General features: G+C 38.1%; 1 protein-coding gene and 1 long non-coding RNA gene across 2 annotated transcripts; one reads left to right on the top strand and one right to left on the bottom strand.

Moving 5' to 3' along the window:
• The first annotated feature begins 17,928 nt into the window (after positions 1 to 17,928).
• LOC107805855 (uncharacterized) lies at positions 17,929 to 40,407 on the top strand. The gene is made up of 3 exons (XR_001652537.2): positions 17,929 to 18,275; positions 38,649 to 39,933; positions 40,007 to 40,407. It is a non-coding gene; the product is annotated as an uncharacterized LOC107805855 (long non-coding RNA).
• A 13,683-nt stretch (positions 40,408 to 54,090) lies between these two features.
• On the bottom strand, positions 54,091 to 56,235 carry LOC107805856 (nascent polypeptide-associated complex subunit beta). Its single transcript, XM_016629949.2, has 6 exons — positions 56,091 to 56,235; positions 55,337 to 55,404; positions 54,952 to 55,100; positions 54,811 to 54,867; positions 54,490 to 54,528; positions 54,091 to 54,399 (listed from the first exon to the last, which is right to left on the bottom strand). The coding sequence occupies exons 2-6, from the start codon at positions 55,402 to 55,404 to the stop codon at positions 54,218 to 54,220; spliced, it is 495 nt and encodes a 164-aa protein (XP_016485435.1). The 5' UTR covers positions 56,091 to 56,235; the 3' UTR covers positions 54,091 to 54,217.
• Positions 56,236 to 72,089: the final 15,854 nt, after the last annotated feature.

The following is a 72,089-nucleotide window of genomic DNA, read 5'->3' as shown; positions in this document are numbered from 1 at the left end:
CGCTGCCAATATCATTGTTATCAGGATTTTCCACAAATTTGTGCTTGAAACTGGCTTATCAGATGGAAGAATCAATGTTTTCTGGACAGGTACTTACTATGGTTTCCTCCTGTTGGTCTTTTCCAAAAGTAAAAATAAAAGAAAAAATTTCTCAAGAGAATCTAAAAATCACTGATCAATTCATCTACATGCCTTCTATATGTATAAAAAGTTGAGAACTCATAAGTAATACTATGAGATTTTATGAATGGATTTGTAGGTCTCCCTTGTCCACTCTTTCTTGTGGTTTTATTTGCTTTGATAATGTCATATGGAAGAGTTATTATCCGTTCACATTTACTGCAGCTTTATTATCATACTATCTCCACTCTGACTGGGAGCAAGCTAGTATTTCCTCGTTCCCTTTTTCTTTTGAAGGTTCATTGTACCAGTTGTGAATGCTTAATATCATGCTATCATTTCATTGCAGGTTGTGCCTAGCATTGCTGTGGTTGAAACATACTGTAGGTTGATGCTCATTTCTCCCCATTCGTTGTTTCGCTCACTCTTAACTGTAACTTCTCCTCTTTTCCCTCCTAATATTCCTTCTTTGGTATTTAATTCTCTGGCATGTCACTGCATTTTCTCCGGAACTACATTCATTGCTTTAAACCAGTAAGCAAAAGAAACCTCCTGAGAATGTCACTTTTGGTTATGTGCCAAATTTGTTATAATATCTGCACAAGTTACTTTTATCATGGTTCAATACTATTTTGCTTCATAACTGTCTAAAAAGCAAATGCTATTGTTGAGTTACTCCACCAAATATAACTTATGAATTGGATAGAGTCCTCTGATTTCAGACATCACACTCTAGGTTGAGAACAAGTATTTATGAAGAATCTGTTGCTTGCTCCTCTCACTGTGTCTCCATTGAAAGCTTGAAGCAAAATCTCAGATGAGTAGCATGGCCCTAACACAATGATTCTTTGTATTTTAGGCCTTCAACTAGTTGGATATATTAAATTCATCAAGGCATAAAATACCATGATTGGATAGGCACAAAGCATTCCTTGATGGTATTTTACCATTATGAAAGGTGATGGCTAGCAGTGTTTTTAAAAGCGAAAAGCACAAAAAATTGACGAGATATCTAGGACTTTTAAGTGAAAAGCGAGAAGTGAAGCGCAGAATTTACGACACTAAAAGAATACCAAACATTTATGAATTCACTACTATAATGATTAACCTGCAATTATAGTAATTAATTTGAGTATCTGATTTACAATAACATTGGTATTAATCTTACTCTTCAAAGTTGAGATTCAAAGAACATTACCCCTTCTTATAAATATCACCTTGCGTGTCGTTGTTTGAACTGCAAAGTTCTATGAAGCGCATGGTTACAGTAATGAAGCGATAACTCCTTGCTTCGCATTGCTTCATCTCTTTAAACGACAAAGGGATTGGCTTTTTATAACACTGGTGGCCACTCAAGAGGTATTCTGCAATGATTTTTCTACTTCCCAAATATTATCTGAAATTTAAGCTGGTGTTTCAAGAAAGCACTTCACTGAAAGAGATGGTATTTTACAGGTTGTAAACACTTTAGAGTTTGATGCCTAGTATAAGAAACTTGCAGAAGATCAAAATAAGCTTAAATTTCGTAATGATTTTTGATTGTCTATGCATCATCTGGCATTAACAGCCATTCTCTGTCTTATAGGTATAAGAATTGCTTTTGAGGCTATAATATTGTGAATTGTTTCGGTGCGCCTTTATGCAATGTATATGATACATGTGTGGCACTTTAAGTGCTTATTCAGTCAAGTAGCAGAACTATTGTCCTGCTGTGCGATGTCATTAACTTGTCCTCGGCCCTAGAAAGCATAAAACTGGAATTTTCTCTTAGTTATAAAACACATTTTATGAGTTATTTCTTAAGACTTATCAGACTTGATCATCTCTTTGTTATTGTTTTGTAATGTACAAGCTATTTATTGTTATTATTATTACTATTAGCCATCTTTGTCGTACTACTAGTAGGTAGAGAGAATCCAAACCAATTTATTATTGCTGTAAGCAAGATTAGATCTATGGTATTAGTCGCAGATTCACATTATTGGACAGTCCAAATTATCCCCTTTTGATGTCAGTGTTTATACAATGTAATATCCCAAATTATATATTTTTGAGTATCTTTTTTTTTGGGGGGATTAGTTGAGAATCTTTATTTTGCCTCTTAAGATTTTGAGCAAAGAGTTCTTATATTCATAATACTGTAGCAAACGCGAAAATCATAGAAAGCACCAAAGTTTGCTGGGATTTAATGCTTAAAGCACAATTAAATCGTGCAACTTAACCATTAAGCAACACACACCTTAGTGTAAAAAGGCGCAAAACAATGAAGATATATGAATATGTGTGTGCGTGTGTGTATGTTGGATAGTTTCTATAAACAGATCTAAACTTGTAAGATAAAAGAGTGTTTATAAGTGGTCCACATCGAGAAATGTTAATTTAGACATCGAAAAGTGTGTATATAGAAATTGTCGGCTTAAGACATTTGTATTCATCGAAAAGTGTGTACATAGAAATTGCCAGGTTTGTGCAGAAAAGTGAGATGAGGCCTGAGCACAAGGTCCTGTTTGAATTTGTTAACAAGTGCTTGCTGCCTAGACACGAGAGGAGGCACACTGCCAACTACATGAACCTGGTTCTTATGGAGTGCCTTGTGATAGGAATGCAGATCAATTGGTCTGCCTTTATTGTCAAATTACTGGACAGGGTCATAAATGGCTCCAAGGCTCATGCCACCCCATATGGGTTCATATTGACTACTGTTCTAGACAGGCTGAATGTGCCTTTGAAGAAATGGGAGATGACATCATGCAAGGAACACTTTGGCGTCAAGACTCTTCTGGCTTGTGACTATACAGTCAATGCCACCCTAGTTGAACCTGGTTCATCTCTGAAGACACCTGTGAACAGCAAGGTTAGGGCTTTGGTTCAAGAATGTGGATCTAAGGATGCTAAAATTGCTAGGCTCCAGGCTCCTGTAGCTGAACTGGAAACTAAAAGAGATGGCCTTAGAACTGAGCTAGCAAAAGAAAAGGAGAAGAGTGATGGGATGCTTCAGAATATGCTCAACCTTCTCCAAACCCAGCCTCTAGTTCCTCCAAGCCTTAGGATGTCCAGTTGTTGTCTTCTGAACCAGTCTAGTACCCCCAATGACCCAGATTAGGGACTTTTTCTGTTTTTTTTGCTCATGTTTTGGAAGTTTTTCTTTCTTTTTGCGGTTTATTGGTGGAAACATATCTTATCAATGACAACTGCTGTTTCTCTTGTTCTATGAAGATTATGATCTTAATAGTTTGAATATGTTTGTTGATTATTGATGATTTCAGGTGAAGTTTTGAAGAATGACAAATGAACTCAGTCATGGACCAGGTCCATCATGTGAGGCACAGTATTTATCAACCTAGACATTTGAGATACACGTGAAGGAGATAAGTCTCAGTGATCAAGCAGCAATATCTCCTGAACAGATCGAAAAGTTTGCATATTGGATGAGGAGAGAAAGTCTCCTTATGGGAAGAGGACACAATCCGGATAAAGGATAGGGTTGGAGTTTGTATTGTACAAGGACTCAACTTCGATGGAAGATCAGCAATTGAGTCTCAATCAAACTCTGATTACTAACTCATTAAATAACAGTGATTATTCTCTTTTACAAGTGTTGCACATACGCAGAAGTTAAACTAAATTGAGAGCAAACGAGCTAGGCAATTTTGCGAGCAATTTATGTGAGATTTAAGTGTGCACACCTGAAGCTACTTGAACGAGATAGAAGAACCAGTTCCGTTGTGTTTATTCTTATTCTAGTTCAATTGTAGTAAGTGGTTTAAAGTTGTACCTTTTTAGCTTTCATAGAAGCATTTGTAATAGGTACTTTGAGTGTTCAAGTTATAGGCTAACTTGAAGGTGTCGCAATAGTTGAGGCTCTGTGCTACACAGGGATTAGAGTTAATCCTTAGGTTTACAAAGAGGTTTTGTAAATGCTGTTTTGGCTTAGTGATTTTAGTGGATGTTTGGGAAAATCCTACTGAGTAGTAGGTCGTGGTTTTTTCACCTTTTGAGCCAGGTGTTTTCCACGTTAAAATCTCTGTGTTCTTTATTTTCTGTAGTTTTAATTCTGCAATAGTAGTAGTTAGAACACCTAGAAGAACCAGGTTCTTCTTGATCGAAAAATTTTGTACCACACAAATCACCCCCCCCTCTTGTGTGGTATTAATGTTTAGAACATCAATTGGTATCAGAGCAGGTTATCCTTGAAGAGGCTAACACCTTAGGAAAAGATCAACATGAGTGCACCACCTGGAACTGGGAAGGGCAATCCACTGCCAGGCCTCCACTGTTCAATGGACAGTACTGCTTCTTGGTAGAAGAACAGGATGAAGAATCACATCATAGGAGAAGACTATAAACTCTGGGGCGTAGTCACTGATGGTTCTTTGGCAACTACAATGAAAAATGAGGAAGGAGTGGATGTTCCAAAGACAAGGGCTGACTACACTGCTGAAGACCTATAGAAGTGGGAGATAAATGCTAAGGCCAAGAAATGGCTTGTGTATGGACTAGGTAAAGATGAGTACAGTAGGATCCAAAGTTGTACTACTACTAAGGAGATATGAGACACTTTACAAGTGGCTCATGAAGGAAAACCTCAAGTGAAAAGATCCAGAGGAACACTGTTGTATTCTTAATATGAGAATTTTACTATGAAGGAAGGAGAAACTATCCAAGAGATGTATACTAGGTTCACTACACTGACAAATGAACTTAAGTCTCTTGGAAGGATTATTCTTGAAGAAGACAAGGTTGAGAAAATCCTGACAAGGGTTCTGCCAGTCTCATGGGAAAGCAAAATCACTGCCATTCAGGAATCCAAGGATATTGCTACTCTCAGACTGGATGAACTGATTGGAAATCTTACTGCTTATGAACTGAGAAGGCAAACCATGAAGATGAATACACCCAAGAAGGAGAGAAGCCTAGCTCTCAGAATTGCTGAAGGTTCAGATCTGAAAGATGATGAAATGGCTATGATCACTAGAGATTTCAAAAAGTACCTGATGAGAGGAAAGGGTTCTTCAAGAGGTACAACCTTCAACAAGTCAAGATCTCCTGAGAAACAGATCAATGAGGGTTGCTACAAGTGTGGTAAGACTGATCACATGATCAAGAACTGCCCTCAATGGGAAATCGAGTAGAAGAAAGAAATGGCTGAACGAAGGAACAGGAAGAAGGAACAGGTTCAACCAAAAATGGACAAAGGTTCAACCAAGGCTATGGTTGCTGCTTGGGGAGAAACTTCAGATGAAGACTCAGAAGATGAAGCTGAAGAAGAGCAAGCACTGATGGCCATCGGAGAATCAGATGATGAACAAGAGGTAAGTATCATTCATCTCAAAGACAAGATTAAATTTTTGTCTAAAGAAAAGTTGGCTGAGCTATTACTAGACTTCATTGATGAGTCTGAGATAATTAACAATGAGAAGGAAGTTCTGTCTAGGGAATGTGTGATCCTAAAAGCAAAATGCAAAAGTCTAGAGTATAGGGCTAATGAGAGTTATAACACAAATGCTGAATTGAAGAACCAGGTTCTTGAACTTGATAACAGTGTCCTTAAACTTAGGTCTGAAAACTTAAAACTAAAACTAGGAACAGGAAAGAAGAAAGCTGATCACACATATCTCACTCTAGAAGAAAATTTGGGAAAAATGAAAAATGAATTGTATAAGAAAGATGAATTCATCAAAGTCCTAAAGGAAGATCTAGGAAAGGTGAAATATGAACTAGACAGAACTTGCAAGTGGAACAAGGCTTCTGAAGTACTCTCTTGGCTGCAAGAGCATCATAATAGCAATAAAAGAGGACTTGGCTATGGGACTCAAGCTCCAAAATGGGACCCTAAAAGCAAGTACCTCACTCTTCCTAAAGATAAAATCTGCACACACTGTGGCAAGACTGGCCATTACAAAGATGAATGTAATACAAAAGAAAAGGCCAGTCAAAAGAACAAAGTCTTTGTTCAAGAGAAAAACAAGCTGCCTGGGTGGGAAAGAAGGAATTTGATTCATCCTTTTGCCTATAGAAAGGGACCCAAACTAGTTTGGGTTCCTAAGACTAACCCCTAATTTCTTTTTGCAGGTCCAAGTGAAAGGGAGGAGCCAAATATGGTATATGGATAGTGGCTGCTCAAAACATATGACCGGGAACAAGGACCAGTTCCTTTCACTTGAGGACTTAAAATAAGGTAATGTCTCCTTTGGTGATGGAAAGAAAGGTGAGATCATTGGGGTTGGAAAGGTAGGCAAAACAGATTCTCATTCCATAGAGAATGTCTACCTGATAGATGGCTTGAAATATAGCCTAATAAGTGTGTCACAATTGTGTGATAGAGGTAATCTTGTAGCTTTTACCTCTACCAAATGCTTTGTGATTAACCTTACCACTGACAAGATTGTTTTGCAGGGAAAAAGAGTTAACAATATTTACATTGTAGATTTGTCTACTCTCTCAGAAAATGAACTCACTTGCTTAAGTGTGTTGGTTAATGATCCCCTCCTGTGGCACAAAAGACTTGGTCATGCAAGTCTAAATCAGCTAAACAAATTAGTCTCCAAAGACTTGGTGATAGGGTTACCTAATATCAAGTTCAAGGAAGACAAAGTTTGTGAGGCATGTGCAAGGGGAAGCAGGTAAGATCATCCTTCAAAAGCAAGAAAATGGTAAGTACAACCAAGTCGTTGGAACTGGTCCATATGGATCTATGTGGTCCAACAAGAACCATGGTTAGAGGTGGAAAGAAATATGTAATGGTGCTTGTCGATGATTATTCTAGATTTACTTGGGTTCTATTTCTAACCTCCAAAGATGAAGCATTTGACATGTTTATTGCATTTGTTAGAAAAACTCAGAAACAATTAGGAAATCAACTTGCATCCATTAGGTCTGATCATGGAACTGAATTTGAAAATTCCAAGGTGTGATGAAAATGGTATAGATCATAATTTCTCTGCCCTTAGGACCCCTTAACAAAATGGAGTAGTTGAAAGGAAGAATATAACTCTTGAGGACATGGCTAGAACCATGCTGCTTTCTAGTAAATTGCCCCACAGCTTCTGGGTAGAGGTTGTAAACACTGCATGTTACATAATCAATAGATACATGACCAGACCTCTGGTAGAGAAGACTCCCTATGAGTTACTTAAAGGGAGAAAACCAAACATATCCCATCTTAGGGCATTTGGTTAAAGTGTTATGTGCACAATAATGGAAAAGACTCCATAGGTAAGTTTGATCCCAGAAGTGATGAGGGAGTGTTCTTAGGATATTTTTCACATAGCAAAGCATATAAAGTGTTTAATAAAAGAACTCTATGTATAGAAGAAAGTGTATATATAGTATTTGATGAAACTAACATTCTTTCTGAGAGATAGGAACATGAAGATGAAGCCATTGGATTGGTAAAGGAATTGACTGAATCCCCAGCACAAGTCAAAGTGGCATCAAAAGAAGGAACAAATGATGGAACAGGTCCTTCAAATCAGGGCAACCTGACAGGGGGAACTAATCAAGGAGAAATTGAATCAAAGCCCCTAGAGGAACCTGTTCATGAACCTGCTCCTCAGCAACAGAACATAGGAGAGACATCTAGTAGAAACCAGTTAGTTGTGAAACCTCACAAGTATCAAAGTTCTCATTCCATTGAGAACATTATTACTGATCCAACATCTGGAGTCAAAACTAGATCACAGCTAAAGAATCTCTGTGCTTTTGATGCTTTCCTATCTCTTATTGAACCTAAAAATGTTGTTGAGGCTTTACAGGATGCAGATTGGGTGAATGCAATGCAGGATGAACTCAACCAATTTGAAAGAAGTCAAGTTTGGCATCTAGTTCCGAGACGCAAGGACAGATCAGTCATTGGTACAAAATGGATCTTCAGAAACAAACTTGATGAAGATGGAGCAGTTACAAGAAACAAAGCAAGACTGGTGGTACAAGGATATAGCCAAGAGGAGGGCATAGACTATGATGAGACATTTGCTCCAGTTGCAAGACTAGAGGCAATCAGACTCCTCATAGCCTTTGCAGCACATATGAAATTCACTCTTCTTCAGATGGATGTCAAAAGTGCCTTCTTGAATGGCTACCTAAAGGAAGAAGTGTTTGTGAAACAACCTCCAGGGTTTGAGAGCAAGGAATGTCCTGAGCATGTGTACAAGTTAGACAAGGCTCTCTATGGGCTCAAACAGGCCCCAAAAGCTTGGTATGAACGACTATCCAAATTCCTACTGGAGCATGGTTACAAAAGAGGTAAAAATGATAGTACCTTATTTTTAAGGAAAAAAGTTAAAGATCTCCTTGTTGTGCAAATATATGAGGATGACATCATATTTGGGGCTACCACTAATAGGCTGAGTAAGGACTTTGCAAAACTAATGGGGAGTGAGTTTGAAATGAGCATGATGAGTGAGCTTAACTTCTTTTTAGGCTTGCAGATCAAACAAAGTCCAAATTGAACCATGATCCATCAGCAGAAGTATACAAAAGAGCTAATCAAAAAGTTTAAAATGGAGGATTCTAAAGAAATAGACACACCCATTGCAACTGCCACTAAATTAGATATTGATGAACCTGATTCATCAGTTGATCAAAAGTTGTATAGGGGTATGATTGGTTCACTCTTGTATCTTACTGCAAGTAGACCTGACATTGTTTTCAGTGTAGGGCTTTGTGCTCGTTTTCAGGAAAATCCAAAAGAGTCTCACTTGACTGTTGTAAAAAGGATACTGAGATATCTGAAAGGCACCACTGATCTGTGTCTTTGGTATCCTAAAGGTAGTAATTTTGATCTAGTAGGATATGTTGATGCTGATTATGCAGGTTTCTTAGTGGACAGGAAAAGCACCTCAGGTATGGCACACTTCCTTGGTTCATGTCTTGTGTCATGGGCTACCAAAAAGAAAAATTTTGTGGCCCTATCTACTGCTGAAACTGAGTATGTTGTTGTTGCTTCTTGTTGTGCTCAATTGCTATGGATCAAACAATAGCTGATAGATTTTGGAATTGAAGTGGGATGTATTCCAATATTCTGTGATAACACTAATGCTATAAGTATGACAAAGAACCCTGTTCATCATAAGAGGACTAAGCACATAGATGTTAGATACCACTTCTTAAGAGATAACTATGAGAAATGATTGATTTTAATAGAATTCTGTGCTACTGATAAACAAATAACTGACATTTTCACTAAAGCACTGAGTAGAGAAAACTTTGAGAGGAACAGATTGAAATTAGGGATGATTAAGATCACCTAATAGGTCCAGTTCAGAATACACAATATTAAAAATAAAAAAAATAAAAAAAAATTTGGTTAGGAGTTCTAACTTTGTCTAAATATCTAGATCAATTATTACTCAGTTTCATACTTTAATTAGTATACTCCTGTGACATATGACTCACTGATCTCTTACAAAGTTTCTTCTATTTTGGCATTTGAGGCATGTTCAAGAGAGTTTTATATAAAGAACCTGGTTCATCAGTATGTGTTCATATGAAAAGCTCAGGTATGTTTTCTATTCTCTGCACAATTAGAAAGATTATTTTTCCAATCATGAGCAGAAGTCCTACATTCATCAAATTCCCAGAAATTCTATCCGCTGACCATTGAACCAGTTTCGTTCCCCTAGAACTCTAAAAACCGGGATTTTTCCCCTAAAATCTAGCGATGCCTAATAATCACTAAAAGACCGGAATTACACCTTGATTAGACTTCTAATTGACCTTTGAAAAAGCTGTCGTTACTGCATTTAATTCTAATCATCTTTAAATATACACCACACCTCTTCTTCATTAGTCCATAACCATCAAAACTCTTCTCAAGTTCTGATCGCCCTTCCTCTCTCCAAAAATTCCCAAATTTTTCTCAAGAAACAATCCACCATGACTAACCTCCAAGACAATCCTGGCACTCCCCCACCAGTATCCCCTTCTAATACATCATCATCTACACCCCCTAGTGAAACCCCAAAACCTAGGTTTCGTAGGCAGAAAATGTTGGCCAAAAAAACTGTAGCTTATGGAGCTCTAAGAAAAGTTCTAAATGAGAAATTGAAGGCTAGCCAGAGGAAGGAAAGCCCTACTCAAGAATATGACTCAAGCTCTGAGTCTGAAGCTTTTATTTTTGCTAGCGAAGGTGAAGAACATGGGTCTTTTGACACTGACAAAATTCAAGAAACCCCTAGCAAGGTAAGTTCTTGTGTGGTATTCTCTACTGTGGTTCAAAATATAGAAAGTAGGTTTGTCTTGGTTGGTCCTATCAAAGATATAAAGGGGGCTGAATCTAGTAGAAGTGGAGGTAAAAAGAAAGAAAAAAAGAGAGAGGGAGCAAGTGGTGATGAGAGGGGAAATGGGAAAGAAAAATTTCTGGCTATCTGTGGAGGTGTTGAAGAAGGTGGCAATAAGTCAGGGGGAAGTGGTTCTGGGGAGGCGGCTGAAGGGCTTGTGCATCTAAGCAAGCAACAAGATGAACCTGGTTCATCTGCTGAGGAAACACTGGCTGATCTTTTGAAGAGGGTTGGGGCCAGTTATGATCCAAAGAAGCGTAAAGCTTCCACACAAAAGGCTCCAATTGCTTCCAAGCCAACAAATAAAAGAAAAATGTCATCCCCAAAAGCTACTGTACCTTCAGTACCTAAGGGAAGATCTACTAGAAGCAGGGTCAAACAAAGTGAAGTTGAGTTACAGAAAGCTCTGGAAGAAAGCAAGAAGAAAAAGAAGGAGAAAGGAAAAGCAAAGGTTGTGGAGAGTTCTGAGGTTGGAGAAGAAGAAGAAGAGGAGATGGAACTGGTCCATCCAGAAAGGGAAACAACTGTGGAAGTTCCTACACCCAAACCAAAAAGGGCCAAGTCTTCTTCTAAGAAGTCTTCCTCTAAACCTGTATCTGCTGAACCTTCTTTAGCCAAAAGAACCAGATCTGCAGTGAAAGGTAAGCAGGTAAAAATTACTAAGGAAGAAGAAGAATGGAGTGGAGAAGAAGAAGAAGAGGAATCTGAAAAGGAACAAGATAGGTTTGCCATCTTTGGTAGAAGAAATTTTTTGAAAGGAAGACTGTTGAGAGACCTGGATGAGCCAGGAATGAGAAGACTGGTGGATGCCCTAGCTGCACAAGGTTGGAAGGACATGGTCCTTGAAATGGATGGAAGGATGACTAGGAAAGAATTAATTGAATTTATGGCCAATACCACAGTAAAGAATGGGGTAGTCACCAGTCTGGTGAAAGGAGTAAGGGTGCAGATTGATGCACTCAAATTGGGTAAGATTCTAGACATACCTAGTGAGAGGTATGATGATTATACAGGGCAAAGGTGGCCATGTCTAGATTCTCTCCCTACTGCTCTTCAAATCACTAGGAATTTTTGTGATGTCGCAACTGCTGAAGATATGCCTGAAGCCAGGTTTGTGCAGAAAAGTGAGATGAGGCCTGAGCACAAGGTCCTGTTTGAATTTGTTAACAAGTGCCTGCTGCCCAGACAGGAGAGGAGGTACACTGCCAACTACATGGACCTGGTTCTTATTGAGTGCCTTGTGAGAGGAATGCAGATCAATTGGCCTGCCTTTATTGTCAAATTACTGGACAGGGTCATAAATGGCTCCAAGGCTCATGCCACCCCATATGGGTTCATATTGACTACTGTTCTGGACAGGCTGAATGTGCCTTTGATGAAATGGGAGATGGCATCATGCAAGGAACACTTTGGCTTCAAGACTCTTCTGGCTTGTGACTATCTAGTCAATGCCACCCCAGTTGAACCTGGTTCATCTCTGAAGACACCTGTGAATAGCAAGGTTAGGGCTTTGGTTCAAGAGTGTGGATCTAAGGATGCTGAAATTGCTAGGCTCCAGGCTCATGTAGCTGAACTGGAAACTAAAAGAGATGACCTTAGAACTGAGCTAGCAAAAGAAAAGGAGAAGAGTGATGGGATGCTTCAGAATATGCTCAACCTTCTCCAAACCCAGCCCTCTAGTTCCTCCAAGCCTTAAGATGTCCAATTATTGTCTTCTGAACCAGTCTAGTACCCCCAATGACCTAGATTAGGGACTTTTTCTGTTTTTTTGCTCATGTTTTGGAAGTTTTTCTTTCTTTTTGTGGTTTATTGGTGGAAACATATCTTATCAATGACAACTGATGTTTCTCTTGTTCTATGAAGATTCTGATCTTAATAGTTTGAATATGTTTGTTGATTATTGATGATTTCAGGTGAAGTTTTGAAGAATTACAAATGAACTCAGTCATGGACCAGGTCCATCATGTGAGGCACAATATTTATCAACCTAGACATGTGAGATACACGTGAAGGAGATAAGTCTCAGTGATCAAGCAGCAATATCTCCTGAACAGATCGAAAAGTTTTCAGATTGGATGAGGAGAGAAAGTCTCCTTATGGGAAGAGGACACAATCCGGATAAAGGATAGGGTTGGAGTTTGTATTGTACAAGGACTCAACTTCGATGGAAGATCAGCAATTGAGTCTCAATCAAACTCTGATTACTAACTCATTAAATAACAGTGATTGTTCTCTTTTACAAGTGTTGCACATATGCAGAAGTTAAACTAAGTTGAGAGCAAACGAGCAAGGCAATTTTGCGAGCAATTTATGTGAGATTTAAGTGTGCACACCTGAAGCTACTTGAACGAGATAGAAGAACCAGTTCTGTTGTGTTTATTCTTATTCTAGTTCAATTGTAGTAGGTGGTTTAAAGTTGTACCTTTTTAGCTTTCATAGAAGCATTTGTAATAGGTACTTTGAGTGTTCAAGTTATAGGCTAACTTGAAGGTGTCGCAACAGTTGAGGTTGTGTGCTACACAGGGATTAGAGTTAATCCTTAGGTTTACAAAGAGGTTTTGTAAATGCTGTATTGACTCAGTGATTTTAGTGGATGTTTGGGAAAATCCTACTGAGTAGTAGGTCGTGGTTTTTTCACCTTTTGAGCCAGGTGTTTTCCACGTAAAAATCTCTGTGTTCTTTATTTTCTGTACTTTTAATTCTGTAACAGTAGTAGTTAGAACACCTAGAAGAACCAGATTCTTCTAGATCGAAAAATTGGGTATCACACAAATCATCCCCCCTTGTGTGGTATTGACGTTTAGAACATCAGGGTTGTTCATCTTTTGATGGGAAATCAGTGTAATATGTTAGTGAATTTCCTCTAGTTTCTTGCTATTTCGGACGAATTGTGACTTCCCATTATGGACTGCTGCTGGAATTTCTTTCTAGGCAGTTTCATTTTCTTGGTAGGAGACTTGGTTAGTCTAACTTGTGTTTTTGCTTGCACACTTTTCTACTGGAGTTCATTAGGTTTTGCTCTTGATGCAAACTTCTATTGCAGCATCTGACATCGAGGAATCCCACCACATTGACCAAGCCTGGAAACACAATCTTGGTGTTTGAAATTCTTAACTACCGTTTCCTTTCACTCAACAGGTGAGTGAAGTTACTCATCTTGGGAATTCATCAGTTTCTTCTCTATTATCTATTCTCTACTTATGTCTGTGACGGATGATCAATGTTGCTTTTACTAAAGAATAGTACATTCAAATTTCTACATTTAGATAGCATTACTTTCTTTTTGCACCTCCTCAATTGTTAGGATTCTGTAACTTGATTCTCTAAATAACTGACAAAAAATAAAGTCAATAAACTTCTTCCCTTTTCTAGGTATCAAGGCAAGAGCAAGACCTTGATGTATGATGTCACCAAAATGATTTCTACGCTGTAGGGGAAACGTGGAGATCATCGCATTTTCAGATTGGCTGAGAATTTATGTATGAATCTGATTTTGTCGTTGAGAGATTTTTTCTCTGTGAAGAGGGAAGGGAAGGTAGGAATATTTCTCCAGCTGAACTTTTGTGAATGCTCTGTAACTCAAATTATAACTTTTTTATGCAGGGTCCAACTGAGTTTACTGAGACTTTAAATAGAATAACAATTGTTACTCTTGCAATCATAATCAAAACTTGTGGAATCGGGGAGTTTGATCAGTTACTGTATCTTCAGACAATGCTAGAATAGATTCTAGCAACTAGCCAGCATACCTGGTCTGAGAAAACTTTGCGCTACTTTCCTTCAATTTTACGCGATGCTTTGAGTGGGCGAATGGATAAAAGGGGCTTGGCAATCCAAGCATGGAAGCAGGTATATGAAATGGAGACAATTTAACTTTAAATTTCCCAAATTCACCCTTAATGGCATGCTTCTTAGACACAATATATGCTATGTCATGTTTAAGGCCACAAGTTTTAAAAGTGTTTTTTTTTCTTTCTTAAATTCGGTGCCTAGTCAAACGCCACCACATAATTTGAAAAAGCGAAAGTACTTATTTTACTCAAGTTTATTAAAATTTATTTCTGTCAGAATTACCTGTGCATCTCATGCAGTTGCCAGTTCTAAATGCCAAATGTTTACTTAAGCCCTAACATATTTACTTGATGCATCGAAGAGCCTGTCTGATAATTTTAATCAGGACTTAAAGCTGAACAAATTAAGCAATTAGATTTTGGACGTGTTTCACACTGTAAAATAGAAATCACTTATCACATTAAGTGCCAATTAAAACCTTTACAGCCTCAACATCGTCCATGAGTAGAGATTTAAATAGCAAAATTCTAAGCAACCATATGATCGTTTATTATGGGAAGTGAAGTACTTATTAAATTTATGGTTGTTGGTTGCATATTAATCATAGAGAACAGCTCAAATTTGCATTTAGTGGTAGAATTCAGTATCCAGACTTCTATTTTCTGCGCCAACATTCAAAGGTTAATTTGTTTAGTCAAAAATATTTCAGATTTTGAACAAGTCGTTAGTATCAGTTCTATCAAGCAGAAGCTGTAATCTTAATGATTGAATTTATTCCCAGCTGCTTTGTGAGGAGTCAAATTGCTAATGAGTGATCTCCGGAAGTAAACAAGTATAAAGAAAGGAAAAGAATATGATTTAAGACAATAGGTTTATTTGTTGTCATGAAACAGTATAGGGTTCAGGGAAAAATAAGAGACAAAATATTCATGACTTAAGAATGTCATTATACGTGATGGCCCTCCATTACAATTAGAACTATGCTAAGGTAGAACTTGTCCATTGTGCATAAAGGATTCATTTTGCTATGTTGAGCTCTCTTATTGGTTGTAGTCAACACTTATCTTATTTGAATCATGATTTAGTGGCTACATGGCTCATTTTACTCATGTTTAAATTTTATGATTAGACTTAAGAATGTTGATTTTGGCTTATTGAATATTATGAAGAATTAAATTACGTGATTAGCAATATCCATCTTTTATCTATGTAAGATTATGTCTGCATTTTAATTATTATGTCTCGGTACTTCTTGATTGCATTATTTTACACATATGTATGAGTTGGAGAGTTGGTATTAAGAAAATTGATAACTTTGGCACATTGGGACATGTGGGCAGATTGAGTTGTTACGTCACGTGAGTTGCCCGTACGGATTGATATAATTGAATTGGGTTGCATGCTGCAACTGTATTATAAGTGGATTGGATTGCACGCTGCAATAGCACTTGGATATAAATACGTCCCTCCAGAGTTAGGCGATTACCCATGTTACTTTGAGCTCCGTGAGCACAAACATTCAGATTGGTGCTTAATTTGGACACGTGGACTGTGCCATGCACATGAATTGTGCTATGAGGTATTGAGAGTAGGTTCTGAGCATGCATTAACATCTTAGACTCATGCAGTAGAGTTTATACAACTGTGATTGAGATACATCATGTTATATGTAAGAATTGATGTATTTGACTTCGTATTTGATCTCTTTATCTGACAAGCCTGCCTAAATTCCATAACTCTGATATTGTATCCGTTTGTGCTTATTAGAATATGTCATACCTTATTTCGTGTCTTATTCATGCTCTCATTTGATATTTGTACTGTTAGTAGGTATCAGTATCGATCCTTCGACACTACTTCTTCTAGGCTAGACTTGATACTTACTGAGTACTGAAATTTTTATACTTATACTATACTTCTTCATATTACTGTACAAGGTCTGAGGCCGGTACTAGTGGTACCCATCCAACAGAGTGGGAGTGCATTTAGAGACTTCATAGTGAGCTGTTTTACTTGATCCGATCCGCAGTACATGGAATCCCCCTTCCCTACTTATGTATCTCTGTCTACGTATTTCCTTTTCGAACAGATGTTGCTATTTAGTTGAGACTATTTCCTCTTGATAGATATTTGTGATGACGTGACACTGAATTTTGGGCGCTTTATGAGATAATGTGGTCGTGTTTAGACCCTATCTTAGACTTATGCATTTATGATATTGATTTGAGATCTATACCACTTTAACAACTATATCATGATGTTGTTAATAACTTAATAATCTGCATTTATAACTGTTATTATGTGTTGGCTTACCTAGCAAGCGGGTTGGGTGCCATCACGGTCGTCGGTGGATTTTGGGTCGTGACATCAAGCCAAGTCACCAAATAAAAATGTTCAATGAATATTTTTATTTTTCAATTAAACAAGTTGTATATATGCAAAAAATATATACACATCAATGATAATTTAGATATTATTTAGATTTATATTTTAATCAATAGTATACTTCAATTAGATCTAAAAAATAATTTTTATATATTTCAAGAACAAATCAAGGAAAATTCAAAATTTATAAATAATTTCACTTAGAAAATAGAATATTTATTTTCCGTAAACTTCTGAGTAGAGCGAGTCATATAGACATGTTAGCTGTATTATATAATAATATTTATTTATTTTTCAAAAAAAACCACAGAAAATAATTAATACGACATTTATATTTCAAAATGATATTAATTATAGAAAAATATTAGTGTCCAAAAATTATATAAAAAATATGAAAAAAATCCAAAAGTTAATTTCGAGCAAAATAATAATAAAAAAATTATCAAAAACTGAACCAGGGGTGATGCTCACTCACCTCAACACGCCCTAAACCGCGCGTGGGGCTTCGGCTGCCAAGCACAAAAACCCTTCTTCAACCTCCGGTGGGTCAACCTGCAACCCAATTTCAGTAAAAGGGGCTTTTTTGCGACTCAATAAATTTTTTCTTTACCTTTTGGCTATTTCAAATTAATTAAACCACAAAGTTTTATCGTAAATATATCTTAGGATTGATTCTAGCACCTATTACTTAAGAAATCATCAAAAAAATATGTCAAAAATCCATGAAACAGTGGGTTTATATTTGTGACAGGTCGGTTGAAAAATCTGGCAAAAATCGTAATTTTGGCAGATTATTTTCAGATAAAACATTAGTTAAAGTCCTAAACGTGTTTTATGACTGATTTGGACAACAAATTCTATATAATAACATTTAAAAGTTGATCTATATGATCAAATTTTAATGGTAATAGTTTTTGAACAAGCCCTAATGAATTTTTTTCAAATCCAACCCAACCTTTCGATGATGATAACAATTAATTATATGATTTTGCTTTTAAATATATGGGTAACAGATTGCCCAACTTAATTTGGACAAAAATTGCATAAAACATGAATTATTGAATGTTTGGGGTTAAATTCGTAATAACTAAACCCTAAAACTTTAAAATTCAATATCACCACTACCAGCTTTACAGAATTATATTTGGGATAATACATAATTATCCCATTGGGGTTGCCCCGTTTTACCGGATGGACCCTTTAATTTCGCGGGGATCCTATAACCCCCTTGTATTTTTTAAAAAATTGGAATTAATACCACCTTTTGAGCTGATATGGCATATGTTGTGATTTGCATGTTAATTTAGCGCGTGAAATTCTCAAGGCAGTCTTTTTTTTAAAAAAATTCTTTCTATTTTCTCTTCCGTCCTTTTCTTCTTTTTTTTTTCTCTCTTTCTTCTCTCATCTTCCTTGTCTCTCTTCTGCAATTTCACCATTAACACTCATCTCTTTGTTGTTTTCATCTCCTTATTTCTCCATCTGGATGGAAAAGAAAAAAATATAGTTCTTGATAGCTGAAAATAATTCTTTGATTGGAATTTATTTTCTTGAAGAGACATTAACTAGCACCTTTTTCTCCCTCAAACTGACATTGAAAAATTTTCTTCTTTGGTAGAATAAGATTTGAATAACCAAAAGTCCGAACAACCAGCAATGGTATCAATTACCGTCGAAGGATTCAGCCCACAAAAAAAACAGGTGCTTCGATAAACTAAAAATGAAATTAATTTTATTTTGTTCTTTCTTCTTACCAGTTCTTTCTTTGTGTCTATTTCTTATTTTTATCCCTAATATTGTTGTGGAAGAATGATCCAGAATCGTAGCAATAGAATTTTGATTTGGTGATGATTTAGTTTTCTAGATTTTAGTTTAATCATGATTTTAATTTTCAGATATTGGTTAGATGCTAACTTTAATTTTCAGATTTTAATTAGGTGGTGAATTTAGAATTTTAGGGTTATGATTTGGTGGTGATTTAGTTTTTGATTTCAATTTAGTGGTGGTTTGATGATTTTAGTGGTGGATATGATTGTTATGGCAGTGATATTGGAGGCTAAAGTGGTGGCAATGTTAACGGAGAAGAAGAAAGAAAGAAAAAAGAATAAGGAAAAGAGAAACAAAAAGAAAGAAAAGAAAAACAAAAGATAAATGAAATAAATAATGAATAAAAAGAAAATGATATGGCCTCATGTGATTGGTGCGTGTGTGTTAGTTTGTGTGAGTCCACCAAACAGTAGAGTATCTGGTTCTCTACGAGATTCTGCTGAGAATGCGAATAAAGCAGTACGTAAATAAGACAGATGATTTTTATGTGGAAACATCTCACACAAGGGGATCAAAAAACCACGACCTATACTTGTAGGCTTTAAGCTTCACTAACTTGTAAAAACCTATTACAAGCCACTTTGCAATGACTCCATTACAAAGAATTTACTCAACTAACTTGTGGTACTCTTACCACAAGCCATTTTGTGACTTCCTAGTTACAAAGGCTTTTACTAACTTGTGATTCTCTCACCACAAGCTACTTTGTAACTCTACGATTACAAAGATTTTTGCTTATGACATACCTAGTCACAACATAAACTCAAGGAGTTTATGGATTTACAAGAGGATTCCTAATCAAACGCTTCTAGCTAAGCAGTTTAGGAGATACAATAAGTACAATCACAAAGTTACAACTCAACTAGGACAACAACAAGCTATCTTTTAGGAACTGGTCCGTAGTTGCGTTCAACTTTGTTCTTCAAGCTTGTGAGGATTGACTTCTCTGTTTTTTGCAAGAAGCTTGAATGAGAAACTGAAACCTTCAAGTGATGTTTTGTATAAACTCATTGTAGGTACATCTTGATCACATCACTTGAAATGATGTGAGCACTTTAGTTGGTCAGAGAATGAGTGGGCGCTGGAGACAGTGCAGTGCGGCAAAAATAGTGCAGTCAGTCACTTCATTTCCAGATGTGACCAATTGACTTGTACTGTGATGAGGAAACCACAAGGGTATCAGGTCCTTGTTTGGATTCCTAGCTCCTGAAGCTGTAGCAGTTTCCATTTAGATGGAATTAGTTAAGCTTGCAGTATAGTCCGAGTAGGTCAGGTTCCCTATCTGGTTCTTAACAGTAAGTTTGTTAGATCATCAAAACATAAGGCAAGAACATTTAAAACTTATCAATTTCCCCTTTTTGATGATGACATACTTAACAATTATAGAGTGGATTTAGAACAGTAAGAACCGGATTATGTAACACGATAACACAAGTTTTCCCTGACTCTATCAGGATAACACAGGTTCCCCCTGAAACACAGGCCCCGTGTTATTTTTCCCCCTTTTGGCATCATTAAAAAAGAAAGAATAACAGTACAAAGAAGTCCAGATAAGCTAACTCAAGCCACATATGTGCACACAATCATGATAGAGAATAGAAACACAGAAGGAAAGTACTGGCATAATAAAATAAGGATTGATATTAATATAACTTTAATATGTCTTTGCTTTGAAAAAGCGAAAGGCAACATTGGACTTATTAAAACGTGAGGAGTAGTGTTTCATCCCAACCACATAAAAAAGAAAACAAAAACATCCGCCAAAACATCAAAGAAAAAATAACAAACATTTCTAGAAACTGGTCACTGAAGGGGTACTTAAGGGGCACTAGGAGTAAAGGGCTTGGAAGCTGCAGCAAGTGTTTGCAGAATGAGGTCTATTCGGGCATTTCCTGACTTTTGCTCATTGAGCAGTTCTGCCTTCAGGTTCTCTACTTGCGCCCTGAGATCAACATTCTCCTTTGTCAAATGAGCCACTTCATCATTTGACACCGGAACCCCTTGGGCTTGTTGACTTTCCAAGATAGCATTCCTGGACTTCAACCGACTAATTTCCTTAGTTGCACTGTTCTGAGCATTAATAAGCTGTGAGGCGGTTGATACCCCCCATTCTTTTCCATGCACTCGCACTCTTCCAAAGTTGTCTGCGATAAAGTCTGCTTCCTAGTTCCCACCTTGCCTATCCCCAGTGGGACTTCAAAGAATCTGAACATTTGTGTAACCAGGAACCCATAGGGAAGACCATGATTACCATTTTTGAAAGTGGCAACCTTTTGCATGTGCTCAATCATAATAGCAGGAAGACTCACAGGAGTAAAACTGTCCAGTTGCTCCATCAAGAATAGGTCAGACTTAGAAGTCACTGACCTCCTCTCAGCTCGAGGCAATAGAACTTTGTTAACCAATTCGAACAGCAGCTGATAGACAGGGAGTAGCACTTTCTTATGGATCTGGTCCCCTTTCTGGTTTGCATTGGTTTTTATAACAGCATTTCTGAAATTAAACTGACACACATCTTTTACACTGGACACACCAGCTATAGGAACTTTTAGGATCTCTCCAAGCAACTTTACATCGAACATAATGTCCACCCCATTGACCAAGGCACAAATGTGGTCAGTCTCAACTGGAAAGAAGCTAGCAAAGAAGCTTTGTACCTTATCCTCGTATACCTTAGGTGCATCAGTTTGAAATAGATGCGCCCAACATTGAAACTCAACCATTTCCAGAATTTGGCGCATTCCAGCCATTTCAGAGATTGTTGGGTCAAATGTACGACCCAACAGAACATTTTGATGCCTCAAGCGTTCAGAGACAAGGCTGACTTCGCTTCTCATTCTCTTCACATAACCAGTGTTTTCAAAAGTTTCAAACTTGCGTTTGTCGGACTTCTCTCCACTGATTTTTCCTTTTCCTTTGGATTTGATTAGCACATCCTTATAAGACATCAAAAACTCACTTACTAACTTCTTCATCTTGGACCTAGATATTGACCCCTTCTCTACTAAAGCAGGCTTCGTCTTTTTTGAAGACCGTCTAACAAGTAAACCAGGTTCATCTAGGGTTTCCTCTTCGACCTCGACTACAGGGATCGCCTCATCACTTACAGGTACATCGTCTTTCACCAACTTTCTCCTTTTCTTCTTACTACTCTTCTTGCTCTTTTGAAGAGCAGAATTGTAGGCCACCTTAACTTGAAGCCCGGTAGTAGGTCATTTGGTTTCAGACTCAGGAGTGGACATAACCCTCCGCTTGCTTATGAATGCATCAAGAGCCACATTGTCTAGGTCTTCTTCATCACTTGATCTTATTTCAGGTGCTTGAATTTCCAAGGGCATAACATCGATTGTAGGAACAACATTGTCATGGGAATGAGAGCCCTGACCTGTGTCCTCCGGAGAGGGATCAGGTTCCTCATGTGATGCCCCAGTAGTATCTGTGAGTGCATCCCTTTCAAAAGTTACAACGGCCCTTCTTCCCCCACACCTTATGCCTCTTTTATCTGAGAGGTGATCTCATGCAGTACACCATTAGCAGACACTACAAACACGGTTACAACATTTGTCTCTTCCTCGCATGGTGCTACCACTACCATGGAATTGGTAGTAATGATGGCAGAACTCATTGTAACCTCAGGGTTTTGACCTTGTTCTCCACATGGTTTTTGATTGGGGGAGCCTCAGACGATGGGGAGAACGAAGCAACAGTGTCAAGGGATTCTGAATTAGCAAGACACTAGGAAATTGGGTGAGGTGTAACTGTAGCAGCAGGAGTAATAGTAGATAAGGAAGGTTCAGTGGGAGCGGAAGGCTCCAGAGATTGATTAGTAGTAGTTACAACTGAGGCAGGGAGATCAGAAGTTGTCTCAGCCATTAAAAAAGAAAAGACGATGTTTTTGGGAAATTCTAATGGAAGACTTATGGTTAGGAGACCAGAAAATAGGGTTTTTAAAAGGAGAGGATAATTATGAAGAAAGAGGAATAGGCACCGGTTCTGAAACGGCGGTTAGGCATAGAGAATTGCAATGTTTTAGAGGGAGATGGAACGATTTGAAATGAAGAGACGTGACAGCAGGATCAGAAAAGTTGATGACATGGCAGTTGTGTTTTATACCCTTTTTAAGACGTGTATTAAAGGATGCACAAAACTACTAACCTTTGGTACAAGAACCAGGTTCTTGACCTTTTTATTTGAAATAGTCAATCCTCTTTTATCATGCAAGCACTGCATCTACAACTTCTATACTCATCATGTGTGTTTACCTGCAATGGTATTGAAGTGAGTTAGACATGGCGAGAAAACACTTTTAGCCAGTTATTTCTTGAAGGTGAAAGCTAGATAAAGAGGAATCATGTTCTCAATTGGACTTTAAAAGCCCCAACTTCACTCTGTTTCTTTCAAATTGTTCCCTACTTAGCGCCTTGGTGAATATGTTCGCAATTTGATCTTTTGTGCTGCAGAACTTCATACATATCAGCCCTTTCTCCACATTATCCCTCAGAAAATGATGCCACACATCAATATGCTTTGTCCTTTTGTGTTGAACTAGATTCTTAGCCATGTTGAGTGCACTGGTGTTGTCACATAGAAGGGGCACACTCTCAGTGAGTACCCCAAAGTTCTCCAGTTGCTGCTTGAACCATAAAAGCTGAGCACATAAGGATGTTGTGGCTACATATTCAGCTTCAGCTATTAAAAGAGCCACCGAATTTTGCTTCCTTGTGCCCCAAGAGATAAGGCATGAACTTAAGAAGTGAGCCATTACAGAAGTGCTTTTCCTGTCCACAATATAACCTGCATAATTTGTTTCAGCATGCCCAATCGGATTAAAACTGTCACCTGACGGATAATACATTACCAGGTCATGGTTTGAAAACAATATCAGGTCTGCTAGCAGTGAGATAGAAGAGAGACCCAATAATGCCTCTATACATGGTTTGAATCACATGAGATCCAGTTTCATCCATGTCTAGTCGAGTGGCAGTAGCAATGGGAGTGTCTATCACCTTTGATGCTTCCATGTCAAACCTCTTCAAGAGCTCCCTGATGTATTTTTGTTGACAAATGGATATACCCTTTCGGGACTATTTTAGTTGAAGACCCAAGAAGAAGTTTAGTTCCCCTATCATGCTCATTTCAAATTCACTTCCCATGAGTCTTGCAAATTCTTCACACAGAGAATCAGTTGTTGCCCCAAAAATAATATCATCAACATAGACCTGAACAGTGAGCAGGTTCCTTCCTCGTTTCTTTAAGAAAAGAGTGTTGTCAATTTTCCCTCTTTTAAAGCCATTTTCCAAAAGGAACTTTGACAACCTTTCGTACCAAGCTCAAGGAGCCTACTTTAGCCCGTACAGAGCTTTGTCCAGTTTAAACACATATTCAGGGTACTCATAACATATAAACCCTGGGAGTTACTTCACATAGACTTCTTCCTTAAGGAGTCCATTCAAATATTTACTCTTGACATCCATTTGGAATAAGGTGAATTCTATATGAGATGCAAAATCTAATAGAATTCTAATAGCTTCCATGCGAGCTACTGGAGCAAACGTTTCATCATAGTCAATCCCTTCCTCCTGATTGTAGCCTTGGACCACTAGTCTGGCCTTGTTCCTTGTGGTAATCCCATGTTCATCGAGCTTGTTTCTGAATACCCACCTGGTTCCTATAATTGTTCGATCTGGGGGTCTAGGTACCAGGTGCCACACATTATTTCTCTCAAACTGATGTAGCTCGTCTTGCATGGTTGTAATCCAATCTACATCTTTCAAGGCTTCCTTGATATTTTTGGGTTCTATCTAGGAGAGAAAGACTGAGAAAGCAAGTGAATTTCTGGCCCTTGACCTAGTTTCTACTCCGGAATCTAGAGGAGTAATAATGTTGTCTATTGGATGAGAGCTTGGGTGTCTCCAGTTAGACGCTTGAGGTTCATTCTGATAGGAAGAGGGTATGTTTGACTGATTTTCTTTTGTCCTTCTTTCAGGTGCTAGTGGAGTTCCCTGAACTGCATCAACCACCCTTTCTTCAGCTTCAGTAGTTGTAATTGAGGTGTTTGGTTCTATTGAACATGATGCAGCATTGTCTTCATTTAGCTCCTTTACTTGACTAATCATATCTGCCTTTTTGTTTGTCATGTTAATGACTTCACCAAGGACTAGTGAGGGTTCTCCATCTTGATCTTCCTCAGCACTCTTCTCACATGATGGATAAGACTCATCAAAAATAACATGGACACTTTCCTCAACACATTGAGTCCTCTTATTATATATCTTGTAAATCTTACTTTGAGATCCTTTCTATTGTTAAGAACATAGCATTTGCACCCAAATGTTCTTAGGTGGGTCAGCTTTGGTTTCCTTCCATTTAACAATTCATATGGGGTTTTGTTCAGAAATATCTAATCATGCACTGTTCACCAAGTAGCAGGCAGTGTTGACAGCTTTAGCCCAGAAGTTCTTTGCAATTCCACTATCGATCAGCATTGTTCTTGCCATTTCTTCCAGAGTTCTGTTCTTCCTTTCTACTACTCCATTTTGCTGGGGAGTTTTAGGAGCTGAAAAGTTATGAGTGATGCCATTTTCATTGTAGAATTCATCAAATTTGACATTGTCGAATTCTGTCCCATGATCTGATCTAATGCATGCAACTCTAGACTCCATCTTCACCTAGATTTTCTTCACAAAGGCCGCAAACACCTCAATAGTTTCATCTTTGGTTCTGAGAAACAGAGTCCATGTGAATCTGGAGTAGTCATCTACTATCACAAAAATGTATCTTTTTCCTCTTCAACTTTGCACTCTCATAGGTCCATGCAGATCCATATGCAGAAGCTCTTGGGGCTTTGAGGTTCTCACATCTCTTTTAGACTTAAAATAGGACTTCACATGTTTTCCTCTAGTACAAGCATCACAGATTTTTGCATCTTGAATTGTGACATAGGCAGACCATGAACCAGGTCATTCTGAATTAGTTTGTTTAGAAGAGAAAAACTTGCATGGCCCAGTCTTCTGTTCCATAGTTTAGCATCATCATCAACAACTTTCAAACACCTCAGATCACCACTCTGTAAGTACTCAAAATCAGCAACATAGATGTTCTTGTATCTTTTGGCCACAAGTATTATTTCACCGGTCACAAGATCAGTGACTGTACATATTTTGGACAAGAATTCCACCTTGTTTCCTTTGTCACAGATTTGAGAGACACACAAGAGACTGTACTTAAGTCCATTGACATAGTACACATTTTCAATAGAATGAGTGAGTGACTTTCCAACTTTTCCAACTCCAACAATGTACCCCTTTTTTCCATTGCCAAAGGATACTCCCTCCTTGCAGGGCTTTCAGTGCAAGAAAGTCCGTAGTGTTCCCAGTCATGTGCTTTGAAAACCCACTATCCATGAACCATTGTTGACCACTTCCTTTCATTGTTCCCTGCACAAAGGATTAAGAGTTAGTTTTAGGAACCCAAGCATGTTTAGGTCCCTTGTAGTAGGCAAGAGGATGAATCAGAGTTCTCTTAGTCCATGTAGGTAATGTATGTTTCTTGTGAGTGGTACTTGGTCCCTCTTTTGTAGTCACCTTTTCAGCAAATACTTTGTTTTTCTGAATCGATTGATTCTTGGCCTGGACATCTTCCTTAAAGTGCCTAGTGTTCCCACATTGGGTACAAGGCCAGTCATCAGAGACAGTGACGTACTTGCTATGAGGGTTGTGAGGAGTTTTCTACCTTTGGGACCCTATTCCCTTCCTGTTTTCACAATCATTAGTATGCAAGGCAATGGTAACTTCTGAGGACCAGGTCCACTTTAGGGACTTTTCAAGATCATTATTTACTCTTTCCAGATCAGTTTGGAGTTGCTCATTTTTCTTAATTTCCGCACACATCCTAGATCTTATAGCTTTCACCTCATTTTCAAGCCTAATGTGTTCCTCACTAGCTATCTCATTTCCCTTTCCAAAATTTTCAGGTTTTGACTTAGTCCATGGTTTCACTATTGTTTCCCTTAGGTCTATAATTTTTGCCAATAGATCATCCTTTTCTTTTCTAAGGATTTCAATGGTTTTATTATGGTCAGTAACTACAACCACTAAGTCGTCTTTAGTTTGTTCAAATTCTCCTAATTCTAAGGTCAAGGAATCCCTATCCTCCACAAGACTATGAAAAACAGTAATAAATACTTTAACTAAAAACATGAGTTTTTTGGGAGAATAGGATTTCAGATTTCTCTGAACATCCCTGAAAGTTACCTTTTTGTTGTCGTTGTCTTCATCATCATCTAATTGAGCCATCAAAGCAAAAGTTAAGTCATAACCAATCTCCTCGCCTTCAACTGCCATCATGGAACTATCACCAATATCAGGTTCATCTTCAAACTCAGTAGAGGAATCCCTCCATGTTGCAAGAGCATGTCTGATCATATTGTCAGCAGATCTTTTTCTCTTGAAGTCCTTGAAAGGAACCGGGTTCGTCTTAGCTGTTTTCTTATGGTAGTTCTGGGAGAATTCTTCCTTTAAGAGAGGACAGTCTTTCATGAAATGTCCAGGCTTTCCACACTTGTAGCAAAGATCGCGATTTTTACTCTGTTTGAGCTGTCCCTTTTTAGCATTTCTCCATTTCTTCTAACCATCTTCTGAAATCTTTTGTTTAAGTAAGCCATGTCGCTGTATTCCTCACTTGAATCATTGTTATCAGCTTTAAGTACCAGGTTCTTTTCCTTATTTGGTTCTCTTCTTGCACTGTCTATCTTTCTCTTCAACTCATAAGTCTTCAAGTTTCCGATCAACTCTTCTATGGTCAGCTCCTGTAAGTCCTTTGACTTAGTGATATCATTAACTTTGCTTTCCCAAGAACTAGGAAGAAAACTGAGGATTTTTCTTACTAGCCTGTTTCTGGGGATAGTTTCACCAAGTTAGTGTAACTCATTTATGATGGAAGTGAATCTTGTGTGTATATCTTGAATGGATTCATCATCCCTCATTTTGAAGAGTTCATACTCGGTAGTGAGCATATCAATCTTAGACTATTTTACTTGTGTAGTTACCTCATGCGCTGTTTGCAAAGTTCTCGTATCTCCTTCGCAGTGTCGCAGGTAGAGATTCTATTGTACTCTTCACGTCCTATTCCACATACCAGAATTTTCTTGGCACGAAAATTCTCCTCCACAACTTTCTTGTCTGCTTCAGTGTACTCGTTGCTGGTTTTTGCCATTGAAAATGGAAATTCCTCTAGTACCTTGGTTGGAACATAAGGACTATCGCATATGATATCACATAACTCACAATCCTCAGCCATGATAAAATCGTGCATTCTTGTTTTCCACTACCTATAGTATTGTCCATTGAACTTGGGTGGTCGGTATATAGATTGACCTTCTTCAAAATTTGGTAGAGCAGCCATGAGGATCCTTCCTAGGTGTTAGCCTGATAGGAGAAAACCGCTCTAATACTAATTGTTAGTTTGTGTAAGTCCACCAAATAGTAGAGTACTTGGTCCTCTACGAGATTCTACTGAGAATGCAAATAAAACAGTACGTAAATAAGGGAGAGGAGTTTTACATGGAAAAATCCCATACAAGGGGATCAAAAAACCGCGACCTATACCAGTAGGATTTAAGCCTCACTAACTTGTAAAACCTATTACAAGCCAATTTGCAATGACTCCACTACAAAGAATTTACTCAACTAACTTGTGGTACTCTTACCACAAGGCACTTTGTGACTTCCTTGTTACAAAGGCTTTTACTAACTTGTGATGCTCTCACCACAAGCCACTTTATAACTCTACGATTACAAAGATTTTTGCTTATGACTATACCTAGTCACAACATAAACACAAGGAGTTTACGGATTTGCAAGAGGATTCCTAATCAAACGCTTCTAGCTAAGCAGTTTAGGAGATACAGTAAGTACAATCACAAAGTTACAACTCCACTAGGACAACAACAAGCTATCTTTTAGGAACTGGTTCGTAGTTGCGTTTAGCTTTGTTCTTCAAGCTTGTGAGGATTGTTTTCTCTATTTTTTGAAAGAAGCTTGAATGAGAAACTGAAACCTTCAAGTGATGTTTTGTATAAACTCATTGTAGGTACATCTTGATCACATCACTTGAAATGATGTGAGCACTTTAGTTGGTCAGAGAATGAGTGGGCGCTGGAGACAGTGCAGTGCGGCAGAAACAGTGCAGTCAGTCACTTCATTTCCAGATGTAACCAACTAACTTGTACTGTGATGAGGGAACCACAAGGGTATCATGTCCTTGTTTGGATTCCTAGCTCCTGAAGCTGTAACAGTTCTTATTTTGCTGGAATTCGTTAAGCTTGCAGTATAGTCCGAGTAGGTCAACTTCCCTATCTGGTTCTTAACAGTAGGTTTGTTAGATCATCAAAACATAAGGCAAGAACATTTAAAACTTATCAATTTCCCCTTTTTGATGATGACAAACTTAACAATTATAGAGTGGATTTAGAACAGTAAGAACCAGATTATGTAACAGGATAACACATGTTTCCCCTGACTCTATCAGGATAACACAGGTTCCCCCTGAAACACAGGCCCCGTGTTATTTTTCCCCCTTTTGGCATCATTAAAAAGACAAAATAACAGCACAAAGAAGTCCATCTAAGCTAACTCATGCCACATATGTGCACACAATCATGATAGAGAATAGAAACATAGAAGGAATGTACTGACATAATAAAACAAGGATTGATATTAATAAAACTTTAATATGCCTTTGCTTTGAAAAAGCGAAAGGCAACATTGGACTTGTTAAAACGTGAGCATTAATGTTTCATCCCAACCAAATAAAAAAGAAAACAAAAACATCCGCCAAAACATCAAAGAAAAATTAATAAATATTTCTAGAAACTGGTCACTGAAGGGGTACTTAGGGGGCACTAGGAGTAAAGGGCTTGGAAGTTGCAGCAAATGTTTGGAGAACGAGGTCTATTCGGGCATTTCCTGACTTTTTCTCATTGAGCAGTTCTGCCTTCAGGTTCTCTACTTGCGCCCTGAGATCAACATTCTCCTTTGTCAAATGAGCCACTTCATCATGTGACACCGGAACCCCTTGGGCTTGCTGACCTTCCAAGATAGCATTCCTGGCCTTCAACCGACTAATTTCCTCAGTTGCACTGTTCTGAGCATTAATAAGTTGTGAGACGGTTGATACCCCCCCCCATTCTTTTCCACACCCTCGCACTCTTCCAATGTTGTCTGATATAAAGTCTACTTCCTAGTTCCCACCTTGCCTATCCCTAGTGGGACTTCAAAAAATCTGAACACTTGTGTAAGAAAGAACCCATAGGGAATGCCATGATTACCATCTTTGAAAGTGGAAACCTTTTTCATGTGCTCAATCAAAATAGCAGGCAGACTCACAGGAGTAAAATTGTCCAGTTGCTCCATTAAGAATAGGTCAAACTTAGAAGTCACTAACCTCCTCTCAGCTCGAGGCAATAGAACTTTGTTAACCAATTCAAACAACAGCTGATAGACAGGGAGTAGCGCTTTTTTATGGATGTGGTCCCCTTTCTGGTTTGCATTGGTTTTTACAATATCATTTCTGAAGTTAAACTGACACACATCTTTTACACTGGACACACCAGCTGTAGGAACTTTTAGGATCTCTCCAAGCATTCAGAGACATGGCTGACTTCACTTCTCATTTTCTTCGTAGAACTAGTTTTTTCAAAAGTTTCAGACTTGCATTTTTTGGACTTCTCTCCACTGATTTTTCCTTTTCCTTTGGATTTGATTAGCACATCCTCATCAGACATCGAAAACTCACTTACCACCTCATTCATCTTGGACCTAGATATTGACCCCTTCTCTACTAAAGTAGGCTTCGTCTTTTTTGAAGACCGTCTAACAAGTGAACCAGGTTCATCTAGGGTTTCCTCTTTCACCCCAACTACAGGGATCACCTCATCACTTACAGGTACACCATATTTCACCAACTTCCTCCTTTTCTTCTTACTACTTTTCTTGCTCTTTTGAAGGGCAGAATCGTAGGCCACCTTAGCTTGAAGCCTGGTAGTAGGTCATTTGGTTTCAGACTCAGGAGTGGACACAACCCTCCGCTTAACTATGAACGCATCAAGAGCCACGTTATCTAGGTCCTCTTCATCACTAGATCTCATTTCAGGTGCTTGATTTTCCAAGGGCACAACATCGAATGCAGGAACAACATTGTCCTAAGAATGAGAGCCCTGACCTGGGTCCTCCGGAGAGGGATCAGGTTCCTCATGTGATGCCCCAGTAGTATCTGCTAGTGCATCTCCTTCAACAGTTACAACGGCCCCTTCTTCCCCCACACCTTGTGCCTTATTTTTCTGAGAGGTGACCTCATGCAGTACACCATTAGTAGACACCACAAACATGGTTACAACATTTGTCTCTTCATCACATGGTGCTACCACTACCATGGAATTGGTAGTAACGATGGCAGAACTCGTTGTGACCTCAGGATTTTGACCTTGTTCTCCACTTGGTTTTTGATGGGGGGGAGCCTCAGACGATGGGGAGAACGGAGCAGCAGTGTCAAGGGTTTCTAAATTAGGAAGAGACTAGGAGACTGGGTGAGGTGTGACTATAGCAGCAGGAGTAACAGTAGATAAGGAAGGCTCAGTGGGAGCGGAAGGCTCCAGAGATTGATTAGTAGTAGTTACAACTGAGGCAGGGAGATTAGAAGTTGTCTTAGCCATTAAAAAAGAAAAGACGATGTTTTTGGGAAATTCTAATGGAAGACTTATGGTTAGAAGAGCAGAAAATAGGGTTTTTAAAAGGAGAGGATAATTATGAAGAGAGAGGAATAGGCAACGGTTCTTAAATGGTGGTTAGGCATGGAGAATTGCAATGTTTCAGAGGGAGATGGCACGATTTGAAATGAAGAGACATGATAGCAGGATTTGAAAAGTTGATGACATGGCAGTTGTGTTTTGTACCCTTTTTAAGATGTGTATTAAAGGATGCACAGAACTACTAACCTTTGGTACAATAACCAGGTTCTTGACCTTTTTATTTGAAGGAGTCAATCCTCTTTTATCATTCAAGCACTGCATCTACAGCTTCTATACTCATCATGCGTGTTTACCTGCAACGGTATTGAAGTGAGTTAGACATGGCCAAAAAACACTTTTAACCAGTTATTTCTTGAAGGTGAAAGCTAGATAAAGAGGAATCAGGTTCTTAATTGGGCTTTAAAAGCCCCAACTTCACTATGTTTCTTTCAAACTATTCCCTACTTAGTGCCTTGGTGAAGATGTCTACAATTTGATCTTCTGTCCTGTAGAACTTCATACATATCAGCCCTTTCTCCACATTGTCCCTCAGAAAATGATGCCTCACATAAATATGCTTTGTCCTTTTGTGTTGAACTGGATTCTTAGCCATGTTGAGTGCACTGGTGTTGTCACATAGAAGGGGCACACTCTCAGTGAGTACCCCAAAGTCCTCTAGTTGCTGCTTGAACCATAAAAGCTGAGCACATCAGGATGTTGCGGCTACATATTCAGCTTCAGCTATTGAAAGAGCCACCGAATTTTGCTTCCTTGTGACCCAAGAGATAAGGCATGAACCTAAGAAGTGAGCCATTCTAGAAGTTTTTTTCCTGTCCACAAGATAACCTGCATAATCTGCATCAGCATACCCAATCAAATTAAAACTGTCACCTGACGGTAATACAACACTAGGTCATGTGTTCCTTTGAGATATCTCAGTATTCTTTTGGCAGCCTTCAAGTGAGATTCCTTGGGATTTGATTGAAACCTTGCACACAGCCCCATACTGAAAACAATATCAGGACTGCTGGCTATGAGATAGAGGAGAGACTCAATAATGCCTCTATACATGGTTTGATTCACATGGGATCCTGTTTCATCCATGTCAAGTCGAGTGGCAGTAGCAATGGGAGTGTCTATCACCATTGATGCTTCCATGTCAAACCTCTTCAAGAGCTCCCTGATGTATTTTTGCTGACAAATGGATATACCCTTTGGGGACTGTTTTACTTGAAGACCCAAGAAGAAGTTCAGTTCCCCCATCATGCTTAATTCAAATTCACTTCCCATGAGTCTTGCAAATTCTTCACACGAAGAATCAGCTGTTGCTCCAAAAATAATATCATCAACATAGACCTGAACAATGAGCAGGTTCTTTCCTCATTTTTTTAAGAAAAGAGTGTTGTCAATTTTCCCTCTTTTAAAGCCATTTTCCAGAAGGAACTTTGACGACCTTTCATACCAAGCTCAAGGAGCCTGTTTTAGCCCGTATAGAGCTTTGTCCAGTTTAAACATATATTCAGGGTGCTCATGACATTTAAACCCTGGGGGTTACTTCACATAGACTTCTTCCTTAAGGAATCCATTCAAAAATGCACTCTTGACATCCATTTGGAACAAGGTGAATTCTATATGAGATGCAAAAGCGATTAGAATTCGAATAGCTTCCATGCGAGCCATTGGAGAAAACGTTTCATCATAGTCAATCCCTTCCTCCTGATTGTAGCCTTGGACCACTAGCCTGGCCTTGTTCCTTGTGGTAATCCCATGTTCATCGAGCTTGTTTCTGAATACCCACCTGGTTCCTATTATGGTTCGATCTGGGGGTCTAGGTACCAGGTGCCACACATTATTTCTCTCAAACAGATATAGCTCATCTTGTGTGGCTGTAACCCAATCTGCATCTTTCAAGGCTTCCTTGATGTTTTTGGGATCTATCTGGGAGAGAAAGGCTGAGAAAGCAAGTGAATTTCTTGCTCTTGACCTAGTTTCTACTCCGGAATATAGAGGAGTAATAATGTTGTCTATTGGATGAGAACTTTGGTGTCTCTAGTTAGACGCATGAGGTTCATTCTGATAGGAAGAGGGTATGTTTGGCTGATTTTCTTCTGTCATTCTTTCAGGTGCTAGTGGAGTTCCCTGAACTGCATCAACCACCCTTTCTTCATCTTCAGTGGTTGTAATTGAGGTGCTTGGTTCTATTGAAGATGAGGCAGCATTGTCTTCATTTAGCTCCTTTAGTTGACTCATCATTTCTGCCTTTCCGTTTGTCTTGTTAATGACTTCACCAGGGACTAGTGAGGGTTCTCCATCTTGATCTTCCTCGGCACTCTTCTCACATGATGGATAAGACTCATCAAAAATAACATGGACACTTTCCTCAACACATTGAGTCTGCTTATTATATATCTTGTAAGCCTTGCTTTGAGAAGAGTATCCCAGAAATATTCCTTCATCACTCTTGGCATCGAATTTACCAAGCTGATCCTTTCCATTGTTGAGAACATAGCATTTGCACCCAAATGTTCTTAGGTGAGTTAGCTTGGGTTTCCTTCCATTTAACAGTTCATATGGGGTTTTGTTCAGAAGTGATCTGATCATGCACCTGTTCACCAAGTAGCAGGCAGTGTTGACAGCTTTAGCCAAGAAGTTCTTTGCAATTCCACTGTCAATCAACATTGTTCTTGCCATTTTTTCCAGAGTTCTATTCTTCCTTTCTACTACTCCATTTTGCTGGGGAGTTCTGGGAGCTGAGAAGTTATGAGTGATCCATTTTCATTGCAAAATTCATCAAATTTTACATTGTCGAATTCTGTCCCATGATCTGATCTAATGCATGCAACTCTAGACTCCATCTTCACCTAGATTTTCTTCACAAAGGCCACAAACACCTCAACAGTTTCATCTTTGGTTCTGAGAAACAGAGTCCCTGTGAATATGGAGTAGTCATCTACTATCACAAAAATGTATCTTTTTCCTCCTCTATTTTGCACTCTCATAGCTCCACGCAGATCTATATGCAGAAGCTCTAGGGGCTTTGAGGTGCTCACATCTCGTTTAGACTTAAAAGAGGAATTCACATGTTTTCCTCTAATACAGGCATCACAGACTTTTTGCATCTTGAATTGTGACATAGGTAGACTATGGATCAGGTCCTTCTGAATTAGTTTGTTTAGAAGAGAAAAACTTGCATGGCCCAGTCTTCTGTTCCATAGTTCAGCATCATCTTCAACAGCTTTCAGACACCTCAGATCACCACTCTGTAAGGACTCGAAATCAGCAACATAGATGTTTTAATATCTTTTGTCCACAAGTATTATTTCATCGGTCACAAGATCAGTGACTGTACATATTTTGGACAAGAATTTCACTTTGTTTCCTTTGTCACAGATTTTAGAGACACACAAGAGACTGTACTTAAGTCCATTGACATAATACACATTTTCAATAGAATGAGTGAGTGACTTCCCAACTTTTCCAACTACAAGAATGTACCCCTTTTTTCCATTGCCAAAGGATACATTCCCTCCTTGCAAGGCTTTCAGTGAAAGAAAGTCCGTAGTATTCCCAATCATGTATTTTGAACACCCACTATCCATGAACCATTGTTGACCACTTCCTTTCAATGTTCCCTGCACAAGAGATTAAGAGTTAGTTTTAGGAACCCAAGCAAGTTTAGGTCCCTTGTAGTAGGCAAGAGGATGAATCAGAGTTCTCTTAGTCCATGCAGGTAATGTACGTTTTTTATGAGTGGTACCTGGTCCCTCTTTTGTAGTCACCTTTTCAGCAAACACTTTGTTTTTTTGAATCGATTGATTCTTGGCCTGGACATCTTCCATGAAGTGCCTAGTGTTCCCACATTGGGTACAAGGCCAATTATCAGAGACAGTGACGTACTTACCGTGAGGGTTGTGAGGAGTTTCTACCTTTGGGACCCTATTCTTTGCCTGTTTTCACAATCATTAGTATGCAAGGCAGTGGTAACTTCTGAGGACCAGGTCCACTTTAGGGACTTTTCAAGATCATTATTTACTCTTTTCAGATCAGTTTGGAGTTGCTCGTATTTCTCAATTTCCACACACATCCTAGATTTTATAGCTTTCACCTCATTTTCAAGCCTAATGTGTTCCTCACTAGCTATCTCCTTTCCCTTTCCAAAATTTTCAGGTTTTGACTTAGTCCATGGTTTCACAGTTGTTTCCCTTAGGTCTATAATTTTTGCCAATAGATCATCCTTTTCTTTTCTAAGGATTTCAATGGTTTTCTTATGGTCAGTAACTACAACCACTAATCGTCTTTAGTTTGTTCAAATTCTCCTAATTCTAAGGTCAAGGAATCCCTATCCTCCACAAGACTATGAAAAGCAACGATTAATACATTAACTAAAAACATGAGTTTTTTGGGAGAATAGGATTTCAGATTTCTCTGAACATCCCTGAAAGTTACCTTTTTGTTGTCGTTGTCTTCATCATCATCTAATTGAGCCATCAAAGCAAAAGTTAAGTCATAACCAATCTCCTCGCCTTCAACTGCCATCATGGAACTATCACCAATATCAAGTTCATCTTCAAACTCACTAGAGGAATCCCTCCATGCTGCAAGAGCATGTCTCATCATATTGTCAGCAGATCTTTTTCTCTTGAAGTCCTTAAAAGGAACCGGGTTCATATTAGCTATTTTCTTATGGTAGTTCTAGGAGAATTCTTGCTTCAAGAGAGGACAGTCTTTCATGAAATGTCCAGGCTTTCCACACTTGTAGCAAAGATCACGGTTTTTGGTCTGTTGGAGCTGTCCCTTTTTAGCATTTCTCCATTTCTTCTGACCATCTTTTGAAATCTTTTGTTTAAGTAAGCCATGTCACTGTCTTCCTCACTTGAATCATTGTTATCAGCTTTAAGTACCAGGTTCGTTTCCTTCTTTGGTTCTCTTCTAGCACTGTCTATCTTTCTCTTCAACTCATAGGTCTTCAAGTTTCCGATCAGCTCTTCTATGGCCAGCTCCTGTTAGTCCTTTAACTCAGTGATATCATTAACTTTGCTTTCCCAAGAACTAGGAAGAAAACTGAGGATTTTTCTTACTAGCCTGCTTCTGGGAATAGTTTCACCAAGTGTGTGTAACTCATTTATGATGGATTTGAATCTTGTGTGCATATCTTGAATGGATTCATCAACCCTCATTTTGAAGAGTTCATACTCGGTAGTGAGCATATCAATCTTAGACTATTTTACTTGTGTAGTTCCCTCATGCGCTGTTTGCAAAGCTTCCCATATCTCCTTCGCAGTGTCGCATGTGGAGATTCTATTGTACTCTTTAGGTCCTACTCCACATACCAGAATTTTCTTGGCACGAAAATTCTCCTCCACAACTTTTTTGTCTGCTTCAGTGTACTCTTTGCTGATTTTTGCCATTGAAAATGGAAGTTCCTCTAGTACCTTGGCTGGAACATAAGGACTATCGCATATGATATCCCATAACTCACAATCCTCAGCCATGATAAAATCGTGCATTCTTGTTTTCTACCACCCATAGTATTGTCCATTGAACTTGGGTGGTCGGTATGTAGATTGACCTTCTTCAAAATTTGGTAGAGCAGCCATGAGGATCCTTCCTAGGTGTTAGCTTGATAGGAGAAAACCGCTCTGATACCAATTGTTAGTTTGTGTGAGTCCACCAAATAGTAGAGTACCTGGTCCTCTACGAGATTCTACTAAGAATGCAAATAAAGCAGTATGTAAATAAGGCAGAGGATTTTTACATGGAAAAATCCCATACAAGGGGATAAAAAAACCGCGACCAATACCTGTAGGCTTTAAGCTTCACTAACTTGTAAAACCTATTACAAGCCAATTTGCAATGACTCCACTACAAAGAATTTACTCAACTAACTTGTGATGCTCTCACTACAAGCCACTTTGTAACTCTACGATTACAAAGACTTTTGCTTATGACAATACCTAGTCACAACATAAACTCAAGGAGTTTACGGATTTACAAGAGGATTCCTAATCAAGCGCTTCTAGCTAAGCAGTTTAGGAGATATAGTAAGTACAATCACAAAGTTACAACTCCACTAGGACAACAACAAGCTATCTTTTAGGAACCGATCCGTAGTTGCGTTCAACTTTGTTCTTCAAGCTTGTGAGGATTGACTTCTCTGTTTTTTGCAAGAAGCTTGAATGAGAAACTGAAACCTTCAAGTGATGTTTTGTATGAACTCATTGTAGGTACATCTTGATCACATCACTTGAAATGATGTGAGAACTTTAGTTGTTCAGAGAATGAGTGGGCGCTGGAGACAGTGCAGTGCGGCAGAAACAGTGCAGTCAGTCACTTCATTTCCAGTTGTGACCAATTGACTTGTACTGTGATGAGGAAACCACAAGGGTATCAGGTCCTTGTTTGGATTCCTAGCTCCTAAAGTTGTAGCAGTTCTCCTTTAGCTGGAATTCGTTAAGCTTGCAGTATAGTCCGAGTAGGTCAGGTTCCCTATCTGGTTTTTAGCAGTAAGTTTGTTAGATCATCAAAACATAAGGCAAGAACATTTAAAACTTATGAGTGTGTTTCACATATTTTTGTGAAACTGATGCTTATGAAAAAAGGGGAATTTATTTACTTTAAACAACATCAGGGGGGTCATGGGACCCCCGCAAAGTTAAAGGGTGCATATGGTAAAACAGGACAACTCTAAGGGGGTAATTATGTATTATCCCATTAATATTTAATGGAACATTTTCTAGTTTATTCTACATGTGATCCAATGGAACAGTGTCCAATGAACTCAACAAATGCACATAAGTTTGTTCAAGGAATTAGCTCACTCATGCAGTGGTATACAAGGTTATGATGAAGAGAAGCTACAAATTTTCCCAAAAAAAAATTCAATAAAACAGTGTACAAAACTTGCCTGTTTGGTCATAGATTTTGCCAAAATATATTTGGTTTTTTTTTGGCAAATCCATGTTTGTTCATAAATTTTATCTACATTTTGGCAAATTCCCAAATCCCAAAATCAGCTTAAGAGATGATTTTGGACCAAAATATCACTATTACATTTTTTTAAAAATGGCCCCAAACTTTTGTATTTTATAAAAGAGCCCACCATTTTATTATTTTGTAACAATGCTAATTCGTCTTTTCGGTCATCTGATAGTCTATTATTTAGTTCATTATAAAAATGATAATTTTGTACCAAATTTATTTATGTTAAGGACTATGGTTTGCGATAATATAATTAATGTTATTGATAAAGGTACTGTTGGGTATTTGTGATAGTTTTTTGAACTTGTGGGTATAAGTAATGTTTCATGTTTTTTCAAAAAAAAAAGTGAAATATGTTTTGAAAACTTATGTCCAAACACATTTTCATCTTCAAAACAAACTTCACCCAAATCAGATTTTCAAAACAAATTTGGGAATCTATGGCCAAACGCTAACTAACAAGCTTGAGAATGGACTATTTGCAGCAAATTATACGTTCAGTTTTGATATGGTTTCAATATGCTATGAGGAGAATAAGAAGTTGTCCAATTTGGCTATTTCATTCTGCAGTTTGTAGTGGTCACAAGGCATCAAGTGTGAAGCTTTTTCTATGTTAAGCTTTGGCTATAGTTTTAGACTAGTTTTTTTTTACGTATTCTATGTTATTCATTCTAGATCAATGTGTAATATCAAAATAAAGTATCAAAATGCTCTATTTCATAATAGGTCTTATGCAAGTTTTGGACTTTCAGCTATTATACTGTCTTCATGTAAGACTATATTTTCAAAAATATAAAAAAATTAACCCTAGGAATTATGCCTAGCAAATATGCGGTTAAAAAAATAATGGGCCGAAAAATATTATCTACATATTGTCGGTAAGCTCTCAATGAGCTCTATAAAAGCCCTAAGATTTCCCGCAAAAACTAGGCATTTACATACATGATATATTGCAAAAATGATTCAAAACTACATACTAAACCCTAGTTTGCATGTATTGCATATAAATCACGTAAACAACAGGAACACAAATCTATGGCTCTGATACTAATGATATATTTAACCGTAAAATACCAGTTTCAAAGATTATGGTTTCTCCTTTGCAAAAGCGGATCTGCAATAAGCACAACTTGTGTCACCGGTCGTTGAGAATCCTCACAAAGAGGATTAACTCCCTCTATCCACACCTTACTAATCCTCACAGATAGATCTTGTTTTATATAAAAATCCTAGTCATTTCTATTATAACGAAAAAGTCACATCTTAAACACTCATAATGGTGTTTATATAGGCTATCTCTAGGATTTTATGTGGAGAAATAAATAATGGGCTCATGGGCTATCTAACACCCCTTATGGGTGGATCCGACCCAATAATATTCTTCCAATAGAAAAAAACCATGATCAAATTATCCAAGCATCACAGAATTAAACAAACAATAAAATAAATAATGAGTCTTAAGTTTACAATAGTTTTACCACAAGGCAGCACTTGTAGACCCTAACAAAGGAGGAAACCTAGGAAGAAAATAAGAAATAATTTATTTACGTGCGAATGTTAGATACCGATGGGGCAGTCAAAGCATCAACTAATAATGTTGGGCTTGGGGGGGTGTTCAGAGATACAAATGGGGATTGGGTGATGGGCTATGCGGGAAACTATCCCAAAACAAACGTCACTAACATAGAACTCATGGCACTGTTTCGAGGATTACAACTAGCAGCAGCTCACAACCTGACACCACTACAAATTCACATGGACGCCAAAGAGGTAATTACCATGTTTACTAGTACATCCACAATACATACACTACAATACACTCACATTTGCTTAATGATTGCAGATCCCTGATCCAGACTCCAGACACTGAGTGATACGACCATAGTCTACGCTTACAGAGAGCGGAACACAGTAGTTGATAGACTAGCATATTTTGGAATGGAAATGATGGGCAGCAATATCACCTTTTTGCCAACTCCACCAAACTTTCTATGGGAAGATCTGCTTGAAGATAAATGGGGATGCTGCAGACTTGGGCACATTTCTACAACCAATCCTACAACAGGATCACCAGTAGCTTTTTGTAACTCTTTTGTTGTAGCTTCTGATAGTAATAACAACAAAAAAACATCCTTTTTGTAATAGAGAAGTAGCTCAACATGGTGCTCATCATCTACCTGCCAACAGCAATAGTAGTGTTGTTCCAACTTTTTGTATAACTGCATCTAAGCAGATGCTCCCTGCATTCCATCTTTAATTCATCTTTAATTAATAGAATGTAGTCTTTTAAACCAAAAAAAAAAAAGAGTAACAGAAATGAAAGGGCAAAGAAATGGCGTCTCATTTTCTTTGATTCTGAAACGACTTTCCAGAAGTCTAGGTTAGGGTTTTGAAGATTGGTAGACAGGGAGAGATACAAGGAATAACTTAAGATTTGGAAGAAAATGGAAATGACTTTCAAGAGCAAATGGAACAAGTCTGCAGAGAGAACAAAGGAGAGTGTAGGTCAATGCTTTGCTTACTATCTTATACGAAACTGTAATTAAAATTAACCCAGAACAACCCAATGGTTCCTCAGGTCAGTTCTTGGCTACTGACTTATTTATTAAAAAAAGAATGTCCAATAGACAAGAAGATAGTGGACATACCTTGTATTTGCTAACCTTAGCCCTGCACCAATTAATAAAATTATATTGCTACCTTAAGATTTTCCTAACATTACCCTTCCCCAATTGTCCGGTCCTGGTTGGTCTAAGTAGAAGCGACCCTTCACCGTATACATAAGAGTAATGGATTTTACGCATTCTAACCATAATAACAAGAAACAAATCTTTCTACTGCATCAATGCATAAAATCAGGAGAAAACATAAAATAAAGCTTGCAACATAAACATTTGCATTAGTACCATAAAGCACGATTTGCTTGTTCAGATAGTTGAGAAACCTAATAGCCGATGCACCCCTCTAAAGACAAATGAATGTGAAGTCAATGACTACTTAAAGAGTACTATACATTGGACAACTTAAGGGAAAATAGTACACAGCTTGAAGAAGGGAAGTGCCATTGAAAGGCATAATATGTACCTCTCAATATGATCAGCATCTGACACCTACCAGAAAGGTTGCAACGAATGCAGAATGCAGAGGAAACTGTAGACAACAAAATATTATGATAGCAACGGGATTTTTTTGAATTTAAGGGAGAACGGTGTAATCCTTCTCAAGAATATCACACGGATTTTTCCTTACTCCAGGTATATTAAGGTTATCCCTTCTTTATTTTGGCATGATCCATGCGATGCAAACGAAACGTGCAAATGCACAACTTTCATAAATGACTCTATTCATAGAAATGCTAGAGATGCTTATGTTCTTGATTCTCCATGTGTCATATTATTCTATCATCTGTTCATGGGTCTCAGAAAAATACGTAAGTTGAAAAAAGTTTACTTCATGATATTGCTCAAGAGGAAAAGTGGTCTTATGACCTTCCGAATGATTTTATTGACGTACTATTCATGAATTGCATTCATATACATTGACCCATAACCAGATGGCGTTATATACGCATATATATGTAAATATATGTATATGGGATATGGGAAACGGTTACGGCGTTATATACGCACCACCACCTGATCAGCTGGTATACGTTGATGATTTTGCCCACAGTGGCCGGGATGATATGATGGGATGCCCTCAAAGGCTTGATGATGTTATTAACACATGTACATATGCACGACATGACATTTATATACATATGCATGGCATTATACATATTAATGATTCACAGAGTTATTCAGACTTCCATGTCGAGTTTTTTACTCTATGTTTTTCTCATGTTTATTATTTACTTATTTTCATTCCTTACATACTCGGTACATTATTTGTACTGACGTCTCTTTTGCCTGAGAATGCTGCATTTCATGCCCGCATGTCCTGATAGACAGGTCGAGAATCCTCCAAGTAGGCTATCATCTCAACGAAAGATGTTGATGTACTCCATTTCACTAGGGTTGCTTATTTGGTCAGTATGATTAGTACATATATTGGTTGGTACAGCGGGGTCAGTCCCGACCTTTATGATAAGTATGTACTCTTAGAGGCCTGTAGAGAGATGTCATGTGTACAGATATTTGTATAGCCTTGTTGGCCTATATTTAAAGTATATAACTGATCACACTGGCCTTATAGGCCCGTAAGTCACAAGTATAAGTTTCTATATATTAGGCTGGGTCGTTCCATGTTGGGTATTCCCTCATATTTACACTGGTTGTATCATGACGCGCCATCTAGCCTACCTATCTATGATGATGTAATAAGAAAGATACGTTACGTTCGTACTCGGTTGAGTAAGGTACCGGGTGCCCGTCACGGCTCATCGGTTTGGGTTGTGACAATGAAAAGACCTCCGGTATAACTTAACAGTGCTTACATATGTGTTGCTGGTACTTGATGCACCTTTTGCGCAAAAGCCTTAGTGTCTTGTTCCATTTCGGACCAATAGTACTCGAGCCCTCATCAATTTTTAAACCAACAAATTGTTGATACCCAATTTTTCTCTAGGTATTTTTGTACCCAAAATACTTTCAAAATAGCATGTATGTGCATATATAAGCACACCCAAGAGTTTTAGTATTTTTTTTAACGATTTCTAAACCGATTTACTATCTATTTTAATACCACAAAATCCAAAATTATCATTTTTGGTGAATAACTTATCTCATTCCCGTATTTACACCAAAATATAATTAAGGTGATTTTTCCATATTTTTTACAAATTTATTTGGCATTTTTAAGATAATTGCATGTAATTGCAATTATGGCCTATTTTATGATTAATAGCATTTTATAATTATAAAATTGGTTCCAATATTTTTAAATTTATGTTTATATATTATTTGTTTGCTCAGTATTTTTAATTTACTTTTAAATTTATTATTACTATTTTTATAAAATAAAAGGGTAAAATTGGCTATTTAACACTTAGCCCATTTCTATTTCAATAACAGCCTTTCTCCCTTTCAATTGTAGCCTCAATTGGCCCAATTTCCAGCCCCATTTCGATAGGAACTCGACCCGTACCCAATTCAATTACCCGGTCCAGCTCCGATCTAATCTGAGTCGTTGATCAAATGAGATCAACGGCCCAAATTTTATTTCCTAAAATTAAATCCCAACAACCCCCCCAGACCCCTCCTTTTCCAAGACGGTCTCTCTCTCTCTCTCTCTCTCTATACTGACTCTTGCTCTCCCTTCCCTCCAGAACCTTTTGGTTCTCTCCGATAAATCCACCGCCTCCCCGGCCATCTCCGGCCACCTCCCTTCAACCCCAAGGCTCCGATGGACCTTTCATCGTCCTGTTCAACACCTCTAGGACCTTCGAGGCTTATGGACCATGGCGATTTGAGACCTAGGGTTCCTGGTTCTTCTATATGCGATTTCTCCGGTGTGATTTCAGACGAAATCACACCCGATATGTCACGAACTATGAGGTTACGACAGGTTTTTCCCACTTCTATTAGGTTTTTTTTTTAGAGAAACCCTAGCTCTCTCCTGAATCTCTCAAAAACGGTGTCATTTCATGCTATCCTCATGTTTTCCTCTGTGCTCTGTTTATTCTCGAGTTTATTCTGAAAGACCCTTTGCTTTGAACCATTTTTTACTTTCTTCGAAATTAGGATTTCTAGATTTATTTTTATGCATGCTTCGATTGATTTTCTTTATGATTAAAACCTTTTCGTTGTTTATTCTGATCTATTTCTATGTTTTTACTATTTTTAGTTTGACTCTGCTAAAAACCCTAGTTTCTATAAAATGTTTCTTCATTCGGTTATGTGTGTTAGCATATTTCTTTGCTTCGATTACCTGTGTTAGCCTAATTTCCTTTGTCTTGTCTCTATGTGTTAGCATGTCTCCTCGTTTGATTGTGTGTATTAGCCTGATCTCCCTTGCTTTGGTTCTGCCTACTGGCCTATTTGCTTGATTCTTGTTGATGTTTCATAGTCACCATGCTTCGAATATGTCTTGCTGAATCTTAACTTGTTTTCACTATCTCTGAGTGGTTATGTTTGTTCATCCCTTGCTCCTTCCTAGTTAACTTTTCTCGCTACTTTTGTTCATTTACCTCTATTTATATGTTAAAAATGCAGAATCATGACTTCACATGATTGATTCTGATTTTCCTTGATTGATTGGTTATTCAAAAACTTTCTTAAAAAAAACTAACATTCTACCCGCCCGTTTGAATTAATTGGCTTTGTTACCTCATTTGTTATAGTACTCTATTCTTTTAAGCCTTTCCTTAATTGGAATTTTCCTGAATTTGGTCTTACTCGACTACTATATGCAATACTGAACCTTGACTCTTTCCTTATTTAATCCTACGCTGATTTTTCCTATTTGCCTTATATGGTGCTGAATCTTTTCGTTTGATTTTGATTCCCCTAATTAATGGGAGTACTTCCTTGATTCGTTGATTAATTGATTCCAAGTTCTTCAATTAACATATTTCCATGATTTTTACCTTATTTTACCACCTACTTTTGACTATAAATGCCCTAAGTCTTTACAAAAAAAGAAGAAGGAGAAAACAGTCTTCTGACTTACACACACCACTGAATACTTTCAAAATCTGCATTCCCTTTTGCTCTTTTGCTCTACTGTTGTTCTCTGCTCCTTCTTATTAGCCGGCTAAAAGCCAAGGCTAATATACTATTACTGCTTGTCTTTGCATCCTACTCTTGCTCTTTTACTGGTATGTCTTAACTCAGTTCCCAGCAATCATCCTAATGTGTTTACTTATAGTCTTTATATCTATGCCTATTACCTGCAGAGTTTGACATGTTCATATGCTACTGTACGCTTTACTTTCCTGCAAATGCTTGATCCCTACTCCCTTACCCTCTATGTGTTTATAAATGGGGATTCATGGCATGGCAACATGAATTGTTGTCCATGAACTAAATTTTGACCCCAAGTAAAGAGTGTGTCAGTATGTTTCATTGGTGATCATGCCCTTTGGCCCCCTTTTCCTTTGTTTACTGTTTCTGGTATGAATTCCCTATCATTACCCCTATGTATGCTGAGTTAAAGTTTATGGTCTGGTAGCCTTTAAATGGCTATCCAGGCCTGAACCTGGCTTTCAATAAGTCATAACTCCTCAATTTGAAAATAACAAATTGGTCAGGGGTGTGCCAGCACTTCAAATTGCTTGGCATGACCACCAGCTTATCATTTCCCCTCCCCTGCACTTGCACTTACTCTTAGACTTTAAGTTCTACCCCTCTCATATGAGCCTTGCCTTGGGACCTTGAGTTCCCTATGAACTTGGACATTTGAGGGCTGGCTTTTCCGCACTACACTACAGTAATTCTGGAATGATGTTTGGGGTGTAAGCACTACCTGGAGCTCTTGAAGCCCCTTGGAACTTTGACACATCCCAAATAAGAGAAGGCTTCGGAACTAGGATCCTTGAAAGTTGGTTTACTATATATGTCAGACTGGGAGTCTGAATTAGGCCCTCCTTGGTTGGAATTCTGATTTCGGATGTATTTTATTTATTTTTTGATTAATTCTGGTCTATAATAATCTTGTAATAAACATTTGGGGTTGGCCAGTGGAAAAAGGCAGGGAACTATGCATGCAAGGGGTAGATATCATGCCTGTAGGGGTTATCATTTCTGAAATTCTGTATCCCATCTAGAGATCATGCTTGTAGGAATTACTGTCTCTAAAAGTTCTGCGTTTTACAAATCACTAAAACTCTGCATTTTTATATAGATGCCATGTCCGTTAGAACTCTGCATTTTCATACTATGCCTATAGGATTTTCTGCACTTTCATACAGATACCATGTCTATAGGATTTTCTGCAATTTTGCATGTGCATCCGTCATTAGGCAAACTTGTTATAGGATTTAAACAACTAACCAATTGCATATAGATGACCTGGCTATAGGATTTTTGTATAATAATAATAGTGTTTAAAAATAGTGACACTTAGAAAGCATGCCTATAGGAGCTATTAACTAACTTGAATAGCCAATTCGTCTAAAATCAGTAACAATAACGCGTAAGCACCTGCAGAACTTATTTTTTTTGTAACTGACAATTCCTTTCTGCAATAAGTCTACTTCTTTATTTTTGAAACTTATAGATATCATGCGTATAGGTTCTGTTTAACGCCTAGGCAAGCCTTAGGGTAAAATTTTATAATTGCATCAGTTTTGATAATTACAACCAGGAGGCAGGCCTAATTTGGACCTCTTATCTGAAAATATGTGATAAGTTAGCCACCCTTCCTACGTTAAGTTTAATACAGACCAAACCAGTGTTTGTAAGTCATGCTAAATAATCTGCTTCTTTGAATAAGGAGGCCGACTTGAGCCTTAACTGTTATTTGTATCCCTTTTAACTGCTATCTGTTATAGCTTGTCGCCTAGATTTTTATCCTTTTGAAACTCCGCAAGTAACTAAAGGAATCTAAAAATCTAAGTAACGCATGCATGGCTATCACGTCATTGGTTTGATTGATATGGGGCAAGGGGTATGATTCTGTGGGACATGTATTATTCAGATCTTTTATCTAGGCACATCCTAAACTTGCTGAGATTTTTAGGAACTAAGACTACATTATTTAACCAATCCAGGTGCCTCACTTTCTATATTTAACCTATTTGAAGAAATTTAGATACCTCCTCCTTAACGAATTGGTTGCGAACTAATGGAAGTGGTCATTTTTTCTGTTTTATTGGAGGTGATCCCGATCAGCGTTGAGCTTGTGAGTAACCACATCCAGCAAAATGCCTATAATGTCTAAGTAGGACTAAACAAAGCAATTTACTTTAGCTTTTAAAAATTCTATGAATTTAATTCTGAGTTCGAGACTAAGTCCGGAACCCTGGAGTACCTTTCTTTTCGGTTGATTAGCGAAAAGGGAGGCTTTCTCAAGCTCTTCTATTGTTGATTTCATAGCATCGGTGTCCTCCAGAGGTTTGAAGGCTCTTGGTACATTGGGTTATTCCAATTCTTCTCTCTCAGAATCGCTATTGTCTCACTGATATGTCTCTGAACAAGTGCTAGTCGATAGTTCTGATGCAGTAATTGCTATTTCGGATCTGCCCATGCTCTTCTTTGCCCGATTGATGTGACCAGTGTATTCATTTCTTGGGTTTTCGGTTGCTCTCCTCATATTTTCTATATCCCTTATGGGGTAGGTAATTTCATGACTTGGTGGAAGGTTGAGGGGACCGCCTGCATGAAGTGGAGTCAGGGCATTCCCAGGATGATGTTGTAGGACATGTCGATGGTCATGACATCGAGCGTCGTATCTTGTGTCATTCCTTTGGTATAAATCGGAAATTTGATCTCCCCCGGGGTCATCTCACTAGCCATGTTGAACCCGGCAAGCAACTCTGTGGTTGGAATTATCTTATCGACCAGCCGCATCTCTTATAGAACCAGGAGTTGGATGATATTAGTCAAACTACCTAGATCAATCAGCACCCACTTATCGAAAACAGTCTCTCTACCTCCACAAGGTAAGGGTAAGTTCTGTGTGCACACTAACTTCCCCTAGTATGGGTACAAGACCCGTTGCAGTCATCATTGCTAAAAGTGATTAAATCATGCTTTGTGTAATGTTGATCTCTCTTTCCAGAGGAGATGGAGACCTTAGTCTTTTTGGAGGCCGAATAGGTGACACCATTGACCGCCTCCCCACCGAAAATTATCACTCCCCGACCTTGGAGAGCGCAACTAGCGCTCAACCAAGATATCCCAGCCAAGCAAGCCTACTTGATGCCTTCTACACAACCTTACCCAAGAATTATTTGAGAGGTGTGAAGAGGATAAATGTGCAACATCATCTTTAATTACTTAAAGGGATCTTCATTTACAATTTCCAAAAGATAACACGTTCATATTAAAAAGTGAAACATCCGACAACTACAACATTTATAGCCTATTTCCCAAATCAAAACACAACTCACACTATGCCTATGGAGCCTCTAAATGGAATATTAGAATAGTATGAAAGTTCCAGTGGCTATACCTCAAAATATAATGTACAAGGATCAAAAGACACAAGGCCCCAAGAGGAAGAGGGGCTCACCAAGTCAGCTGAGAAGAGGGTGTACTGCTAGCAATAATCTATGTCACCTGCTATGGAACCACCTGTATCCATTATAGATGTAGCACCCCAGGAAAAAGGGACATTAGCACAATGGAATAGTACTAATATGTAAAGCTAAATACCCTATCATGGAATGGAATGCCAACATGAGGAAAGAAACATGGAAACAATGAGCATACTAATCATAATTAATTGTCAAGTTAAAATAAAGTAAAACTTCAAGTAAATATTTTCACTTTTGGTTGGGAGATCCTTAATAACGACACACCAACATGCCCATGGCATGGAGTCCAATCAGTGCTCGACCTTCTAAGCCATCTCACCCCAAAGTATGAGATCGATATAGAAACACAACACCACTGTGTGCATGACATTGCATCCGATCTCTGCCCGATTGGCTAAGCCGTCTCACCAAAATGCCATGTGGATCGACATTATCCTTGCTAGCCATCAAATCACCCCAATCAAGGAGAATAATCTCGATATAATATAATGGAAACTTTTCCCTCAGACAATCCCTACACTGGTACGTGTAGTTTCAAGCTTGGGAATTTATAACCCAGGCTTCCTCGATCACCTAATGATACTCCCAAAAGCATTTATCATAAAAAGGATAATATACTTGTTATAGCCTTTCATACTTCCTTTCATTTTCAGTGCCACTCTTGGCCTCACATATGAATCATCATTCTTGGCACGATGGCCGCATTTCACATTTCATACTTCATTCTTTCATTTGTCATGGATCATGAAGCATTTAAAGACACTTATAAGGAATACGGAAACTTAAAGCTTCAACTCAATAAATGCATAGGGGATTAGAACACATTGGGAACATTTACAAGAAGAGCATAGTAATTTCAATGGAGCTATGGGTTGAGTTCATACCCATTTGATAAATCGGTCATATTTGGACTATTCCCCCAAAGGAGGGCATAACACATATATAAGAGCAATTAAGATATGATTTGAGAAAGTAGACATGTGATGTATCCAAACATTTGTGATGATTGAGCAAAATTAGGGCGGAAGCTTGATCAAACCGTACTAAAATTCCTAAAGACACGATTTTATAAGAAGAGTTTAACCAACATACCTCGTTTGAGCTTTCCTTAGGATTACTACAACATTTCATTACTCATATCGATTTCAATATATGGGAAGATGATAAAATTGAATCATAATTATAAGGATTCTCATGATATAAGTCTCTTGGGAATTTCGTCAAATACCTACTATGCAAGATTGATTACAAGGCTCTATAATGGTAATCCTTTCTTCCTCGCCCAACCTCAACAAGAATCTAATCATAATAGTTCAACAACCATACATACCACTTCTCATTGGCACATGCATGGCCAAACTCCTACTACATAGCTTACTTAGACCCATAACAACTTGCTTGAAAGCTTAGGACAAGGACTTACCCGGATAGTTGATGGCATAGTGAGTCGCTTCCTTGATTCTTCAAGATTGAGAAAGAATGGATGAGTAGGGTGGTTCAAGCTTCTTATTCTCTCTCTAAAACACTCCTCCTCTCTCTAAAACAACTAATTTTTGCCTTCAAAAATGACCCAATGGCTTTTAATCAAAATAGAGTCGGGTTATAAAATACATAAAATAGACCCTCCGAACTCAATTTTCGATCGCAGATGCGACCGCAAAACACATATGCGGTTTGCGGTATGGACTGCGGAATGGTCTTAAAAAACCTGGGTTTTCCTGGTCCGGTCTGCTACAGATCTGCGGTTCGCAGATTGCTTCTGTGGCTGCGAAATGGACCGCGAAACCTCCCTCAAGAAAATTCTCATGCTAGTTCTGCAATGGAAGTGTGGCCCGTGGAATAGCCCTCAAAATTAAACTTCACCTGGTTTACTCTGCAGTGGATCTGCGGCCAGCGAAACAGTTCTGCGATCGCATAATGGACCGCAAAAATGTAATATTTTGCAACAATTCCCACCAGCTCCACAATGCATTGTACAACCCAAAAAGTCCATACCCTTCCAGCATATTAGCCTACTTCGGTGCCATAAAACCTTAAATTTCTTGGAAAACTTATATGGGGCTTTACAAAAATTATGTGGATTGTCTGCTTCGGTGATGGCGGCTTCCTTGGTTCCTCACTGTTCCGATTTTTGCTCAGTTTTTGCTTGACTCGGTCACTGAGGAATTCCATCAAGTGCTCGGCCCTAAGTAATTGTGCCACTTTGGCTCGCAAATGCTTACAATCTCCAGTCAGGTGCCCATGAGTGTTGTGAAAATCACACCATAGGTCCTAGTTCCTTGTGTCTAGGTTGGAACGGATCTCTCTTCGGAATCTAGCCTCCTTGATATCTTTCAAGGCCCTCACCAATTCAGCGGGCCCGATATTGAAATTATATTCGGACAACCTTGGGGCCGGATCTCTCGGTGGTGGCCTGGAGGGCCCCGCCATATCTCTCCTAACCATCCCCCATTTACTCCTAATGGGATCTGATCTCAAGCTCGGTCTATATAGTCTAGGGGGCGAATAAAGTTCAAATCGACCCCTCAAATTCCTTCACTCAAATTTCGATATGCCTTTTGGTCTTTCTTGGAGCAATCTCTCATTTCAATCGGCACTGAAAATCTAAGGTCGTCTTCAATTCGCATCTTGACTATATATATGTGGTTCACTTTGTTCCAAGTCTTGGCAGGTTATTCCCACAGGCTCTCATTTAACTTCCATGAAGCGTCGAAGATGTTTGGGTTCAAACCATCGGTAAGTGCTGCTACAGCCCAATCCTTCGATATTATGGGCATCATCATTCTTTCCCATTGGAATTTCTCCACAAAGCTTTGAAGTAACTTGCCCTCACGTTGCTTTATTTTGAATATGTCTTCCTTGTGGGTTTCGACCTTCCAAGCCGCAGCATAGGCCTTCATAAAAATATCTGCAAGCATAGCAAAAGAATCAATAGAATGTTATGGTAAAAAGTGTATACCAAGGAAAAGCTCCCTTTGTAAGCATTTGAAAAAACTTCTTGAGCATGACTAATTCCATCTCGTCCGACTATAAGTCATTTCCATTGATGTCGGTCGTACAGGCTGCCACGTGCTCCTACGGATCCGTTGTCCCATCATATCTCTGCACATATGACATTTTGAATCTTTTTGGGACGAGCGCCGGAGCCGCACTTGATTTAAACGGTAGCTTTGCATACTTTTTGGTGTTTAAGCCCTTGACAACCAGTGAGGCCCCAAGTATCTAATCCATTTGGGCGTGTATCTCCTGCACGAAGTTGAGGAGCTCAGCCATGTACATTTTTTCTTACGTTTGTGCAGTCCCGAATCCACACATTCTGACCCCCGAACTACAAGAGACCTTCGCTATGACCGTGTTAGTTGAAATATCTGCTAGGGTCTCAGTCGATGTGGGATGACAAGGCACGACCGCTCTAGGGAAAGTGTTGTTAGTGAAAGAGGCCATAGCATTCTCCATACGCGTCACGAATGTATTTTGTGTAGCCAGCATGTTTTCCACCACCTTCTCAAGTTCGGAACCCTTCTTGTGGTACATCCATGTTACCCTAGAATGATGTTGTTAGCCTCTTCACGTGGCGTATCGTTCTCTCTGATACCCGTTGTTGCTATCGCTTTCATCATCGAGAGCCCCAACTTCAGCTGGAAGTCAGGCCTGACCTGCTTCATGTGAAGAGGACAATTTTCCCTCCTGCTCACGTCCCCCAAAGTGTTGTAAACCCTGTAAGCCTCGGACACCCCTGGGCTTGGTAGATTCACCAAAGTCCTTGGTATGACTTGTTGGCCATCTACGCGTGGGTTTTTATGTTGAGTCTCTGATATGGCCAAAGTTAGATAGTAAGTAAGCTTTTGGTGATTTAGAAAATGGCTTAAAGCAAAAGGAACAAGATGATATCACAGCTGCATCTCCCCACAGACGATGTCATATTGTTTGCCGGGAAAAATAGGTTATCCGCTTTAACAGTTATTTTGTTTAAATAAGGGATTAAAGGCAAGTGAATCATGATTAATCTAAAACCCCTTATCTGCTAGTCTAATTTGTGTAACACATACGAAAACTAAGATTACAGTTATATCAACGAATCAACATGACCAAAGTTCAATAAAATAATGAGCTTCGTGTAGTTGCCAGTGTTCTCCGCTAGAGATGATATAGAGAAAAAGAGATGTTTTTAAAGGAAGATGATAATTCCCCTTTAGCTTCTCTCAGAAGCTATCTATACAAAATAAGAAAGCACTTTTTTGTGACAAGATCCGTCGACAGTGCAAAAAAGACTATTGAAAAGACGTATCTGGCTCGACATAGGGCTCGAGAATGGCTGATGTCAGAAGGTTGGAGAGAATGCGGCCCAGCTGGCACAGGGGTCAGGGCCAAAAGGAAGAGATCCGTTGGGCCCGGTGCCATCGCCCGACCGCCTAATGATGGCCTTGTTCATTCCGAGATAGCACCATTGTCTTGATATACCGATGACAATGATCTAGAAGCCCCCAGCCACAATGCGCTCGAGTGCCTGACACCTAGCAGGCCAAGATTTCCACCCTCATACCCTCGTTGGTCCACCTAGCAAGTCCGAATTACCCCATACAATGCTGAGGCTTCCAGATGGCAGATCTTGCCGAGCAGATGCTCCTAGTTGTGATGAAGCACTCAACAACTTTGTCCCTGTCACAAAGTTGAAGGGAACATGGTGGTTTTTTTACATCCCCGGTACAGGAAAAGAAATTTCGATTGTTTTGAATATATGTATCATATATCGTTTTGAATTAGAGAGACAACGAGGGAACAAGACTTGCAAGATAGCGTCTTGCTTTAGTAAATTAGTATGCTGGGTAATTATATACCTAACGGACTTTACTCTACAAGTTAACTTTCCTATACAATCTCGTTCAACGATTTGAATGCCGATAGCATGTGGAATTTGACTTCGATTCTTGCAATTTGCAAATTTCTATTTAAGTATTTGTTCTTATAATTTTATGGGCGAACTCTTAAAAAAGAACTCGTCAAGTCGTATTATAGTCCTTTTATTAACCAGCTAATACTAATTGTTTTCATTTTCTTGACCTTTGAGTTGTACATACAACTTTGGTTGCACTTCTATTTCAGTTTGATACGTCCCTCCCTGACGCCCTCGGTAAGTGGTACATTTGGCATCAGCACAGAAATTTCTTTTATCCCCTTTTTAAAATAACATACGTTACTGATTATCTGATGACATAATGATAATCCGTAAGCTGGCAAATGCGAACTTAAGCTTGGGGTATTATGGCTTTTAGCATGCGCCAAAAATTATTTTTATTTTGGTCGCCGAAAAAATATATAAAATTTGTACTATATTTATTATACAAAAGATATATAATTTTTTTGGCTATTATTTTTAAAATGGCTACACAGTGTCATTTTCCCTAAGATCTTAATAAGATTCTCGGGTCTTAACAGTTACTTTAGCCATATCGTCAAAAGAATATTTGAAGTAAAGTTTTCTCTATTGCTAATGTTCAAACTTTTCCAACCAATGAAATCTTCTTGAATTTTTAATTCCTACATGTGTGCAACTTCATTATTTAATGCAAAGAGAAAAAATGGAAGAAAGAACATGATTGTATACATGACGGCAAAATTTATTTTACTTTCTAGTTTCTATATGATGCAGCAAGAGGAGCATAAAGACTAAGTTTTTATGCTTGAAAGAAGTATGCTTCAAAAGGCTTCTCACCTAAGACTTGCTTAAATGCAATAAGAGTCTCTGCCGAGCTAATGTAGAGAATTAAGGATTAGAAGGGCAAAGTAGCTTACTACAAAAACCATTTTGATGAATTTTTAGTTGTCACAATCAAAATCAAATAGAACACTTAACTAAATTAAACGGATCTCAAAACGTCGAGACAGGAGGGGTTGATACAAAATTCAATTAAAATTTTAGGAAGTGTGACCCTCCTCTGCAGCGGCTGCTTCAAAGGTTTGGCCAGCCACGAGTTCCGGCACCTCATCATCATCATCCTCCTGTGGTGCAGCAGCACCTTCGGGCGCCCCGGTAGCACTAGGTGCCTGCTTCTGGAACTGCTCTGCTAGCTTCTTCAAATTCTCCAAATTATCAGGGCCTGAAAACAGATCTTACAACAGTCAATAAATGCTATACTGCTTAATCTTTTGTGACGTCTGCATCTTAGGCATCATAAAGGACCACATACCCAACTGGTGAATAATTTGAGGAAGAATATCCTGCAACTCTGAAATAGGAAAGAAATAAAGCTTAGAAACTCTTAAATGTTACAAAAACACAGAGAAAGAGGGAGAGTCAGTGTAGGTTCTTAAAGCATGTTCAAACAGCACGAGGGGCAGATCAGGAAACACAAATATCATCAAATTATCAAGGCTCTTTTAGTGTTGGAACAGCAAAAGTATAGAAATGCCATGCTTCTTTTTGTTGGAGCATATAAGTAGATGCAAGTCACAAGTAGTACCAACTTCTTACTCATAATCAAGATGCAATGAAAGAGAGGAAAACATACTCTTGGTCAGAGGGGAACCACTAACAACCCAAGTGTTTGCAGCAATAGAGGCTTGAACTGAATAGTAAAAACGAAAAAGAAATAGTTAACGGGTAAGCGAGATGGATCAAAGAACACCTGCATAAAAGATTGTATTTATACCTTTGGGGTTAATGAATTGGATAACTACATCCTCCTTAAAAATGTTAACCTCTTCAATAGCAGGAATAGCATTCACCCCTATTCTTTTGAGGGTGCTTTGAAGTCTCTTGTCATCTGTTGTAGTTGTCTTGTGAACTGCCTTCTTCTTTCTGTAGAATAAGCAGACGATAAACAAAAATCAGAACAGATTACAGGGCACAGCCACAGTCCTAAACTTTTTTCCTGCCATGGTCCCTTTTGTATTTAGGCAACCAGCAATTATTGACCATATTCTCATTAGGAAACAGACTACTCGTAATTATTTCAGTTATCAAACGTCACAAAAGAGCTATTATATCCATTTCTATTTAGTGGTAGTAACATCAAACATTCAAAGGAGACAAACCTTCGCATGGTTCCCTTACCACCAGTCCTTACCGAACCGGCCATTTTGCGTAGCTTTTCTACATTCATCTGTTCCAAGACAAATACAAAAATGTAACACTGAATGCTAAACAAAACTAACAAATTTGCAGAATATGATATTCAATAAAAACATTATAAAAATCACATCAAAATCACCTCCACATGAAAAGTAGTAGTAGTAAAAAACAATCAAATGATTGAGTCCAAAGGCAGAAAGTCCAGCACATTTTACATGAACACTAAAATAATAGTAGGTAGGAAGTAAACAAAAACATAACACCCTAAAGTATATTAGTAAGAGTAACAAAAAATGGCTACATAAAAATTAGCATCGTTGACTTATCTACATACTTCCAGTAGTAAATTTCTACATATTTATCCAGAACGCAATGAATATTGCCATATTGGAAATCAAACAGTTCAATCAATATACAAACCGCAACATTTTCATCAAGCTAAGGAAAAGAAAGCCCTAGACATGTGCCTATAACGAATCTATACACAGCTTCACCGAAAGTATTCCAACAGTATAGGCCATTTTCCAATCGGCTCATCCTTCACATAAACACTCAACTAAACATAACAATCAAACAAATCGTTATACATATATGGAGAAACATATTTGTACATAAAAAATCAATGAATAAACCAAAATAAAATAAAATTGAAGAAGCTATCAGCAAGTCTTGTGGTGTTGATTGGGTAGGTTGTAAGCAAGCAGAAATAGCTCTCACCTTTGTGAAGAATAGAGAACTAAAACCCTAGGCAGCAGTCGGCAGAGCAAAAATGAAGAGCAGAAGGATGGGTTTGGCTGGCTGCCGATAGCCTTTATCCTATTACCCCAACCCTATCAAACTCTTTACATTTCCATTCTCACCCTACCCTTTTTTGATGCAATGACGTCTATACCCTCTCCTCTATTCACGTTTTAAAGAATTTTTAATCTTATCCACGGCTAAAAAGTAAAAACTGAAACCAAATATTCCCTCTCTTTTATTATATGGATACCCCTTCTAGTTCAATTTAGATGATATAGTTTGTCTTGATACAAAGTTTAAGGAAAAAATGATTTTGAAACATGAGTCCTAAAAGCTTAAGGGGTAATATCTTTATGGTGTCATGATATTTATATGACCATAAAAACTTCTCATTAAGGATAAAGTAAGTAAAATGAAAAGTTTAAAGTTGAATTATTTTCAAATATAGAAACGTTTCATTCTTTTATGTAACAACCCAATCGGTCGTTTCGAGCATTTGCATTCCGTTCAGCTGTTTAAAGTCTTGAGTAGCTTCATATGATGTATTATCACTTGTATGAATCGTCGGTTTTGGTTTTCAAGTGATTCGGGATTGATTTGGAAGAATGATTCTCAACTAGGAAGCTTTAAGTTGGAAGAGTTGACCAAGTTTGACTTGTGTGTATTTAACCTTGGATCGGAGTTTAGATGGTTCCGTTAGGTCCGGATGGTGATTTTGGACTTGGACGTATGCCCGGATTTGCATTTAGATGTCTCTAGAAGGTTTTGGCACTATTTGGCAAAAAATAAAAATTTGAAAGTATGGAATGTTCATAAGTTTGACTGGGAATTGACCTTGATGTTATCAGGTACGAATTGTGGTTATGAAAATTGGAATAGCTTCGTTATGTCATTTGGAACTTGTGTACAAAATTTGAGGTCATTCCAAGTTGATTTAATATGGTTAAGCACGAATTTTGGAAGTTGATAGTTTAAAAGTTCATAAAGTTTGATTTAAGGTACGATTCGTGGTTTTGATGTTGTTATGTGATATTTGAGGCCTCGAGTAAGTATGTTTTGGGACTTGTTAGCATGTTCGGATGGGGTCCCGAGAGGCCCGGGTGAGTTTCGGATAAGTTTCGGATCATTTCCATGTTCTTTGGCATTACTAATTTCTGGTGTTTCAGATCTTCTTCGCGATCGTGAAGATTGGGTCGCGATTGTGTAGTGTATTATGGGAGCTGGATATTTCCTTTATCGCATTCGCGACCGGGTAAACGCGTTCGCGTACCTTTGTGAGCCCTGAGTATCACGTTCGTGTCAATCAGATCTCGTTCGTATAGAGTTAAGTTGAGGAGCTGGGAGCTACAGGAAATATCTTCGCATTCGCGAAGTAGTAGCCATATTCGCGAAGGTCTGGATCTGTTGTGCATCACTTTTCGCAAGGTCTATGCCTTTCGCGAGGTCTATGCCGCAAACGCTTAGGGTCTTTTGTGGCAGTGCGTTTTTGTGTATCGCGAACGCGAGTGTCATGATTCAAACCGATGGGCTGCGACGGGAACCCGATGCCCTTTACTTAACTGAGTACCAACATAACATATCTTTCTTATTGTACTTTCATTGGCAAATGGGCCAAACGGGCCGTCATGGTCTAACCAGAATAAACATAAGGGAATACTCAATATAGAACGACCCAACATGACATAAAAACTTATACATGTGACATACGGGCCTATAAGACCAACATGATCATTTGTAAACTCAAAACATAGGCCGACAAGGCCATACAAGAATTTGTATACGTGAAATCTGTCTACAAGCCTCTAAGAGTACACACTAAACATAAAGGTAGGAACAGGGCCCCGCCATACCAAACAATACGCGTCTAAATCATACTGACCAAACAAGCAACTCCGAAGCAAATGGAGTGCACCAACATCTTCCGCTGAGTTGATAGCCTGTTTGGAGGACTCTTGACCTGTCTATCGGGACCTACGGGCATGAAACGCAGCGTCCCCAGGCAAAAGGGACGTCAGTACGAATAATGTACCGAGTATGTAAGGCACATAAATAAGTACATAAAAGACGTGGAAGAAACATAGAGTAAATGACTCAACATGTAAGTCTGGATAACTTTGTAAATCATGAAATAATTATAGTGCCATGCATATGCGTATGAATATCATGTCGTGCATAGGTATATGTTTCATAACATCATCAGGCCTCTGAGGGCGTCCCATCATATCATCTCGGCCACTGTGGGCAAAATCATTAACGTATACCAGCTGATCGGGTGGTGGTGCGTATATAACGCCATAACCGTTCCCATATCTCATATATATATATATATATATATATATATATATATATATATATATATATATACGTGTATATAACGCCATCTGGTTATGGGTCAATGTGCATGTGTAAATGCATAGAATGCATATGAAATACGTTAATAAAATCTCTCGGTACATCATAAGACCACTATGCCTCTGATTATTATCATGAAATAAACTTTATCAACTTACGTATTTTTTAGACTCATGAACAAATGATAGAATAATATGACACATAGGGAATCAAGAACATAATCATTTCTAGTATTTCTATGAATATAGTCATTTATGAAAGTTGTGTATTTTTCTCGTTTCATTTGTATTATTTGGATCATGCCAAAAAGAAAGAAGGGATAACCTTAACATACCTGGAGTAGGCAAAAATCCGTATGATATTCTTGAGAAAGATTGTACCGTGCTCTCTTAGAATTGCAAATCCCATTGCTATTACGCAATATAACTTCGTATAAAATTTTGTCGGTGCAAAATCACGTTGCCAAATCTGTCTCACTTTGGGAATTTTGATCCTAATCTCCATCCGTATTGTCTTTATAATTTCACAAAGTCTTAGCCTTTTCACTTTGTGAAATTTGGAGAAGCCTTCTTAAAGAATCTTATAACCCAAAAATGAGATAAGGTGCCCATGGATTTGTGCCACCGCCTCCTTAAGTATAATAGTTGGCAATTTGCTGCCATGTTACCATACACCCACGTGGATATTGTCCCCTAACAATTATCCAATCCTTATTTAATTAATTATCCTCACAATTCAATTTACAAGTTAATCTCCCACTTAAAAATCCATAATTACCCAATTATCTACATAATTAAGAATTATTTCAAATTACTTAAAATACTACTCATTTTTAGCATATCTTATACATCTCACTATCATGGTCATGTGGTACCTTATATGGCACTAGTCCACAGATACCGGGTATTATAGCTTGGACCGTATTTTATCCCAAATTGCCAAACATCGACGAAACTTATTTTCTTCGATTCACTTACTCTCTCACCTTCACGAATTTGCTTATCACTTGTTTGAAATAGCATAATGCTTATAATCACAAAATAATCTCATTCCCGAACTTATGTTGATTAGCTTACGATAAAACTTTAATATCACAAAAATGCGGGATGTAATATCTCATTTTCGAGCTTTCATCAATTTACTTATGGCGTATTTTTACGTACGAAAATATGGGGTGTAACATCATTCCCTCTTTGGAACATTCGTCCTCGAATGTTTACTGATGCGCTTATCATTCTCATAACTCATAGCTCTTGCGAACACTTTAATACTCTTCTAGCCATGTAGGCAACTATTCTTGAATAAATCCAAAACTCTAGGGTATTCCCCTCTTTAGTCCTCTTTCTCATACAATGACTTGTGGTCGAAATCTTTCCAATCTCGTAGTTGTTTCTACCTCATGTCATGCAGCCTGTATGACTTTTTCCTTGTATGTGCGCCTATGCGACTCTTTTCTCCTCTTTCCTCTAACTTTTAACCAATCTCTAGGCCTCACTTTGCAAACATATACAGAGCTTGATAAAATGTCCCTCTGGGCAGATGTAGGTATACTGAAGTTCTTCGTTCGGTACTTTGTCGAACTTACGAATATTGTTATACCTTATTTCATAGATCCTCTTATCCATTCGTATGACTTTACTGCACCTAGGTAGGTCATACTATACCATAACTCTTACTTCAATTTATCGTTACTAAGGTCTGCTATCGAACTCCAGGTTACTTTCGTTACTTATCCCATATGTATAAATTTAAATCCTTTAATGCTTCCTCATTACTTGTTCATCTTAAGAATGACGGCCTAATCTCACCTCATACTTTGTGACTTGCGTCCATCCATTATTGATTCACCTCAATATTGATCTATCATCTTATGTAACACTGCCACTAGGGCTCACGCCTTATTGGGGACATCTGGAGTAATTAGATTGATCCATCTAGGGGCGATACTATACTTCGATAACCATATTTTATAGCATCCCAATATGACTCACCTTACATGGATATGTTAATCCTGTACAACTCATGAAATCCTCTTCAAGTCATTACTCAATCGAGGGCCCAAACGTCATTCTTTATCCATCACAATTACACCCTCATTCTACTACCAGGGCAGCATTCCATTTCTTTTAAATTCCATTAGTCTTAGACTCATTTGAGTTCATTCAGGCTATACTGAGATTTTTATAACTTAGAGAAACCATCAACTCTTCTTGTTTTCATGGGCTTAATCGTGAGGACTTATGCATTCTCATCACCTTCTCACTCGCCCTTTCTTATCCTTATTCCTGACTTCCTAAAACCTTGTTGCTTTACCATACTTTAGTTTGCCATTTACACATACTCGCAACCTTCCTTCAACTTGCTTGCACCATAGATTTCCTTACGTTATTTCTGGAACATCAAACGAGACATCGCATTGTCTCAAACTCTTCTTTACCCTTGTAATTTAGACCTCTCGATACCTAGAATCCATAGGCTGGAAAATATGCCACTAACGACGCCGCTATCATTCTTGGATACTGAATCCCAGTACTTCTAGCCTTTTGTCCGAAGTATGGACAATTTACAACCTTCAGTATTTGAGTATCTCGTACGTTGCTCACATTTACCTTATTTACCTTAAAAATCTTACATCACATTTTCTATCTCTTTCATGACCTCCCTTCCTCATAGGTATGATTCACATCCACAACTTGAAGATCTATTATAACCTCCTTACACAATCCGGTGAGAGCTTCATACTGACTTCTTATGAGGTTGGGACACTTCTACCTAGATTTATCGTATAGCCATTATAGAATATGGATATTGTACTATCTCTCTTATACCTCTGATATTAATAGTGATTCTTCAATGTTCTCAATCGTAATGTCTATAACTTTCTGGGTCCAATAAGCAGACTCCTAATTTACTTAGTTGATGTAACCCTTTAGTTTCCTCTTCCTTCTGATTAGCCTTTATGTAGGCTTAAGCTATCTTCCGATCTGTGGCTCATGGCATTTAGTTATTACTTTAGCCTTTTATGGATGCTATGGAAAACCATTCTTTTAACTTATACCGGAGTCTTCTACGGCTGATCATTAATCGAATAATTCCTTTCGTTCCATTTCAGCTTTCTTCAAATGTAAGCAATTGCTTTTCCTAGTCTTTTTGTCCTTTTTTGCGTGCATACTTAGCTTATATGAGTTCTCATGCATGCCAAAGTTTTTGTGCAACTCATATGGTCTCGAATATTAATTTTGGTTTTACTCCTTGCTCATTAGCCATGGTAGGTGCCACTTTCTTTTGGAGTGCATACAATTTTGTAGTGAGACTGTTGTTACACAACCATTTTCTCCTTAGGTTACTAAGCTTAGGTTGAAGCCTTCTTCCTTACTTCCTCAACTAGTTTTTCATTGTAGTATTTAGGGGGAATCCTCTAACTCTTGTAAAGCTGTGAGCTTATTACATTGTATACTCGACGGACCTTTTGATGTCCTTCCTTGCCTATAATTATCCGTAGTTACTTACTTCCACCTCTTTGTGCTTGTATGGTTGCTTTTGAATTTGATATTTTGACTAACTTCCCAGTGGCACTCTCTTTTATCCCTATAACACTCATATGATACCTTTTACTACCCCAACTCCTATCTAAATATTTCTCAATGATCACAATGTCATAACTACGAGGCTGAATTCACTATATTGGGTTTTACTATGTTTATATTACACGATCTGCTTGACTCGGTGTAACCTCTTGTTTAGCCATAACTAGGCTCTTCCTGATCAATTACTAACTACTAGTTGGCCCATTCTCATCTCAATATTCCGCATAATCTTTCTTGGGTTATTTCTTTTGTCTTAACTTACCTCCGCACTAGCTCCTTATTTATTAATAACAGCTCAGGAAGGAACCCTTACTTCCTCTCCTTGATGTCGTGCTTGCACTGAAACCCTAGCATATCTGTAGGATTTGGATAAGTTCCATATCATTCCTTTTTTTATTTTTATCACATTCTTCCTTTACCATTCCATAGTCATTAGAACCACTTAATTATGACTTAATGCCATATCATTCCATATTCCCCCTTTTGGGGAGTACTAAGATTTAGCGCTACAATGATCTACGTATAGATGTTTTATCTCCTTATTTTTGGCATCTTTTCACATCATCGATGACCTTACTTGCCTTGCGGTAATCCTTCTGAACCAAGGATAACAAATTTCCTTACTCGCGAGGGTGTAACTGACATATATAGTCCTTGATGACCTTTAAAGGTTATCCTTCTGTCGTCCATTCTACTATCACCGGAATGCAATATCTGAAATTCTCATGATGCCGACTATTATCAAATCACTCAGTCCCAAATTCATGTTTAGTTTATCTTGTTCACCAGCCCATACTGGTTCCTATTACTCTGGGGTTTAACTTTTCTTTTTGGTAGTCGCGTTGGAGTCACGAACTTATTTCTTGAAATGAGGATATAACTTTATGGCCTATACTCTTTTGTTGTCTCAAGGCCTGGCTCCTCTCGTCTTTTCCTTCACTTGACTATATATCCTATAATACTGTCATTCTTTTATCTACCGTTGTCATCTATGTATCGCATCTTACTCATAATGCTTCATTAACTCTATTCTTATTTCCTGCTAACATTTCTGTCTATCCATTTCTTTTAAAAACTTCAACAAGATATTCTTTTGCTTTTAGCTCCCCTCGCTTCATTCATTGGCTCTTCGGTTTGCTCAACGTTCTCGCTTTACTAGGGATGAGAGCCACACTAAGGTAATATTTATCCCTTTCAGTCTTTCAGTGCCTATCTTTTGAATTTTGATCATGTTAGTATTCACATCTAATTGTAATATTCTAGAGTGCACCATCTGGGTGTCTCACAGGGAGTTCTATTAGTACCTTTGTAATATCTTTCGGAAATGTTAACTAACACAAATAATCCATTCACCATTTTGGGTTACTCTAACCCCAGTTGGATCCTGACATTCCGTCCTTTTCTTAAACTACACCTGTTAGCCCCCATAGGGCACAACTGAGATGGGTACGACCAATTCTATATACCTTTGTTACTATTGAATATAACTCAAAAAGCTTATAATTCTCTCCCTGAATTATAAACACTGTTAACCTTCATTAACTGGGTGCCTCGTACCCTTCTTCATCTTGCTTCTTTTGCTTGTTGAAACTTGTATTTATCTTCTGAATCTCTCATTGTCTTTCACCATAAAAGTAGATAGGTATTCTTGCCTCAAGGCTCCTTATCAAGAGGCTTACACCTTTCAGTACGCACATGATCTGCTGAAGATATCACATTTACTTATCATAAGCATGATGCAAAGTCGAGTTCCTCTGACTCAACTCTTCGGTAGCCATATCTTTTACCAACTATCTTTCTGGATGTAGGTATCGTCTTATTACGAATAAAATAGAAGTTAGGAATTTGAATTCTTACAACAGAGCTCTACCACACGATCTAGAGTAAGAAGAAAGAGTAATAGTCCTAAATGCCCTGTAGCCTCCTACTTATAAGTGTGGTGTACGACACACCCATAAACAAGAGTCTACTAGACATGGCTTGTAGACTCCCTAGGACAGAATTACTCTGATACCACTTTTGTCACGACCCAAATGGATGGGCTGCGACGGGCACCCGGTGCCCTTTACTTAACTGAGTACCAACATAACATATCTTTCTTATTGTACTTTCATTGAAAAATGGGCCAAACGGGCCATAATGGGCTAACCAGAATAAACATAAGGGAATACTCAATATAGAATGACACAACCTGACATAAAAACTTATACATGTGACATACGGGCCTATAAGGCCAACATGATCATTTGTAAACTCAAAACATAGGCCGGCAAGGCCATACAAGAATTCGTATACGTGACATCTGTCTATAAGCCTCTAAGAGTACACATTTAACATAATATAGGGACAGAGCCCCGCCATACCAAACAATATGCGTCTAAATCATACTGACCAAACAAGCAACTCTGAAGCAAATGGAGCGCACCAACATCTTCCGTTGAGTTGATAGCCTACTTGGAGGACTCTTGACCTATCTATCGGGACCTGCGGGTATGAAACGTAGCGTTCCCAGGCAAAAGGGACGTCAGTACGAATAATGTATCGAGTATGTAAGGCACATAAATAAGTACATAAAAGACATAGAAAAAACATAGAGTAAATGACTCAACATGTAAGTGTGGATAACTTTGTAAATCATGAAATAATTATACTGTCATGCATATGCGTATGAATGTCATGTCGTGCATAGGTACATATTTCATAACATCATCAGGCCTCTGAGGGTATCCCATCATATCATCTCGGCCACTGTGGGCAAAATCATCAATGTATACCAGCTGATCAGGTGGTGGTGCGTATATAATGCCATAACCTTTCCCATATCCCATATACATATACATACATATATATACGCATATATAACGCCATCTGGTCATGGATCAATGTGCATGCATAAATGCATGGAATGCATATAAAATACGTTAATAAAATCTCTCGGTACATCATAAGACCATTATGCCTCTGATTATTATCATGAAATAAACTTCATCAACTTACGTATTTTTTAGACCCATGAACAAATGATAGAATAATATGACACATAGGGAATCAAGAACATAATCATTTCTAGTATTTCTATGAATAGAGTCATTTATGAAAGTTGCGTATTTTGCTCGTTTCATTTGTATTATTTGGATCATGCAAAAAAAAAGAAGAAGGGATAGCCTTAACATACCTGGAGTAGGCAAAAATTCATGTGATATTATTGAGAAAGATTGTACCGTGATCTCTTAGAATTGCAAATCCCGTTACTATTATGCAGTATAACTTCGTATAAAATTTTGTCGGTGCAAAATCACGTTGCCAAATCTATCTCACTTTGGGAATTTTTGATCCTAATCTCCATCCGTATTGTCTTTATACTTTCACAAAGTCTTAGCCTTTTCACTTTGTGAAATTTGGCGAAGCCTTCTTAAAGAATCTTATAACCCAAAAATGAGATAAGGTGCACATGAATTTGTGCCACCACCTCCTCAAGTATAATAGTTGGCAATTTGCTGCCATGTTACCATACACCCACGTGAATATTGTCCCCCTAACAATTATCTAATCCTCATTTAATTAATTATCCTCAAAATTCAATTTACAAGTTAATCTCCTACTTAAAAATCTATAATTATCCAATTATCTACATAATTAAGAATTATTTTAAATTACTTAAAATACTACTCATTTTTAGCATACCTATACATCTCACTATCATGGTCATGTGGTACCTTATATGATACTAGTCCACAAATACCGGATATTATAGTTTGGACCGTATTTTATCCCAAATTGCCAAACTTCTATGAAACTTATTTTCTTCGATTCGCTTACTCTCTCACCTTCACGAATTTGCATATCACTTGTTTGAAATAGCATAATGCTTATAATCACAAAATAATCCCCTTCCCGAACTTATGTTGATTAACTTACGATAAAACTTTAACATACAAAAATACGAGATGTAATATCTCATTTCCGAGCTTTCATCAATTTACTTATGGCGTATTTTTACGTACGAAAACATGGGGTGTAACAACGAGGGTCCTTCTATGTTTCAGAAGAGTATACCTAGAGCAGACCTTTAAGTACTCTATTTCGGACCTTTGAGTTATTTTATCATATTTTGAGTTGGGGGCTCGGATTTGGGCGATTTTGGAGGTGATCTTTATCACATGGATTAGGGTAAGTATTTTCTACTCGATTTTGATTATATTCCGTGATTCCATCTTTGTTTTTGGCATTTGATTGATGATTTCAAAAGACAAATTTGGGGTTTATGTCTAAACTTTCCTAAAGTGAATTTTTGAGTTATGAATATCGATTCAGAGTCGGAATTGAGCGAAATTAGTATGGCTGGACTCGCAGTTGAATGGGTTGTCGAATTTTGCGATTTTTGTTGGGTTTCGAGGTGCGGGCTCGGGTTTAACTTTTTGGTTGACTTTGAGTAAATGTGTAAAAACTCGACCTTTATCATCTAGGATTTTTTCCTTAGGAATTATTTGCTGTTTTTAAGTTGGTTTTGTCTAGTTTTGAGCCATTCGAAGGTTGATACGCGTGGGATTGTATTTCTAGAGTATTGTTTGGCTTGCTCGGTAGTGGATTTGGCTTGTTCGAGGTAAGTAAAATATCTAAATTTGGATTTGAGGGTATTTTACAACGGGAACTATGTTATAAGAGATGTATTGGGGTGATGCACATGATAGATGACAAGCGTGTGAGCGTGCACCGAGGTAATCATCCTCCAAGTTTACTATTAGACTATGACCGAACTTATTTTGCTGTTATATATTATTTTATCCGTGTAATTCCTACTTGTTAGAGTAATTGAGCTATGATTCATGTTAGAAACTATGTTTAGGCTATGTGCTTATTCAGTTGAGACCTGATGAGGCTATTTCTGTTATTTTTAGTTATCTGCTCAAACTATAATTATATACTCAGTCATGATTCTTTATTAGCATATTATATCTCAGTCTATGTTCATCATTTATTGTTACATCACATATTACCCTTGTTTGGGCTGAATGGTACGAGATTGTGAGCTCTTGAGACTTGAGAGATTGTTGACTGAGATGGGTCTGAGAGCAATATTGTGAGTGTTATTGTGGATCGGGTTGCATGCCCCAGCATGCCACATTGGCTTTATTACTATTATTATTATTATTATTATTATTATTATTATTATTATTATTATTATTATTATTATTATTATTATTATTATTATTATTATTATTATTATTGTTATTATTATTATTATTATTATTATTATTATTATTATTATTATTATTATTATTATTATTATTATTATGCCACAGCAGGCCTTATAGGCTTTTGATTAGCACTTGGGCAGGATCCGCCCCTCGGAGTCTGACATACCAGTAGTGAGCGCAGACACAATGATATATATACACGTGCTTTGGTGAGGGGTTTATGAGCTAGGGACACGTATAATGCTGAGTGTTTGTGTGTGTGTAAGGAAGTGGGCAATTGAGACAGATAACTTGAGTATGTTGAGGGTGAGAGTACCTGAGAATATCATCATGAAATCATTCATTTGACATGTATACTTGGCATGTAGGCATAGAGATGCGTTTTCCTCATACTAGATGGTATTGTGGTATTCATGATTTGACATGTACACTTGACATATAGGAATTGAGATGTATATTCCTCATGTTAGATGGTATTGTGGATTTTATGATTTGACATGTAGGCAATGAGATCTATCTTCCCCATGCTAGACGATATATGGCAATTACTTACTTGACATGTATATTGACATGTAAGCATAGAGATGTAATTTTCTCATGTTATCTGATACTGAAACGTCTTATCTATTGTTGTGAGTTTGGGAAAAATCATAGTTTTTTGATATACTAATATTTTGGTGAATCCGGTGAAAGATTTGGGCTTTATTGTTATACCTGAAAAACATGTCTACTTTTCCGTAAATCTAAACGAGCTGAGCATAATATCTTTTAAGTTATTGCTTGTACTGTCTTCATTATATTACTATGAGTTGTTATTTGGCTCTAAGGCCCCGTAAAATTTTACCTAAAAATCTGGAATTTCGTGGTGCCAAGTTAGGCTTTTGGGTTGAACAGTGCATTGAGGAGTTAAAGGAAAATGTTAACAGAGAAAAGCATTTCTACGGCCCACTATGCGGCCGCAAAATCACTCTGTGGGCCATAGAATGGCCGCAGAGTAAGGTAGTCTTTTGGGCCATTTTGATGTCATTTTCGCGGCCCATTATGCGACCACAAAACCATTTCACAGGCCGCACTTTGATTGCATATCATTCCTTGATATTTTTCCGATGGAGGTTCTGCGGCGCATTATGCGACCGTAGAACAGGTTTTGCGGACCGTAGACTAGTCGCAGACTGAAGCAGAAAATGTCAATTCCGGAGGGCCAATTATGCGGACCGCAGAAGCATTATGTGGTCGCATATGTGACCACAGATCTATTTCGGGGCTCCTATTTTTCTAATTTTATAACTCGACCCAATCTCGTTATTTAAGTGTTGTGGACCATTTTCTTGCAAAAATCTGGTATTGTTGAGAGAGAGAGAGAGTGCCTTAGAGAGAGGGAGGGTTCCTCAACCATTTGTTCTACAATTCTTGCTCCAACATTGATGGTTAACGAGGGAAAATTCACTAGGTTTTCATCCTAAGAGGTAACATTCTATCACCCTAACTCTTAATTTCGAAATTTAACTAGAATGGGCAATTAACAAGATAATTCATGGATATAAGAGTTGTCCATCTTGCATGCATGTATTAACAAAGGGTGTAAGGAGATGATGAGTAAAAATGGTGATGAATGGGTTGTGAGATGATGAAATCTTCCATAAAAAGGGGCCTTGAAATCTTAATGCACACTTAGTGGTTGATAAAATGCCCAAATGAACTAGAACCATGATCATCTTTCTAATTTTTGGTTCAACTTGCTATATTCCTAAAATATATCAAAGTTGATAAGAATCCTGGAACGTTTTAAAGCTTAAGGGAGCTCAATCGAGGTATGTATGGCTAAAACCCCCTCTTCTTAGAATTGAATCCCATGGCGTTCATGCAATCAGTGTAAGTCCCAAATTAGTCATTATAGAAATTGCTATTCCGAATGTACTTGTGTTGAAAAATATATGTGCAATATGTATTCCAATGCTTTCATCATGATATGTTATCACTTGAGAATATGTTCAAAGTATGGACTGTGTGTCACAAAATTTTAAGATTCCAAGTCAAGTTTGAATAAAGCTTGTTATGCCCAATTGTGTGAAGAAGTCTCTATATGCCTTAGATTCTAAATTGCTCACATGTGAAAACAAAGTCTTAAATGAAAAGCCTTGTTGTTGTTGTTGATGATATAATGTTGGGATGTGGAAAAGAACTTGAATTATGAAATGCGGCCAAGATCCAAGTATGAAATAAGATGATTGATAGAAAATGGTAATGTCTTGTGTAAGATGACCTAGTCGATCGGGCTGTGATCGGTCGTCATGCCGCAGACATGGTGGTGATTGTGCTGGAAATTGCTACTGGAAATTTAATTTGAACTCTGATTGTGGTGAATGTCTCAACTAAGATGACCTAGCGATCGGGTCGTGATCGGACTCCGTATAAAGGTACGGTGGTATTGTGAGTGATGGTATATTGGTGCTAAAGATCTCCCAACCTAAAAACATAGAAATTTACTTGAAAGCTTATGTGATTCTTAACTTGATTTTTGGTATTGTTTGAGGTTTCCATTGACTCCATGATTATTTCTTCTTGTATTATTGTTCACTCTATTGAGATGGTGTTTAGTTATATATACTAGTACTATTCGACGGTACTAATGTCCCTTTTGCCGGGGGAGCTGCATCTTTAAATGAATGCTGGTGGTTCCATAGCAAGACACTGTTGATCGGCGATAGTAGTACATCCTCCTCCCAACAGTCTTGGTGAGCCCAATTTTATTTCGGGGTTATGCATCTTTTGTTCCTTATGTATTGTACTTGAGGTATAGCCGGGCCCTTGTTGCCGGCACTTTTGTTGTACTCTTTTGTATATATTAGAGGCTCTATAGACATAGTGTGGGTTGTATATGGGTGTTGGGAAAGCCAAACGAAATATTGTTGTGTTTTGATCATTTATTCCACTTTAAACTATGATAAATGTATGTATTTTGAGACTTTTAAATGATGTAACTAACGAAAATGAATTAGTGTTGTATACATGACCTCCCCACTATTTAATTGATGAAAACACGTCTTCTATTTAATGTGAGTGAATTTGGGTAGAAAGAATCTAATAGGCTTGCTCGGCTGGGTTCACTCGGTTAAGCGCCGATCGTGCTCCCCGAGTTTGGGACGTGACATTGGCTATCGGTGTTAGACTCTAACCATTTTTCCGAGCTCATCACTACTTTCAACCTAAGGTTAGGTTTGTTACTTATTGAGTATATGGGGTCGATTGTAGATACTACACTTCTTCACCTTGAGTGCAGATTTTGGAGCTGATATTGCTATGTATGGTGGGAACTGGCATTAAAGAGATACCTACGTTCCGGTTATTGCTGCCTCTGGTCCATGGTAGTTTTAAATTTGTAAATCTGTTTATGTATATTTTGAACAAAGGATGTATTTATTTCATACCAGCTTTATAAATTCTAAGTTTTAGAAGCTCGTGATTTTTACTACTAGTCCTCGGGGAAAATATATTAAATTCAGTTATTTCATTTTTTGACTCTTATCGTTATCATTAGATTATGTTTACTGTTATTGGCTTACCTAGAAGGTTGGATTAGGTGTCATCACGACTAGTTGGATTTTCGGGACGTGACAAGTTAGTATCAGAGCTCTAGGTTCATAGATTCTGCGAGTCAGAAGCAAATGTCCAGTAGAATCTTGCGGCTCGGTATGATGATGTCCATTCCTATCTTCTAGAGGCTACAGGGCATTTATGATAAACTTTCCATCTTTATTTCCTTATCGTGTTGTATTGATTCAGCTTGAAGCGTATCTCTTTGAATTCCTTCCACTCACTCGTATGCGTATGTGAGCGCTCAGTATCAGTTGTGCATCGGCAGCTTGTGATTTCCATAGATGGGGAGCGACATGTGTTTTATGTATTTTTGTGATGTGACCGGAGGACTTGAGGCTAGGGTTGGACCGTAGCTTGGGTTTAGTGGTTTCAGTTGTGTAACCATGCACTTTTGGGCTTATATGTCCGATAATATCCCTAGGAGCAGAATTTATGGCTCGGTGAGTGGTGGATAGCTATATTATGAATATGAGGTGACTGCGGGATGTGTTCAAATAGCTTTGATATGACGAGAAGGGTTGCTTGGGACGTGAAAACGACGATTGGATGCTTGATTTCTGTCTTGATGTGTTGTAGGATCTCGAGCTATAATCGTGTTGAGGGATCTTTTATTTTGTCTAGTTACGGGATAAAGTAGATTCTTATGTCTTATTGACGAGTTTAGACTCGGGAAAGATTAAGTGATTACATGATGGTTGTGGCCATGGTAGGGCGTAGTGATTCCTATTTGAGGCTAAGTAGGTGGGTTATCTCCTGTGGGGTGGTCTATGGATATATGATCCTTATGATGTTGTATGGAGAGTTTCTTTCTACCAGTGGGTTATATGTGTTGCGATTTGAGTTTGTGTCGGTTGAAAAAGTTGACTTGACTGTCATGAGGATGAATGCAAGCTCAGTAAATGGTTTGAAGCATTTTATGGTTTGTGTTGCATGAGCTTATGAAGGATTTAGTTGAACCTTCGTCTGGGATTATGGTAGTAATAAAGTATGGGTATTGTGTGTTATCAGATGTTTTATTCTATAGCTATAAGCCAAGTGTGGGAGTCTGCTATCGACCATTTGATTGTATGGTTATGTGTTGTATTGGTTTCGGTCGGAGGCATACTTGTGGATAGGTTATGACTTGTAGAGATTGGTTTTGAGGATGACTTAAGCAAGGAAATTTCTGGATGCGTGATCCATTACACCTTATGGATATATGAAGGTCTTGCAATGGTTTAGGTTTGTTGTTCGTGATGGAT

Source organism: Nicotiana tabacum, chromosome 1 (assembly GCF_000715075.1).
Source record: "Nicotiana tabacum cultivar K326 chromosome 1, ASM71507v2, whole genome shotgun sequence".
NCBI classification, from domain to species: Eukaryota; Viridiplantae; Streptophyta; class Magnoliopsida; order Solanales; family Solanaceae; genus Nicotiana; species Nicotiana tabacum.
Note: the sequence above shows the minus strand (reverse complement) of the source record. Positions and strands in the feature narration are given on the sequence as shown.

What these genes read in the sequence shown, in the direction of transcription:
- LOC107805856 (XM_016629949.2), bottom strand. Translation starts at nt 55,404, where the DNA reads ATGAATGTAGAAAAGCTACGCAAAATGGCCGGTTCGGTAAGGACTGGT. An exon ending in CCAATTCATTAACCCCAAAG is followed by an intron (nt 54,868 to 54,951) that starts GTATAAATACAA and finishes TTTACTATTCAG; the next exon opens with TTCAAGCCTCTATTGCTGCA. An exon ending in TGGTTCCCCTCTGACCAAGA is followed by an intron (nt 54,529 to 54,810) that starts GTATGTTTTCCT and finishes TTCCTATTTCAG; the next exon opens with AGTTGCAGGATATTCTTCCT.